This window comes from Acomys russatus, chromosome 12 (genome assembly GCF_903995435.1).
Source record: "Acomys russatus chromosome 12, mAcoRus1.1, whole genome shotgun sequence".
NCBI lineage: Eukaryota > Metazoa > Chordata > Mammalia > Rodentia > Muridae > Acomys > Acomys russatus.
This window is the reverse complement of record NC_067148.1, coordinates 15,172,605-15,244,693: the sequence shown is the minus strand read 5'-3', so window position 1 is coordinate 15,244,693 and position 72,089 is coordinate 15,172,605.

Sequence of the window (72,089 nt, the reverse complement as noted above, 5' to 3'; positions counted from 1 at the left end):
GTCAGAGTTAATAGCCTTAATGGTTTAAAATGGCACTAAATGGTTCTCTACATTTGGGGAAGGCCATCTGGTCATTTGCAGATAAGCATAATAATAAGCACCCGGGCAGATTTCCACATATGGGCTGAAACTCAGACATGTTCCAAATTATATACACTATAAAATGTACCAGCCCTCACTAAAACCCGAATCACAAACTAGCCCTTACTTGATTTGCAATAATGAGTTGTCACTCCATCAGTGTGATTGAAATGAGTCTGTCACAAACAAAGACCCTCATTGAACTACAGACTCTAGTCAGTCTAGTCAAGGTCAAAAGACAATCATAGTTTCAGGAAGAACTTCTGGACATCAGTAATGGCCCTTAGCTCTGCCCCAGCATACACACACACACACACACACACACACACACATACACACACACACAGACAATCATGTTCCAGAAGCATGTACATGCCCTGAGTGTGACTGGTAAGTCATGAAAGCAAATGGAAGGAATGATAAAATAATTTCTGTGCAATGATAGCATTTGTTTCCATTGCCTGCCTGCCTTTTTTGTCAAGGGTTTTAGATAGATTGGATATAAACCTTACAAAATCTTAACACTGAGAGGCTCATGATCTTTTCTTCTTCATTGGAGTATTGGGAAGGAAGCATAAAGGGGTACCTACAAAGTTCTGATGTTTACTATTAACATTATTTGAGGATATTTACATATCAATTAATTTTTAAACATTGGTCCCTTAAGCTACACACTTCACCTGACTCATGAGTTATCTGTGAATGCCCCCACTTGAGCCTGTAGTAGCATTAATGACAGTTCTCCAATTCCCCTTAATGTCTCCCAAAACCCTAAATCATTTAGAAAGAAGATGTTCTTGTAATGAACCAAGCAACCAGACAAAGAGACCAGTGATTGGCTTTCTTGAATGGCCTTGGTGACCATATCCCAGCTGCTCAGTATGTAAAACAGAAATTGGCCATATGATTAGCTACCCACTTACCTGGAAGAGTATCAGAAGAAAAGAATAATGAGGGAATAGCAGTGACACATCTTAAGATAGAAATGAATAAAGCTTCTAAATGCAAATCACTGTAGCTTATTTCTATCTTTCAAAAGCACTGGTCATGAACTTGAGCTAATAGTCAAGGCTTAAACTCTGATAAATGATTTTGTTGTTGGTGGTGGTGGTGGTAGCAGTGGTGGTGTTTTAGCCCTACTAACTAAAACTGAAGCAAAAAAGAGATTGAATTTCCTTTGTGAATAGCCTGCAAATAGGAAAGGTGGAGGGAGACCTGATTTTTCCTATGATTGGATGGGGTTTCTTTATCAGATGAGGCAGGCCAGGATTGAATGGCTTTGGGCTGCCCTCTTGTATTTTAAACTTGCACCTAATTTACCATCCGGCTTCGCACCTGGGTCTCCTTTGGCAACAGTGTGGTCCAGATTTTTTCTTTTTTGGCCCAATGAATATCTGCTTTTTGAATTATTTTTTCCCAGATGTACTTTTCATGTAGCCAAATTTAGCCTTGTTTTATCATTTCCTGCCCCTAATGTCGAACCTCTTTGGGGACATTGTGATTGGCTGAGTGTTGACAATAGAGCCCTATTTAAAAGCATCTGCAATTTGCATCAATAAGCAAGCCTTTTTATATTTATTAATAAAGACAACATGAAATAATATTTCTATCAGAGCTTGTGCTCTGCGTGTGGAAACACTGGCATTTCTCCAGGGGCACTTCATTTATTAATTCTTAGCCTATTTTCAAACCACATTTTTCTTTATCAAAATTTGATTTTGATGCCAAACAAAGACGCAAAGCACACACTTTGTGGAAAATTGCTTGCTCATCACCGCACACATACAACTTTGCCTTTGTTGGCTGACAGTTCAGTGCTACTTAAGTAGCTTCATTTGAACCGGTCTGGTGGTATAGAGTCTTTCCATGTGGCTCATGGCTCCATTTTCCTCTCATATTTCACACAACTTTTCCCTCTGTCTCCTGGAACTGCCTTCCATTTTCTTGTCTTACAGAGTTGCTGAACTCTCGTCTCCTGCTAGGAAAAGCCAATGCTTATTTAACACCTTTTGTTGCTCTTTTGAGTATATGAAATGTTAGGCTCTTTGTGTAACCTACTTAGAACAAGGTCTTCCTCCTCTCGGTAGTTTCTTAGGGTCACGGCTTGTCCCTATGCACTCATTCCGTGGCCTCCATTCATGTCATTCCATCCCCATTGCCACCACCTGGCTTAGGACCGCCCTTTCCTGCTTGATCCTCTTGCTTCCCTGTCACCCATTCCCATGGGTGAGCTACAAGGTGAAGAGTCTAACAGCCTTAAAAACGACACTTTCACTCTCCCTATAGAAAAATCACTGGGTCTTAGACTACTGATTAATTTTTCATGTTTTCTTGTCCTATCTGGATGCATTAAATTTTTAATAGGAAACAGAAGGTACTATGTGATGCCAGGTCCCTTTCTGCTCCCTCATGATAGGCGTTCCAGACACAAGAGGAGTGTGACCACATGTAAGACTCTTCCAAACATAAGGAGAAGAATGAAAAAAAAAAAAAAAAAAAAAAAAAACAAGGCACCCGTCATGCGCAGTGCACATACTTGACTTTCTCTTGGGTTGAGGTAGAAAGAGGAAAGAAAGCCTTACTGATCTTTGCTTTACTACTCCTTGACCAGCTAAAATGTTCTGTTTCCTGGTCAAAACTTGCCTGACATTGAGTTGAGCCTATAAGACTTCTGGTCTACCTCATTCATTTGCAAGTAGAAGTAAGTGCCCTTTGTCTCCAGGGTCTTTGCCCCCAGATCACCTTCCCTTTCTGTAGCCACACTGCCTCAGACTATTAGGTAAATGCTCTCTTACTCTTCTAATCCTTTTTGCCGGCAAGCTTTTGGTCATCCATTACATCTGCCCAGGCTGCTTTAATCAAAGCAGCACATTCTTGGTTAGCTCTATTTCCAGGAGATTTCTGTCTTGTTACTTTCTTTCTTTCTTTCTTTCTTTTTTCATCTTCCTTCCCTTTATCCATAAACTTTTATTAGACCTTTGTGAAGCCAATTGAGATAGCAGGGAGTAGACATTATAATTCATTGGAAAGAGAATCAGCTGCATTTTGATGAGCAGGACCCTTTTGCAGAGCATGCGGGGGGGGGGGGCAACCAAAGCTATTGTGCCCCCTCTCTGTGTGCAGGGCTAGAAGGCGCAGGCTAGCACTTGTCTGTTCTCACCTCATGGCTTAGCAGTCCAGTCACATAGGCAGCCTGGCACCGAGTGCTAGCCATATCTCACCCTCGCTATGGCAGGAGGCAATCAATAGATGGATTAATCACACTTTGGGGAGCTCACACCCCAGGAAGGGGAGAAAATGAGGTTTGGAAGAGGACGCTGCAGTCAATGTGTTCTGCCTGGAGTCTGCAGCCTGGTGCACACAATACAGAACCACAGAGAAATCCACTTCCTCCAGAAGGGTGACCTTGACCAGTAGTGCAATGAGACCTTCTAGAAATTGCCATCAGCTTGATTTCAGCTGATGGCCAAGACTTTAAACACACACACATACATACACATGCACATACACACACACACACACACACACACACACACACACACACACACAAGATATTACAAATCCATATAAAAGGAACAATGAGACTTAACTAATCAAACAAGATTGTTTGGAAAAAATTCTCTGTGTGTGCATGTGAATGTGTGTGTGTGTGTGTGTGTGTGTGTGTGTGTGTGTGTGTGTGTGTATCAGCATACACATGTGCTTTTCAATGAGCCTCTAAAATCACTGAAATTTAAAAGACATTGGGAGATTTTTTTGTGGTTGCTGTTTGCTTATTTCACTTATTTATAAACCAAAGCTTTATAATGACAATTTAAAATCAGTGCGGGTTTCAGGAAGCAGGATAACGAAATCCTGGTTATTGACAAAGAGGTCAGAGTGGCTCTGGAGACCTAGATTTACAATAAGAGGAGCTACTTGGTGTTCGAAGAACACTGCATTTTTTAAAAATCAAAATTGAGTCTTCTCTCTACTACCAAGGAGCCAGAAGAGAGCAGCTGAACTTCCTACCACAGCTTGGTCACCGCAGCAATGGATCAGACCTGTCCTGCAAAATTAATGCAAGAACAGACAGACGTCATGCAGACCAAGGCATTTCATTAGCAGACACGGGCTCTACAAATTTAATCACTGTTATTCAGGCACACTTCTAGAAGAAAGCAAGGGAGTTAAGTATCTTCAGATTTGGCTGCCTTCCCTTAACTCGTCGCTTACCCTGGTTACACCACATAAAAAGACATCGTAGAAAGTGATGTCGACTTGGACTTCAAAAATAAATATAAACAAGCCAACGACTAAATTTTTGGAGCAGTGCTATTTGCTCTACCCATACTTTCAAAATGCGCTCTGGGACTCTTGGCCTCCTGACTTCCCTTCCTCTCACTCTGAGTAGAGCCAGCATCATTTACAAAATGCTTTGATTAGCGTTTGATTAAGGAGTTCTGACCTTTTTGGAATTAGTCTCATAATTACAGGGCTGTGGATGGTCCCCAGCCTCTCTGCGGCTCCCCTGGTTCAGGATGACTCTGCAGTTGCCCTGAGTGACAGGCACTGAAGAGCAATGCCCTGCTAATGCTATAATCACCAGGTACCACTTAAGCACAGCTCCTGGACTCTTTGTTCCAGAAGGGAGTGCAAAGGGGAAACTGCCCTGTGAGGCTCTTGCTCCCTTTCCTGTGTCTGCTTTCAGCAGCTTTCTTAATTCAATCACCGCCTCTATCCACACAATAACCAGAAGAGGTTGGGGGAGGAGAGAAGACAGTTTGCGGGGCTAAATCAAAGTCTCCCTTCTCTTTTTCCCTGAAACAGCTCATGTGCTGGAAGCGAGCACCAGCTGGACGAGTTGGCTGAGGGGCCTGGGCTGCAGAAGCAACAGCAGGTGTTCCCTGTAACATGACACGCTTGAGCCAGGCAGCGCCCCCCCCACCTCAAAGTGAAGAAGGACAGAACCTTCCACTGCTTTGTAAGCATGCCTCCCTTTGGCCTCCAGAGTTTTCAAAAGCATAAAGGAAATGAGTCAGAATGTGAGAATTCGCCTGTTTGGTGGGAATCGTCATGTTTTGCTGCACTGTTTTGCCCCACTGGTGAGACACGGTGAAGGAGAGAACCGTAGAGGCGCCAGAGCTTTGAGTCTCTTCCTACAACTGCTGGAAACCCCGCGAGCTGATGGTGCTTACCTCCCTCTTTCTGGAGTGACCTGAGAACTTCTGCCCAAGTTAGCATAAGCCTGGTCCAACAATATCCCAAGTGTGCGAGATGTAAATAGAGCTCCTGCGGGAAACATGTTCTGGATCCAAATAAGTATGGAGAATTCTGGGTCCGATTTATCTAAACAGGTTGCTTCACTGCAGGACTCCTTGGTGTTTTAAATTACTTGATTTACTTAATGATTCTCTAAAAGGAAGGCAAAAAAAATGTGCAGGCCATTGCAAACTTTACTGAATTATAAAACTCTTGGTATGAGATAACACTTGGGAGCGGCAGCCAAGCCCCTGTAGGTCTTCTGTCTTAGGGTTACAGGTGTTCCTTGCCTTCTTGTTTATATTTTGGAATTTGTTATTTTCCTGCACGTGAATGAATGCGTTTTTAAAAGTGTACTGAAAACATTGCATATAGTTGTGCACCCAGTTTTCCAGTTCCAAGAACTCATTTGATTTGCCTTATGTAGAAGAACTCTCACGGCGGAATTGGTACTGGCCTTTTCCTGTGTGTTAGACCTTTAGTCTGCACGTCTTTTACCTCTTCTGCCTTTGTGGAGCTAAAGTCTAAGGGTGATCCCTGGGAAGACCTCGGGTCCCTCGGGGAGAAGAGTGTAGTATACACATGCTGAGTATAAATCTTGGCTCTGCCTCTCAGAAGCTAGAGGGCAGTGGACAAGCCAGTTCGTACCTGCGCCACACTTGTTTTATTGTTTTTTGTTGTTTTTTTGTTTTTTGGTTTTTTGTTTTGTTTTGTTTTGTTTTTTGTTTTTTATGAAATGGGGCTGAGAATATCAAGGCTCGCTGAGTGGATGAAATGAGGCCTCTTCTTCGCAGTGCTAGAAAGCCTTAGGTTAGCAGATGCCGTGGCTTATCCCCAGACAAGCAATGTGCTAGGTAGAATCCACGGCTGATATTTATCACAGTGAATTCAATACTCAGACTCCAGATTTCAAGCTACATTTCATGCAATTCTACCCCCCTCCCCACACAGAAATCAGCAGATGGTGGGCATCCAAAGTAGGAGGCGGCATGGAGAAAATTAAATGAACTGTCCCCTAGGGTCATTCAAGATGTTACTCTTTGCAATTTTATAATTTTTTTTTTAGGTTTCCAATGTGATTTTGTTATTGGGAACATGAAAAAAAAAAGAAAAAATGCAATAAAAAATGCTTTATGAAGAAAGATGTTCGCCCACAATATTACTTATGTTGGTGATAAAGGAGAAACAAAACAATTTTTCAATAATCAAGAAATGCCTAAGTAAATTATGTTAGAGCTGTGTGATAGACTATCATGTAGCAAATGGCTATATTTTCTATTTTAATAAATAGTTTTATGAGGGGTTTTATAAAAAGTAAATGGTTATGATGGAATATTAGTGAAAACTGAGATACAAAATAACAAAGAGTGTGATGACAATTATGTAAAACAAGGGCTAGCAAAAGATCAGATGAAAATAGCCTTAGTTTACTTGGTAGTAGATGTTCTTAACTATAAATTTTCCAAATGTCCACAAATAACTACAAATTGTTTATATTTTTAAAAGATAATTTTACTTAAAAACAAAAGTAAGAACCTGAAAGCATTGCAATCTTCCACACTTATCATTTGTCCTGGATGCCAGGACAAGTGGGTACATGGCTAGTTAAACTTTAGCGATACAATTTTTTTAAAAAAATGCAAGGCTACCTTTGCCAGGTCATGCTAAGGTGTACGCCTGAGAAATTATGTCATGGAACAGACACAACAGATGTGGTATAAAGGCGTACTGGGGGAGGGAAGAGAAGTGGAGACATAGAAAAAGGACAGAGGCAGACATGCAGACAGGGAGAGAGAGAGAGAAGGCAGAGAGAGAGAAGAGAGAGAGAGAGAGAGATCATCTGCTAGGTCCCTGAGAGCAGGCCAGTAGAATCACCTGTACACTAACACTTGGGCCACCAAACAACTCAGTCCCCAACGTTACCATCGGCTGGAGCTAAGGACTGAGGTAGAGCCAGAGGGCTTGAGGCCAGCCATGCAGAGAAGTCTGAGGAGGACTTCCACATACAGTGTGTGTAATGTGTGTGTGTGCGTGTGTGCACATGTACACACGTATGTGCAGAGTCCACAGGTTAGTGTTGCATGTCTTCTGTACCTATTCTATACCTTATTTATGGAGACAGGGCCCTTTCACAGAACCTGGAGCACAACATATTAAAAGATTGGCCAGCTAGTAAGCCTCAGAGCTCCTCCTGTCTCTAAGACCCATCTGTGTGGCTTTCAGTCACAGGCTGCTGCACCCAAGTTTTGGCATAGGTACTGGGGATCGAATCTCTGGTCCTCACATTTACAAGGCAAGTAACCCACAGGTTGAGAACCACTGGTACAAACCTTCTGCATCCACGCACCTTTTCTTAAAAACTCACTGCCTATTATGGGGTGCTAATTCACACACTACAGTTATCCCCTTGCCTCTGAGCTCCCGTGGCCCTCTTCTTCTCCACCCCTATTTCTTATGTTGTCTACTATCATCTATCTTGTCTTTCTAGTTTCTTCTCTAACTTTTGAGGAGTGAGCAATCTTTCTTTGAATCCTTGCCCCAAGCCCTGCCTTGGCAATTCCGAGAGTCTTGTGTGTTACCAGGACTATAACCTACTTTTGATGACACGCAAATGTTAAAAAAAAAAAAAAAAAGTGAATTATAAACAATTAGACAGCTCTAAGTACATGGACTAGGTCAAATGCCAATGCCATTTAAGAAAAACTTTTATGACATCACTCATTTCTGAGTAATATCAGACTCCTGAAACTTGACATCAACCCATTTCAATTCCTCTCGTGGCAACGGGGAAAAAAAAAATGCACATTTCCCCCTTACCCTAGCCTCACCCCATCACGGGCTAGAGAAAAGGAAGACATGGCTGCAGCCTCACAGTAAAAGACAGGGGTTCGGACTTTGCTTCTACCACTGACCTTAACTTCACTAGAGGCAAGATCTCTGAGACCGAAGCTGGCCCGTGTGAAACAGAGACCAGAGCTGCTGCCTTGGGCACCTCGTGAGGTCATACGGTTCGAAGGAAACAACATCAGAAGAACATTTAAGTCATAACTTCGCTCAGATCCCTCCAGTTGCGCTGGCCTGGATGCCATCTGGCCTTCTAGTGGGGAGCATCTACAGCAGCTCCTGGCAGAGGCTGACCGCCTGCACCTGCTCTCTGAACTGCGCGCTGGTTTCTCTTTCGCTCGACAGCTTGTCCCAGTCTCTTTACCGTTCTTCCCTTGGTCTCCAGTCATCTTCTCCTTGGGTTAGATCTCTCTGTAAGTCTGAAAATTTCCATCTTTGAACCTAAGCCATCATCTGGCACATCTCCAGCCATTAGGCAAGGAGACAGATGGACCCCGTAAAGGGGTAAGCAAGAAACATTTTTACCAAATCCGCTCTCTTTATCTAAGAGACAGTTCCCTCATTAGATAACTTTTTTTTTTCAAGTTTCCCACTTATAATTAGTGAATGTTTTATTGGTGGAACTTTTCTCAAGATCTTATTCACTTAAAAACTTTGTCTTCTGTTCTTTCCTTCGTTCACTCAAGTAGATATTGCTTTAAAAAAAAAAAAAAAAAAAGGAAATGCCTTAATATGTGCCTGACATTGTGTTCCAGCCATTGGGAATAAAAAAGAAATGCTTGGTTGATATGAGAGCAGTCTGAGCTGGATCCTGAAAAATAAATAGCTTTGGCATCTCCTCTGCTCTATTCAATATGATTCTATTACATTTAAATGCTAAGCCACAGCCTGTGGAATTCTGATTCACCGGGGGACTAATGTTGCTGATAGCCACACAGATAGCCTAGTCGGATGTTACATTCTGAGCAATAGCAGAGCAGAACCCTCTCCACCTTCAATTCCTCCAAATGCCCATAAATACAGCTTTCTGAGCAGGGAAACATCCACAAAAGGAGAGATATTCTGTAAATGCATACGCACAGGATGAGGGATTAAAGTAGCTAGTGTGTATTTTATGAAAACTGCTAATCTCAGTGTTAAATTTTGGCTAAATGTTTCTCACTTCTTTTGTTTTGTTTTTAAGGCTTGGTGTCCACAGATTTATTCCATTCTTATGTCCTGAGAATATTGTAGTTGGCTAACGGCCTTTTGCGAGCTTTTATTCTATTATTTTACTGCCTTTCCCCCACCTGCATTTTCTTCTACTTTCTTCCCTTCACCCTACCAGCCCTTAAATGTTCCTGATGTATGTCCTACAGGTGTAATTTTTCTTTTTCGCAAAATCTCAACGTTGTCTTCTATGCATATGCATTCTCATTTATAAAATGAAATTTAATTCTGTTCCAAGTCATTTCTTACTGAAGACTGTGTTTGACTATCAATACAGATTGATATAGGTATACATATATGTACACACATGGATTAGGGAGGGTCCAGAGCATGCATCAGCATTTGATTTCTGTGTTCTACTACTAAGGGCCCCCTAAGTGATCACCAGTGCCTCACAGTGCAGACAACGCATCTGTGAGCATTTCTGCACAGTTCCTTTGTGCATCCTTGTGAAGTCTGACCGAGGAGATGAGATTCTCCTCTTCTTCCCTAGAAGGTGCTTTTGTAGCAAGAGGGATCAGAGGCCCTGGAGTTCGCAGAGACTCCAGCTTAGGATGCACACAGGTTTCCATGGAGGCTTAGAGGTCATGATTTGGATGCGGTCTTGAGGCCCCTGGGGCTCATAGAGACAAGACCAGAGTGGCTTCCTGTCATCAAGATGGGGTGCCTAGTCAAGACATGAAGATCAATTTTCTCCCTTCTCATCAGGGAGCCTGAGATTATGAACTTTTCTAGGGAGTGGGGGAGGCAATGCCTTATGGATGCTGTGTTTAAGCTTGTGCTAATGTACACGCAGGCTCATGCTGCCCCGTGAGCCAGATAGACTTACCAGTAATCTAACAAGGACACCAGAACCATTTCACAAGCCATCATCTCGTCCATCTATCATTGTTCCTGTGTGGAGAGGCGACTAGAGGACCAGATCCGAAAGCTCTTCCACTTCCCTTCAAGGCTTCATGGCTCTGTGTTGGTGCACCTCATCCCCATGCCAAGAAACACCGGTGCTGTCTCAACACCAGTGCCCAAGAAGCTGCTGCCTCTGGCTAGCACTGTTGATAATGATGCTTCTGCAAGGGACTGCATTGCCATTCTGGACAACTTTTTCAAGGCTACCTCTGAGGCCGACTCCAAGACCTACTAGTACCTGGCCCCGCCATCTGCAAGGAGACAGTGTTCACCAAGTCACTTTTTCAAGAATTCACCAATGAGCTTGTAAAACCCACACCAAAGTCTATATACCAAGGACCTGGGCTCCAGCTCTGGCTACACACAGGGTTTTATTAAAGAAAAATAGATTAAGACTAAATTTGTGTCACTAGACTGTAAGATAGGCATAGTTTAAAGCACCAGACACCTTCAGACTGCTGTGTAGAGTACCTGGACTAGCTCCTAGATCCCAGCCACGCATCTTTGTACTGTACCCTCACCAGCACTTGCCAGTTTTCTCATGTTCAACCCTTATACTTCTGGCTGTCATGAAGCAATGCATCTTCACTACTTTAAAGTTCTCTAATTGTTAGAGTTATTTAATCATCTTTATGTTTATGAGAATAAGTATCTTCTGTCTGTTTTTAAGTTTGCTTGCTTGCTTCATGCCTGTATTCTGATAAAATTTACTTTCAAAGTTTCAATGGAATTGAGAATACTACTTCTTTTAATGGAATTTTCTAGTTTGTTGTTATTGGTTTTATATATATATGTATATATATATAAAACACTTTTGCATGGTAATTTTGCCTGTCAGCTTTATTGAACTCTGAAAATTTTCAGTGATTTGATTCAGTTAGATTGGATTCAAAACTGATTTAATTTTCAATAGAGAAAATCACACTATCAACACAACATCAGAATTTTGCCTCATTTTTTAAAACTTCCTTTTTGTCTTGTTTTGTTTATCCATTTTGGTTAACATGATGTTTATTCAAAATTTTAGGCAAGCGGCTTTTTATAAAAATCAAATTAAGGATGTGTTCTTTTAGTTCTTATTCACTGGAGAGTGATATTGTGAATTAGAGTCATACATTTTTACATATATACATTTTATACACACAAATATGTGAGCAATCCAGACTTACTTCTCTGCCCTGAATTGATGCCATGATCCGCTGTTATTCACCCTATTGAACTCTACACAGTTGGTTTTTCCAATGCTCCTCAGATAATGCTTTTTCTCTTTAGCCCATCAATGAGGTGACCTTTTTCTTATTTTTTTTTTTTTTTTTTTTTTTTTTTTTAGGATAAGATCTTTCCACATAGCCCTGGGTGTCCTGAAACTCACTGTGCAGACCAGGCTGGCCTCAAACACACAGAGATCACCTGCCTCTCCCTCCAGAGTGCTGGGATTAAAGGTGTGCATCACCATGCCTGGCAGAGTGAGGTAAACTTCTGATGGTAAACTTTCCTTTGATTCCTGGAACAAATGCTTCTTGATTATAGTGTATTTCAGAGATTTGATTAACTATTTCACTGTTTTGTATCTACTTTATATGTGGAATTGTCCTGGTTGTTTTATTTTGTTGTGCTGTTCTTATGCAATTTTCACATTTAGATAGTTACTCTAGATCTAAAAAGTTGTTTAGATGGTTTATTTGCTTCCTGAAACAACATGTATTTCCTGAAACTTCAGTAATTCTCACCTGTAAAAACATGAGGTACAGTCTTAAGGCAACATAAATCATGAGTTAGCAACAGAGTCTCCTTACTATGTTTTATGCCATCACACACACACACACACACACACACACACACACACACACACACACACACACTTCAGACAGATGTCCTTGCCAGCTTGCAGTTGTGTGAGTAAAACATGATTCACATTCCTATGTTCTTCTGGGAGGATTCCAGTGACTGGGTCCATGAAGACTACATATTAATCCTAAAAATTCAAGACACCTTGCTCTTTGCTCCACATAAAGAGTTAGAGTTATTGAAATTGTTTTTCTGCATTTGCTGCATAATCTATCTGAGACTCAAAAACAAAAGAAGACACACTGGATGGAGTCTGTTTTGCCTGAGAACAGCAAGTCTCAAACTGTAGCATATAGCTTCACTCATATTCCTCATTAAAAGTGAGATTCTTGGCCCTAACCCCAGAAAAATCTAATACGGTATTTTTTTTCTGAGCTAGGATCAGAACACTCTGATAGAGATGACTTATGAACCATGCGTTGAGTTACATGGTCCTAGATTCCCTGACATGTAACAATATTTGCCAACAAATATTCTAGAAGGAAAGAGAATAAATCCTGGACTAGTTTGAATGTTTGAAAGGTTATAAGATTAGGGTCTCTACAAACAAGAATGGAGATTTAAACAGTGTATTTTTTTACAGGTACAGTAATGGGCTCCATCCCTTCACAGCTGCAAGATCATAGCACTTCATTTGACCCTTAGGACACAACCCCTATGACGTCTCCTGTGACAGAGCCATTAATTATGTTATAGCAGACAGTGAAAATGACTTGAAGGATTATACATTTTGCTTCAATTGTTTGCTACTTTCTGTTCTATAATTCTTCCAAACCAACCTAAATTGTGATAGCACAAGTATACCAAAGAATTAGGCAAAGGCTAGGTTTGAAATCATATCTTTAAACCATTAATCAGCTTGAGTTTTTCCAGGTTACACCTTCACTTTTTCTCTAGCCCGTGTTCCTATTTTTAGAGAGAAGATGCAGCAAACAGTTCCCAGTGGTTGCTCACTCAGGCTTTAACGGCAAGAGCGGCTGAGTTAGATCCTGCACATCTGTAATTCCCAACACTCCAGAGGCTGCAGTGGGACCACCTGAGAGAGGCCAGCCTGATTTATGGACCAAGACCCTGCCTTAAAGAAAAAAAAGTGGGAGAAATGGCTTTCATATTTAACATTCAAGTCCCAATATCATCCTGCCTCCACTTGGAACAAGTAAGCTCTGTAGTCTTCTCTAGCCAAAAACAACAACAACAAAACAAACAGAAGACAACACACACACACACACACACACACACACACACACACACAATTTTCATCATTTTGTTTCTGTGGCTGTGATAAAAAATACTCTGACAAAAACCGCTTAAGGGAGAAAGGTTTTGTTTGGTTTACAGTCACAGGGTACAGCCCATCGTGGTTGGGGAAGTCAAAATGGCAGAAACTCAAAAGGAGCTAGAGCAGGGAGTAAAGCATTCATACTAGTGAGCATTTCACTTTCCCCATACTTTAACATTCTGGGATGCCATGACCAGCAGTTGATGCCAGGAACAGTAGGTAGGTATCCCAGCTTCAGTTAAGGCAATCGAGAAGCATCCCTCACAAGCGTGCCCAATGGGTTGCCTGCTAGTTGATTCCAGACCCAGCCAAACCTGACACCCATGTTCTACCTTCCAACCACACTTACCCTTTCGAAACATGAGGTCTTCACTCAGTAGAGATCTTCTTGGGGGCCAGTCTCCTTTCTTTGACTCCCTAGAGTGAATTCCACCTATCCTTTAAATTCATGTCCAGAACATCATATCCTGGCTTGAACTTTCTGCCTTGGACTGATACCCATCAGTATGGCTTCCTTATAACATGTAATTCTCATGACTTGTATCTCAACACTGAACCACAAATTACAATAGTTTAGGCTACTCCAGTTCAGGGTTCAAATTATCCACAAATTCCTAAAAATATGCTAAGCATAAAACACACCCAATAGATTTCTGAGTTCAAGTCACTCTTACCCATTCAGCCAGTCTCTCGCGTAATCCCAGCCGACGGGCCGAAATGTGTTCAACATGAGCAAACCCAGCTTTTAAGTCTCACATACTTTCCATGGTTCTGAAACCCATTTCACCTCCAACTTAGCACCATCCCAGCTTCCATATCCTCCTGACTCTATTTTCGGGTTTTCTCCAATCCTTGTCTAATGACCAGATGAAAGCAGACTACAAACGGGTAACATTTTCCACAAACTTCCCTTTTAATCTAATGTTGAAGTTTCCGCTAACATTTCAGAGTTTTCAAAATGTCTCAGTCCAAATCCCGCTGGCTTCCGGGGACTAATTTCCCCCTTATTGCCCGGAGACCATCTGTTTTGTATTTTGTGTTCGGGACTTTTATCTATAAGTGCAGCTCACCCACAAAATAATTACTGTGGCCACTCTCCCGGTGCATGTTCTCGCTTCTGAACCTTTCCTTCCATGACATTGCCCAAGAGTTTTTGACCTCCCAGAAACCCCTTTTTGCAATCATTACTTCATCTGAGAAGAATGGCGTCTGGATTAGGGAAGGGGGCTTAAGTTAACAATCCTGGGTCGGCATCTCCTCCGGCCAGCTCCAGCCAGTCACGTCAGAACCTCAGCATGCTGAAGCAGAGAGAGGGGACTCGAGTCAGCTGACTCTAGCCCCTTCATGTCACGGCCACTTCTCAAATTTTGTGTGAAGTTTACTTATAGATTGCCAATTTGGAAATACCAAGATCTGTGTGGGAATGGATTCAAATAAAGTTAAATTAATTAAGTTTTGTAAAGAACTCTATTCGGTTTATCTTTGATAGCAGATGAAAGAAGGTTTAAAAAAAAAAAAAAAAAAACCTAAATCCAGAGTGTTAATATCAATTACATTCTGGGATCACAAACAATAATGACAAGAAGAGATGAATAGAGTAATAGCTCCCTTGTGCAGTTTAAATTTCTTGATCACACACTTGCAGTCCAAACAGAGCAAAAGCAACATCGCCATACTTCCTTAAAACCGTGGAGACATCAGAGGCTTCTGATTTACATGGTGTGAATTGTACCCCAAGCAGCTATCAATATAGCCTCTTGTGGAAAGGAATGGCTTTAGTCCTAAGGCAAAACTCTCCCTCTCCTGTGTGAGGCATCTCAACAGGCATGTATGTGAAAAAGACATACAAGTGGCCAAAGCTCACATAAGCAGATGGCCAGCATCATTGTCACTAAAGAAAGGCAACTCGAAAGCACATGTGGGTATCCTTTTATATCTGCTAAGATGACTATTAAATTTTAAAAGGGTAACAACTATGTGTACTGGCTGGAACAGTGGCGAGGAGGTAAAACAGTGTACCTGTTAGAGGACACAGTCCTCAAATAGTTAAGCATGGAGTTACCAGATGGCCCGGCAATTTCCCTCCTACATATATACTCGGGGGAACTGGAAGCACGCACTCATGCAAAATCTTGTCTGCAAATGTTCGTAGCACTGTTATTCATAATAGCCAAAAAAAAAAAAAAAATAGGAGCAACTCAAATGCTGTCAACTGATGAATAGAAAATAAAATGTGGTAAAACCACACAATGATATATCATTCATCCACAGGAAAGCAATAAAGTCATGATACATGATACAGCACAGATAAACCATTAACTCGTTATTGTCATTAATGTGAGTGTCTAGAACAGGAAGAGCCCGTGCACACAGGAAGTAGGCTCCCAGCTGGAAGGGGCTGCAGGTACAAAAGCAAGGAATGACTGCCAGCGGGAAAGAGGTTTCAAAGGAAAATGATTTTTAAAAATGATCTGGTGTTAGTGGTGAGGGGTACACAACTAGCACACAGTATCATTTAAAATGTATGGCGTGTGGATTATAATACAAAGAACCATTAAAAAGATTCTTCTATTCCAGCTGATAAATCCAGTTCCTTCCCAAATGGAGAGGTAACCACAACTCTCTGTGTTATTTTTACAGAGTCACTGGGTCCTCTGGATTCCTTGAGTGGGTTTTCTTCTGTGGGCTGTACCTTCTATCAAATAGCCCCAGTATAGATATCCATCACCCTGTAGTGTATATTCAAATAATTTCTGACTGGACTCCATTCCCACCCTGGAACTCACTCTGTAGACCAGGCTGGCCTGGAACTCAGAGATCTACCTGTCTCTGTCTCCTAGGTGATGGGATTACAGGAATGTGCTTCCACCACCTGGCAAAGTTAACAGTTCTTAAAGATTGCTTTGGAAAACAATCCTTTGGTTGTTTTTCCCTGCTCAAGGCCAGATAACCAGCATTTTTGGGTTTTGTTTGTTTGTTCTGCTATTGCTGCTGTTGTTTGGCTTTCATCGTTGTAATTGTTGAAGCACTCAGCACTGAGCCAATCCGTAGCTCTTCCCAGGTCTAGGTCCAGGGGAGAGCGGAAATGGAAATGCTCATGCCGTGTGTCTAAACATTGAGAAAGTTGTAAGCCCAGCTAACGAATGTCTTAGCCTCCTACCCTGACAAACACTTGGAGAAAACACGTTGCGCATTCCCTGGGCCCGGATCTTGCTCATTTCTCCCTTGCTTGTGCGTAGCGCTGAAGGGCTCCTGGAGGGACAGTGCTTCACCCTGAAGCTAGAAAGAATCTCTTCAGCTTAGATTGTGAATGTTCTGAATCATCTTTGTGTTTGTCGACAGATGCTGAAAGTAAAAAAGAAGAAGAGGAAGAAGAAGAAGAAGAAGAAGAAGAAGAAGAAGAAGAAGAAGAAGAAGAAGAAGAAGAAGAAGAAGATAGGAAACAAAAAAAGAAAGAAAAAAAAGAAAAGAAATAGAAACTTTCATCTTTGTTTCAAGTGTTGGTGACAGTTTGGGAACAACCACATGAACCAGCCTTCTATAGGTGCTGCCAGCATCTCTCCAAGGCTTGGTTGAACTGGAGACAGCCCATGTTCAGTATCTGCCACAGAAACGGGCCTAGCCCCTAACTACACCATTTCTTTTTAAGGAACCAGTAAAACGAAGGAGAATAATACCAGAAAAGTTCCTGCGAGCCAAACAGAACAACTCAAATCTCTGAGCCACCACATTAAAATATAAGGGGCGGGGGAGGAAAGCGTGAAATTAACATTAATGATATATTTTATGGAACACAATATAAGAAAATATCCTTTTGCCATACGAACCAATATGAGATTTTTATATGAGATGCGCTACATTGTTTTTTCAATATATATAATGCTTTCATATACTGTTTAATACATATATGTAGATTTTACATATACAACATGTCTCGGTTTGGACTGTCCATGTTTCACTTGCTCAGTGGCTACGTGTATCTGGTGCCTTCACAGTATCGTCCAGTGGCAGGCAATGAGCAGGAGGCATTAGCAGAGGACTATAACCAAGTGTGATGTCTCAAAGTGTGGTCAGCAGACTGCCTGTATCCAAACCAGTAGGGAGCCTTCTGATACAGATTCCCAGGTCCCCCATCCAAAGGGTGGTCTGGCAGCCCAGAGAGGAAATCCCAGGGGCTGGTGGGTCAGTAGAAGACAGAAGGCCCAGTTGGTTCCAAAGTGGATCTTCTTAAAGCCACAGTGTAGGTAGTTTTGTTCTGCTTTGTAATAATGTCTTTGCGACCTGGATAATTTGATCAACTCAGAATAAACCACGAGTTGATTGTTGCTATGGTATTAAAAACACAGCTGCTGCCAGACAGTAATTAGCAGTAAACTGCTTCACCTGTGCAGTAGGAAGCAAATCGCGGTAACTCTTCCTCCTGGCACCACGTCTCCATCAGAAGGGAGCGGTGGCACTAATCTATGTCACTCTGCTCCCTCAGGGGACAAACTCTCCGTAAACAGGAGTTGAGAGCTTTGCCTTCCTCTCCTGGGTCCTGGACTGGCCACTGTGGTTTCCAAAGCCAGGCTATCGTTTCATTTGGATGCAACATGGACAGGGTGGCATTTTTGTTGCTGTGTCTAGATTTGTGGATCTATTTCTCCAACTGGATGTTTTTTGGCTTTGCACAACATACCAGAAGGAAGGGAGTTGGAGTGGCTGTGAGCGCGTGTGTACCACAAACCGCCCAGGCTGACTTCCCAAATTCAGTTTGCCCTGAATCTGCCACACACACACACACATCCCTGCCGGTAGCGTGAGGCTGGATTTTCAAACACTTTGATACAGTTCTTTCTCCAAGGACAGAAGGTTCTGGAAGCTCCTTTAGTCTGTGGTATTTTGAACTTTGCTAACTCTAAGAGCTCTGAGATCCTCACAGTTTTCTGGTATCAAGAGAAAATGTCTTTCTTGGGGCTTTAAAAGTCTTCACGTAGACAACTAATTCTCCTGGGGAGGTGTGGTGAGTGATTTTTAAACACTTGATGTTCTGAGGGGAAAGCATCTGTGGGGGTTGAGTTTCAACAGAGGGAGAAGAGGCGCGAGGCATTCAGCCAGAGATGTTGGCCTGATCCCTTCTTCTTTCTTCCTCTTTCCCCTCCTCCTTTTCCTTGCACTCCCCCTACTTCCTGTTGTTAAGTATCTTCACGTCAGTTTCCCCACAGTTCCCCACCCCCTACCCCAATAAGGTCACAGGAACTCTAGTCTCCAAAAAACAATTCTATGATACTAATTACATGTCTGGAAAATGACACCCTCGCCTGCAGGTGGTACCCTTTAACAGCTACCACTATTACTGTTATTATTGTCATTGTTATATTAGCACATGGGATGGAGCCTTAGCTTTCAAGGACTGAATTATCTTCCTTTGGTTTTTTAATGCCATGCGGCCTTTGTGTGTGTTTGTTTGCTTTTCCATCAGGCATTTTCTTGTCCCTTTATGCATCTTTTTTATCCCCCCTTGCATCCAGAGTTACATGGAACAAGAAAGAATTCTTAGATATGTTAAGGAAAATGTTAAGAAAACAAAATAATGCCTTCTATCTAAGCAAAGTTAAATGGCAGAAATATTAATGAAAGGTATGACATTTTAATAACTTTCATGCCAGTATTTGAGATCCTATTATGTACAAGGCATTCCTCTGGGAATACACAGGCTGGGAAAACATTTCTGTCCCAAACAATAAATGAATATGAGCAAAAAGTATGTCTACAGTGATGACTGCAACAGGCGGTGAAGCCGACAGACAAAGGACCAGCAGGGGACTGGAAGGTTAATTAAGACAGCCAGGTAGATTTCACTGAGAGAGTGACCTTCAGGCAAAGACCCAGAAAAGCAAGATAAACATACTTAGGGACCATCCTTGCCAAAGACAGGAAAGCGGATGTCACTGCTCAGGGATAAGAGTTACCTGTCTGGAACTCTGTGGACTTGAATCCCCCAGTGGATTCTTCCAGAAAGGAAGGAAATGGCCCTGGGACGTGAGCTTCTGCTGAACTGACAGCGTGTGGGGGGTGTTATTAACCCTACTGCTCTATCTTTGCTGAGTAAAGGAGACGATGAGTAGACCAGTCTTAATAGTTCATTGATACTAGGATGAGGTCCCCAAATAGACGCCTTCAAGCAGAGCAGGAAAAATGAGGATGCTAACAGAACTTGCCGTTTATCCTGCAGTGGGCGGTTAAAAGGTTACCTGAAGGGCCCTGGGCTTCAGCAGCTTGCGAATACATATCAGATCGCATTAACCTGAGAGCTCTGGGTTCTATGAGTCCTTGCCCTCACCAACTTACAGAGAATTACCAACTCACTTCCATGTCTCCTCATCCGTGTCCTCTCAGTCGAGGCAGGGGCTCGGAAGGTGTCACCTGTGCACTCGGGCATCACCTGCCACAAGCTTCTCTGCAGCAACCCTGGCTGGCTGCCTCTCTTCCCGAACCTTCTACTCTGCCTGGTCAGCTGTTGGTCAGTCTGCTGCTTCTACCCTCTGCTACTGGAGACCTGAGAGGATGGTAGCTGAGTATTGTCTCCTATTCAGCTTCAAATTCACACAGTTTAGTCTAGCACAAGGGGAGACGGACCTCAGAGCTTTCCCTTCTGGGTAGTCCTCAGAAGGTTATCTGCTCCCAGAGGTCTGAGTGGGTGGTACTGTTCCTCTTGAACACAAGTACCCTCTTCCACTGAGGACGCTTAGGGGTGACTGGAACACAAGGGATTCACGCAGCAGCCACAAGCTGTGCTGTTCCGAAATGGGCCGTCAGGTCCACTACAGCTTCTAAGGGCCCCTCACATGTCCCTCCATGGCCCGTTCTTAGCTCACACTGGGTTCGCTCAGCTTGCCACGCCCACCTTTTCCTCCCAGTCTGTCAGACTTAGCTCTGTTATGAAACTTCTCCAGCTGCTTTGCTTTAGAGCCCTTTACCACCCAAGTGAGAAGGGCTGACATTCCACACCCATTGAAGGCCAATTTTTTTTTATCCTTATTTTTGTGTCTTTGGTATTGCGTGTTTTTTTTTTTTTTAAATCCATCAATGTGGAATGTAGAATTTCATGTGGAAATGTGTTTTAGTTCTTTTTTTTTTTTTTTTTTTTTTCCCTTTCCCATTTTTCGGGGCTACATCACATTACCTTACGATTCATAGCCAGTGATTTCTGCAATGTGCTAAGATTTTTTCCCTCCGAGATGGAGATCATGTTGAACGGTTCTCTGCATGTCAGTCTTGCTCACCCCCTCGCTTGCTTTTGGGTCCGTGAGGGTCATTCTTTATTTGGCTCAATCCTTACAATGACTTCAAGGCGGTTATTCATCATTCCTATTTTATATGTGAGGAAAGTGATTCAAGCAAGTACAGTTGACGGCCCCAGCTCACAGAGTGAGTGGTTAGTAGGTAGAGATAAGAAGTAACCCCTTCTTGATTTTGTGTCTTCAAAAGCCCAGTACTTTCCCTTCTCCATCCTGAACTTTACACATAAAAATGGTGGTGCAAAGAGACACACATCAAAGCTGGCAGAGAGCGGTCATCACTGACTTTGAAAGTGCCTTCCAGTTAGGCTGCAGACCCTGAGATGTGTGCGATGCCCTCTCATCATCTGTCTCTTCTTGCTGGGGTTGCCTGTCCTTCAGGCATCATGGCCAGAGACTCGTTGCCCAAAACAATGCCAACAAGCTTGCCCGTGTCATCTCTTAGGATTACTTCTAGCTTCGATTCTTCTGTTCAGATCGTCAATTCGTTTTAAGTTGATTTTTCATGTTTTCTGAGGTAAAGTCCACGTCTCCTTTTTAGACATGTGTTTGGGACCTTGTCTAAGAAGAACTAAATGTGTGGATTCCTCTCTGGGCTCTCCATTCTGTCCCATTTCTCTGTATGTATGTTGGGTTTGTTCTGCTTTTAAAAACATTTTCATGCATGTGTATAATATAGTTTAATCGTCTTTGTCCACTCCTATTCATGTATATAATGTACTTTAATCACGGCCATCCTTTCCCTTGGCCTCCCACACTTTCCTGCGTGTAGGCCTCCTCTTTCCAAATATCCTTCTTCAACTTTCTCGTCTTTTCTTTTTGAGAATCTAGATTGCACAGGAGAGAAAAACATGCACTGATCTTTGACCACAGCTTTGCGATGAATATGTTTTCTGTAACGGGACTTTCTTTGGATCGCCAGTGTATGGAATAATGATACAGACAGTCATTATTTATTATAGCCCGGGCCTTGTCTGGCTATTTCCCAACTAGCTCATAGAAGTTAATTAACCCCGATTATTCTAGTCCACATTTGCCATGTGGCCCGTTACCTCTCACTGACTCGGTGTCAGCTGGTGAACTCTGTGCCTCTCAGTACTTCCCACAGCTCCCGTCTTTGCTGCCTTTCCTCTCCTGCTTTGCTATAAGCTATCAGCTCTTTTTAAAACCAATCAGGAGGTGAGGGAAGTGAGTTTACAAAACATTAAGACCGGTGCACAATACCAAAGTCCGGTCTGTACTCAACTCCCCGCCAGTACAGAAATCAGCAATGGAGCAATGGAAAGACAACCTTCACACAGTGCACAAAATGATTGTCCCAGCAGTTCGCTAATCAGATATCGTGATGTTTCTTTATTCTTTTTCCTCAAGATTGATTTGATAATGTGGCATCTTTTGTGGTTCCATATGGATTTTGACTGGTCTGTTGTTGGTGGTGGTGGTGTTTGGTTGTTTATGTGAAAAATGCCACTAGAACTGTAATTAGAACAGCATTGGATCTATAGATAATTTTGGATGCTGTGAACATTTTAACAATATTAATTGTACTATCCGCGTGCACGTGACATAGTTTTCATTTATTCGAGTTTTCCTCACTTTCTCTCATAGTCAGTGTCCAATGGTTTCAATAAGCGAATGTTTTACCTCCTTGTTTAAATCTATCCCTAGAAGTTTTTTATGCCAATGTATCAAATGGGGGTTGTTTTGTTTTCTTCTGGTATATTTCATTGTTATCATTTATAAGTACTACTGGATTTTATGTTAATTTAAATTGGATCTAAATAAAAAGTTTCTGAATGACAAGGAAAACAACCAACAGCATGGAGAGCAAGCCTGTGCGCTAGGAGACAATATTTGCAAACCACCAACATGACAAAGTGCTGAAAGCCAAAATGTCCAAAGAACACAGACAGGACAATAGCAAGGAAGCAGGTGACCTGTTTTACAATGTGTAAAAGACTTGAGTAGACCTTTCCCAGAAGACCTACAGGGGGGCCCCAGGTGTATGAAGGCACGCATGCTTGGCAAGTCACTAGGCAGATGCAGATGCAGGCCACAGTGAGCCACCACCTACGCCAGTTCAGAGGCTCTTATCAAAACGGGAGCCAGAGACAATGGCACCCTCGTGCACTGTCGGTGGGAGTGAAAGTTAGTACAGCCATTATGGAAAGCAGTGTAGAGGCTTCTCAAAAATAAATAAATAAAAAAATAAATAAATAAATAAATTAAAAACCTGAAACTACAACCGCTTATGACCCAAACATAATGGGTCATTGTCGCGCGCACCTTTCGCCGATAAAGGAGACGCGGCAACTCAGGATTCTTCTGACAGCATTTTATTGTACAGCTCTTTGTAGACTGATGGAGAAGGACCCTCTCCCCGTAAAATCCCTGGCTTATATAGGAAATATCAAGGCGTAGAGGGACGTGTCCTCCCGTCATTGGTGCTCTAGAGAATACCTAATTAGCATACTGCCCGCGTAAGCGGGTTATGTAAGGGTGACGTGTTTGTGCATGCGCACTGGCCATAAGGGCCTCCGTGAAGAACCAGGAAACGGGAAGTCAGCGCCATCTTGTAATGGCGGACCGGCTCCCGACATCTCCCCCTTAAATTTCAAATTAAAATGCCAAACGAATGCCATGAAATTACCGATCCAGCCCTCCACTTCCTCAGCAGAGAGCGATCAAGGAAGGCACATGGTCGGAGACCCTGTACACCTGAAGCCCCGTGCAATGGGAACTCGAGCCCTGGGAGGTGCACAGGTCTATCCTGTAGCATCCTGGTGCAATGGGAACCTGTGCCCGTCAGGAATGCTAGAACCAAGATAGTGTCTCAGTGTTTGAGCATGTTAAGCCAAATTTGGGGAGATGCCCCTTGTTTTACAGCAAGCATAGCCTGCGCAAGCACAACTCTGTCACGTTGTTGTTGTTTTTTAAATTTGCAGAGCAACCAAAGACAGAAAACTAGTCCCGCCGCCAACATAAGGCCAAATGACCCCATCCCCACCAGGGTGGGTTCCTGTGTGGCCAGCCAGGCTCTGCGGGAGCCCATATCAACCAGCACTGCCTCCAGCTGGAAGTGCGTGCCCAGCACCGCACAAATGTGGAACAGCTGGTGGCTATGTTCAATATAGTCGAAGCGCCCAGGTGCCAGGTGCTCTCGTCCTTCTTCACTATCTTGGTCAGCCGCACCGGCACCCAAATTGGATTTTCTTGGTCCTGTGGAAAAACACAAACAGCTCCCCTGGATCTTATTAATATTGGATCCGGGCCTTTCCATTTGTTATCAATTACATCTTTCCATTGGAATCAAGGAGCTAGCTGTCTTAGGTCTCGTTGTCCTCCTTTTATTTTCTACCAACATCACCTTCTCCTCTAGAGGAGGTGCTGATGGTCTACACCTAGGGGCGAATGACGGATCAACCCCATATCTCTCTGACTCATATTTAGCAGCCTCCTCATCCAGTTCTATTCGTTCTTCAGGATCTAACAACTCGTCCTCCTCTGAGGCAGATCCCAAGTCCCCGTCCTCTGAAGACGTCTCCTCAGAGGCGGAAGATTCTACTTTAAGATTTTTAAATTCATCTAAGACGGGATACAGCCCACTGGCTTTCTCTTTCTCTCCCTTCTTCAGTTTCCCTTTTAATTCGGATCCTTTTGATTGAGGTTTCTTCCTTTTCTTTAAACCTCTTTCCTTTTCTGCTTCTGATAGACTATCTTGATGGTCGGCCAAAGCTCTTTGTCCCTTGCTAACTGTCTCTCTGTATCTTTCATCTTTTATAAGACAAAGGCAACACAGCAAGAGCGGACCGTACCACACAAAAGAAATCATACCTTGCAGAAAAGTGCCTAGGCTTCTCACGCCGTCAGTTCTGAATCCTCTTCCGACGAGCAGTCGGGGGTCCTTCAAGTCGTTCCTTCGCCCAGGGGTCGGCAGTTCCCGGGTTTCGGCACCACTTGTCGCGTGCACCTTTCGCCGATAAAGGAGACGCGGCAACTCAGGATTCTTCTGACAGCGATTTTATTGTACAGCTCTCTGCAGACTGATGGAGAAGGACACTCTCCCCGTAAAATCCCCGGCTTATATAGGGAATAATGAGGCGTAGAGGGACGTGTCCTCCCGTCATTGGTGCTCTAGAGAATACCTAATTAGCATACTGCCCGCGTAAGCGGGTTATGTAAGGGTGACGTGTTTGTGCATGCGCACTGGCCATAAGGGCCTCCGTGAAGAACCAGGAAACGGTCATAATGGAAAATGGAAATGGAAGCAATACATCGAAGAGACCTCCGCACTTCGAAGCTCACTGCAGAACAATAAGCAAGATAAAGAAGCAACCTAAGCAGACACTGACAAACGAAGGATAAAGAAAATCACACACACACACACACACACACACACACACACACACACACACGCACACACACACACAGGGCGGGAGAAGAAGAAGGAAGTTCTGTCATTCTTAAGCACAGCACATGGGTGAAACTAGAAAGCACTGCGTTAAGTGAAATAGGCCAAGCACAGACAGACTAATATATGATTCTGATTATGTGTGGAATATGAAAGAGCAGTCTCGGGCAAGCAAAGAGTAGACTGGTCGTGTCAGGATCAGAGTGAGGGAAACAGAAAGATGGTGTCAAAGATCAAAGGCAAAAGTTAGGCAGCAGAATTAAGTTTTCGGAAGTGCATTATACAGTGGGGTTGCTGCCATTAATAGAAAGTAGATCTTAAACATTAGCCCCAGAGGGACAAAGACAGCAAAAGGAAGTGGGAAATGTTAACTAGGTTGAGTGTGGTGATGAACTTACATTGTATACGTCCACCTAGAGCTAATGTGCATCTTACATATTTACAGCTTTTATTTTTCAGTCATTCTTCAGTGAGACTGGGAAACATACTAATAATACAATAAAGGTAAAATCACCAAGATATGCAAGATATTTCCTTTATTGTGACTTTAATCCCCAGAGGTGCTGAAATTCCTGGTTCTTCAAACCAGCCTTTAGGGACCATGCCTAATTTCCTTATCGGTTCCACATGTTTTAGTAATGTGGTCCCAGGGGTTTGGGAATCAACATTCCTCTGTCCCCCAGTATCCCTGGCTTCCAAAAGTTCAGAGTCAACTGGAGAGGAATGCTAGCATCCTGGTTTGCACAAGTTTCTCTGGGTCCTGGGAGACCACTTGCTCACCGACTTTTCTCAATGGCTTCAGCTCATTAAATCCCCTTGAATGGTTTTGCAGGAGTCCAATGCCCTGAGAGTCCTGGGAGGTACTTTATATTTATGAAAGCCATCTCTGTACAGGTGCCCGTCGATTGCTCGCTTGCCAATCCCAGTCAGCCCACGGGAAGGACTGAGAGGGCCTCGTTGAGTGACTTTCTTCCTTTTGCATCAGCCCACATTGATACTTCAGTCTCCGCATACAACTTGCTGTTCTCAAGTGGTGAAGTATACGGTAGGTTCCAAGGGCTGTGGGCTCTCCTGGACCTGCCCAGCCCAGAGCCGCTTTCTCTTTCCCATCTGACCTTCCCTCTACACCCTCTTAAATGAAACAATGGAAAGGGGGACAAGGTAACATATGTCATAGAGAAAAAGCCTTCGGGAGTTTGGGATTCGGAAACCTGGTTGCCACAGTCCTGCTATTCCGTTGCTTCGTCAGAAGTTCCTCCCTTTCAGGAGGGCCTGAAAGGGGACTCTGGTTTCATACTTTGCCACAGTCACCAGAGAAAGGCAAGAAAACACCGGCCTAGAGACAAAGACAGGAGACAACAGTTGCTAATATTCTTTCAGCACCTACTAAGTACAACAGTAGGGAGATCCCTGTACAAGAGGGCTTGGAACTAATAGTCACAGAGTCACTTGATTTTTAAAATGGGGATGATGCCAACTTTCCTATCGTGACATAGGTATTAGCCAGGACACCTTCTCAAGTGTCTGTCACATGCATCCCACACACGAGCCTGTTCCTGCTGCTGAACCTGTGGACAGGTGTAGTCAAGGTGGGTGTCAGGATAACGTAACAGAAAGAGAGATATCTGCTTTTGAAGCCAGAGCCACCTGTGCAGGTTCCTTAGCTTCCATGGCCTCACCTGTAAAATTAGCCAATTGCTTCCGAGGCCAAGGTCTTGAACTGATTCTAGGAAATAGGATCTCTTAGCAAGGTGCTCTCTAGTCAAAGTAGGCACTCAAAATTATATATATATATATATATATACATATATACATATATATATATATTTCATTTCTCTGTAGAGAAAAGCACGCACACACGCACTCACACACTCACACACACACACTCACACTCACACATACACACACCAAACAGTCACTGAGCAAGACAAGGCTAAGGAAATGCTAAGTTGCCAGATGTGAGGGAATGAGAGAATGCTCTGACAGTCCTATGAAGCAGACATCAAAGTAGGCTGGAAGCTACAGGGAAAGGCTGACCAAAGCGAGAAGAGGCGGGCCTTCCTTTGGAAGATGGTTAGATGGAGCAACTGCTACAAGGAAACTAATTCCTTTTCCCTCTGGTTTTGAAACGGACATCACAAACGCTTTGCAGGATAGGCATGCTTTGCCAGGTTTGGACTTCCGGGTCCTTTAAAGGATGTGGGAGATGCCTGCGGAACAGCGTTAACAAAAGAATTACTGCAACCAGCACCACAGCTATGAGGAAACAGTGCAGTGAGCGCCTGGCTGGTTTTGCGGGGAGCTCGGTGGTTCACAGGTTCCTCTCCTCGGATCCGTGGCTTCAAGAGGTGCCGTGGCATGATGAAATACAAAATTCTCAGCTGTGCTGATATCAGCGGAAATGATTAGAAGGGGGTGGGGCGAGGCAGAAATCATCTTTTAGTTCAAATTGTTGTAAATCAGACCAGAAAACTAGGCTATACATTATGCTTTTGTTACTCTGAGAGTTAAATTACAAGGAAATGAACTGTGCATAATAATTTCCTCACGTCACCGACTTCCTTGCTTCTCAGCTAATGCATTTGCTAGTTTAATGCCAAGAGCCATCTCTGGGCCAACAGCGCTCCCTACTGGCTGGTTTCTGCAAGGCGGCTGGAGGGGGTGGGCTGGTTGTGTGGACCCGACCTCCTGAACAAAGATTATACACATTGGCCTTGCAGGCCAGCGGCTGTGGCTTAAGGCTTGTGGGTCCCCCGTCGAGTTTTCCGCATCAATAAAGGTCTGTAAATTTCATTTCAGTATCAGTTCTCACAAACCTCCATGTTAGTGCCTACACAGCTGAAGCTGGGAGATCGCAGAAAACAACCAGAAGTTCTCTCATTTAAAGAGTAAATAAATGCAGGGCTCATCATCACATATTTGGTAAAAAGCTAATGTGGGTGTTTCTCCCAATACACAACCACTCCACTCACCCCTTGAGTCTTCCCATCCTTCTTGGCTTCATTTCCTAAGGGAGAACGCCCCTCCTTGCACCCTTATTTCCAAAGGCCTGCTAACCGAATTCCCGAAGAGCAGAGGGAAAGACCCAGACTGTTCCGTGGACCTGCAAAGCCTTTGACTGTAATGTTGGTTGGTTGGTTTTTGTTTGTTTGTTTGTTTTCCCTCAGACTAAAACACTTTTTCAACTGGAGCTCATCTAGAGAACTCATAAAGTGGCTTCCAACTGGCCCATCTTGAAGAACAGAAAACAGTCTCATTGAAGGAGTTTCTCCCCAGGCTTCCCCAGGTGACTTAGAAGGCAAGGCAGAAGGAGCTCACCTTTTGTCACTTGTCCTTTAATTATAACTATGGACACCAAGAGCTGTTCATGTCTTGGACATACCCTGGCATGTTCGTGTTACCTCCTCTGCTATTAAGTAGACAAGGTTAGGGGAGGGGGGGCATTATCATGTGACTTCAAATTACACCAGGCTAACTCTTCTTTCCCATTTCTGTCTCCAACTCAGTTGGGACCCAGTACAAATGGCTGGAACATAGATGATCTCGTCACATTCCAAGGCCCAACGTCCGATTTGAGACATACACATCGGAGGAGAGCATGAGAAAGTTTGCTTGCCGGGTGCGCACGGATTCCAGGCTCTTGGGTCTTAATTGGTCTGGAGTCAGTCAGAATATGACTCCCGAGTGTGGCAAGGCATCTGTGGGGTGGAATCCAGACACCAGCAAGCAGATGAAGGTGCAGCATTTAAGTATTACGTCTGGGCTTAGCCACTGACAGGCTCTCAGCAGAATTTATGGAGAGCCTCATGCATTGTAACAGCAATAGGCTCCATTTTAATGAATCCCCTTGGTAGAACAGTCATCAGTCAGACAGGAACAACTGTTATGCAGGTCTGCACACCCTCTCGCTGACCTTTGCACCTTCCAGCTGAAACTGAATCCTCCCCATCTTTTCCCCCCAACTGCACACACACAAAAAAAAAATTTTCATTTTTAAAATGAAGTAATGTGTGTGTGGATTAGTGTGCCATGGGGGTGGGGAAAGAAAGTGAACCCAAAGTCTAGAGAGGAAGGTAAGTGGGTTTAGTTGGAGGCACGACTCCCTTCATAAAAACCATGAAATAGAGTTTCATGTAACAAATTAATGTGTGTGTGTGTGTGTGTGTGTGTGTGTGATTTTTTTTTTCAAAGCAAGTGCTTTGTTTCTGAGAGCCCACAAGGCACCACATGCTGCGGTTGCTATGGTAATTACTAGCCTCTGTTGAATAGGGACGCAAGGGGTTACACAGAAAAGAACCGACTGGTGAAAGTGCACATTTAGAATGAATCAACCCACTTATTTGTAAAAGGTTGCAAGAGGTACTCGAACTAACAAATAAAGGAGCTGGGGGTAGGGACACACTATTCACAAGACCCAACCAAACTGCGGTTTTCATCGTAGTTAGAGAGCTAAGCATGTTTAAAAAAAAAAAAAGCCCTTGAGACATTTCCCTGCGGGCTTCTCTAATCAGACAGCTGAACCGTATCTAGAATCGGTGCCATATGACACAATGGTATGAACAGTAATAATAATGAGTATAGCAACAGTAACACTAACAAGAATTATCATTTATTGAGTAAATATGACAATTCTATTGCCTTCTTATCTTGTCTTTCTTCATCCACACTATGACCCCAAGATCTACCCATTAGTTTATGTTTTCATTTCATTTGGGGTAGCATCACACTGTGTTGCCCATGATGACTTTGAAATCAGAGCCTCTTGCCTCATCCTGCCTAGTAGCTAGGCTCAAATGCATGGAACCAACGTTGCCTGACTTACTTATTATTTTTCCCTGTGTGTGCATGTGTGTGTGTATGTGTGTGTGTGTGTGTGTGTGTGTGCATGTGTGTGTGTGTGTGTGTGTGTGTTTGCATGTGTGTGTGTGTATGTGTGTGTGTGTGTGTGTGTGTGTGTGTGTGTGTGTGTGTGTATGTGTGTGTATGTGTGTGTGTGTGTGTGTGTACACATGTCCATGCATGTACCCATGCAGTATAGAGGCCTCAGGTACTGTTCCTCAGGTGTGGTCCATCTCTTGTTTTGACACAGGGTCTCTCATTGGCCTCACACTGACTGAGTGGACTAGATTGGCTGGCCAGTAAGCCCCATGGATCTGCCTGCCTTTGCCACCTCGGTGCTAGGATTACAAGGATGGGTTCTGGGGGCTCAGACTCAGAACTTCATATTGGCAAGCCAAGCACTCTAGCAAACGAGTGTCCCTCAGCCCTCATTTTTACATTTTTAAAGCAACTTTTTTTTTATGAGGCACCTTGAGGATTTTTTTTTTTTTAAAAAGTGATCGCTTCCTCTTAAAGCTGAGGGCAAATGAAGTGATGAAATATAAATATGCTCATGTTACTTCCAGGGATTAAAGAAGGCCAAAGGGAGAAAAAAACCTAACTTTCTCATGGGCTTTTGAGATTGAGGGAGAATCAAGGACGACTCTACAAAGGTGACATTTAGGCAGGGCCCAAGAATAGTGAGAGTTCATGCACAGGACCAGGAAGAAGAGATGTTCTAAGCCAAAAGAACTATGGGAAAGTTCTATCGGAGCTCGCTGTGGTGAGAAGACCACAGAGGGAGCTGAGTGAGTGAGTGAGTCAGGAAACGGAGACTGATGTCAGCTCCTGCCAATGCATGACCAAGGCACCTTGTCTTGTCTTGACTTGAGAAAAACTAAGCAAAACGTAAATGTGAAAATCAACCAAAATTTTAATTCCTAGTAACATAAAGGCAGTCGCTGGCCAGACTTGTGCTCACTCAGGCTTAAACTCCTTACATAGCTCTTACAAGGCTCTTCAGCTACCTGTCAGGAAAAGCCTCTAGCGTGGACGCAGGGAATCTTGGGCCTCTGCTTTCCTAGAATGTATGTGTACTGAAGGCATCTCATCACATGCTCAAAATCCTTTGTAAAGAGCACAACTCCTCCTGGAAGGAAACATGGCCATAATAAGTGTGCATAAGAATCTGCCACACCAACACCAACACACACACACACACACACACACACACACACACACTCCAACCAACCAGCCCCATGTTTTCAAACAACCAAACAAACAGTCAGGGAGATCTTTTTGGATCCCGACCCCCTTGCAGACTGTGCAATTATGCCTTTCTCTTTGGCAAGAGGCTGAAATTAATTTCCGTGCTTAGTGGCCAACATGCCTTTGTTCCACCTCATAAGCATTTGCTCCCTTATAATGGAAGGGAGGGATGCCCCACACATACCTCTCTGAAGACTGGTACTGAAAGATAACTCAATGAAACTACCATGTCTGACCACACCCTGACAGTACTGGGATGTAGCTCACTTCTTTTAAAAACTGTCTTAGAGCTTTGGTTATACACATATGCTATGGCCAAAAGAAACAGGATATGAGACACCACATCTCCTTCTCGTGACTCTCTCTCTCTCATCACATTGGCTAGAACAGTGTCTCATGTGGTACCATACTTAATCCAATTACTGAAGGTAGGAGGGACCTCTATGGCACATTCAGAACAAGCACATCCATCTTGGGAGATAGAAACAGAAAGGATGGAAATGCTGCTGGTTGGAGCACGATCCATGAGCAAAGCTGCAGGAGGAGATTTCTGAGACCTTGTGACATATCATAGGTTGTTCGCAGAATGTTCTCTCCTGCCCTTCCCAGGCATAATAATAGGAGTGGGTCCCACTTCAGATTGCCCATCACCTGCCGGTTATTATTCAGAATGATGTTTCCAAGCACAAGGTGCCATCGTGACTGTATATAGCTTGAACTAATGTGACCTTGCCCTCATGACTATATAAGCCTAAAGTCATATGGCCCTGCCCTCGTGACTGTATACAACTTGAACTCAAGTGCACTGTACTCATATGACCTTGCTTAATCCTCAGAAGAAAAAAAAAAAAAAAAAAAAAAGATGTCTGATGCTCTGAATAATAAAGTTGATTATTTTCATGGAACTTTAGTCCACCACATTTTTAGGCCCCACGCACTCAGGTTGATGCCACGAAAGCGGTACCAGTACTTTCTTGGTAATCACTGTCAGCCTTATTTGAATGCAACCAGCCCTCTGCATTTTATCTACCATAACAAGGATATAAAAGGAGATCCCAACCTGTCAAACGCATTGCGTCCTCCACCAAAGTGAAGCAATACAACTCAGTGGAGAATGCTACACTGCAGAGATTCTACCTGGGTTGCTGTGTCAAATGCCTCACTCTGTGCTGCCCTTGGCCAGTTTTCAATGGGTGCAGGCTCCAGAGCATGCTTCTAACAAAGGAGACTAGTGTCATTTACCACCTCCTGGTCTCACAGTTGGTATGTAAGATGATTAAAAGGAGCTTCATAAAGACCCAGGAATTTCTTTGATTAAATGATAAAGGACCAACTCTCATTTCGACGACACAGATGTCAAATTGCTGGGCACAAATTAGCTTCAGTTTGCCTCTCAAAATGGCTTGGGATTTGTAAGGACTAAGTTCGCACATCTCTCCCCCAAAAACTCTGATATGAGTCCTTCTGACTCTCACTCTCCTTTGTCAGCTTTTCTGACAGCCCTGGGTTCTTATTTGTCCCCTCCAGCCCTACCTCTTTCTCCAAAGGCTGGAGGACCCAGGGGTTGAGCAACAGGTCAGTGTTAGCGGTGAGAGTGTGATAAGGGAAGAAGTCCTGTTGACCAACCCCTGCTCCCCCATCTGTCTTCCTCCTACCTCCCTTCCTGCATCTTCTCAACTATCCATCCTTTCCTGCCATTCACTCAGCCTTTCTCCCATTTCTCCTATGTTTTCTCCACCTCTTGAAATCCATTTTGTATCATATGGGCAGAGGGAACCTGCTAACACAAAGCTGTACTGTGTTCCTGATTGTGAGCTAAATACCCTTCAGTGAATTGCTACTGTCTCGGGACAAGGTTCGGCCCACTTTGTGGGGCTGTGAAGCCCTCTGAATCTAGTCTCTTCTTGGCTCATGGATCCCCCAGCACCAGCCCCATGTATTCTTCATGAGTGCTTACTATCTATGCCAGCTTCTCCTTCATCTGGGCCAAGGTGATGTCCTCCATCCCCATCCCCATGCTTTCCACTAACAGGGCAATGGATTATCACTGTCCCCAAGCCCAAGCTGGTTTTCTGTAACAACTTTCAAATTCTGGGCTGGTCTTCCTGAAACACCCTTTGTGGAATTGCTTGTGTCTCTGAGCACTGACACCTGGGAGCAAATGCAGCTCATTACAAAACAGACCATATGCCCAAGTACAGCCATCTTGATTTTTAAAGAGCTGTTTGATACACCATTAGCGCCAAAGAAAACTCCAATATTGTGATTCAGTAGGAAGAGGGGGAGGGGAGGAGAGAATTCCGATAGAAGTACTTAAAGGCCAATCCAAATCTGAGCAATAAACCAGTTAGGGCATGTCAGAGGACTGGTAACTATCCAGTGAAAAAGGTCTAGACTCGTTGAAATGCAAGACACAAGTGTACCACAAGAGTACTTTCTCTTTGAGCGTGCCTGAATGAACCTTCCACAAATCAAGCCCTGTTTTAAACACACATGAAGTGAATCCTATTCACTTAAATCCCATTTTTAAGCTGGGGAGTTCCTCTTGATACAGTCCAAGGGTCTTAATCAGGTTCATTTTCCTCTTCCAGTTAGAGAATTAAAGGGCGGCAACTATTTGTAGCCCAATAGGCAGCAGCAGACAAATCTAAAGCTCTGCAGACAGAATCTGCAGCTAAAGAAAGGCATTTATTGGAGGTGAAGAAACACAGATGTCAGCAGGTACATAGAGAAAAAGACCTTCTGCAATGTACAGGAGGAGGGGACCTAGGAAGGTGAAAATCCCATCTCTTTTCAATACATTGGGGCTTTTAAAGCATCTGAAGAGTGTCCCGCCCCTACCCTTAACTTAAGGTTGGTTAGTTTAAAGAAAGCTAGGATGGTTGGTTGAGCCACAACTGTCGTGTGCCACATCCTGATCTGGCCTTGAACATGTGGAACCAGTCCATCAGCAGGGGGCCTGCTGATGGGAAATGGAAGACAGCAAAGCCTTTGCTTTAAGCTGCCTTGCTTCTGTCCCAAGTCAGGAGGGTGAAGAAAAAGCTGGCCATCTTGGAGATGTGCCACTTTTATTATTTAGTCCTGGTCCTCTCCCTGTCTCTGGACAATGGAGTCCTAGGCTCTCACTTTGTGTATGGAAATCCTACTTTTAGGTTTTGAGTCCTATGGAGGATTTTTTTTCATGCTGGAGGAAGACAGAGGATGTCCATCTGCATGGCTTAGATATGACTCCGTTATGGTCCCCACTAAAGCTGATGCTTTGTATGCTGGATCATGTCTCTTCAGTGGCCTTATTACATGATTTAGCCAGAGTGCAGCATCTTGGCTTGTCCACAGTAATTTATGGTAAAAAGTGCACAACAAGCTCATAAGATTTACATGAGAATGAACACTTATGTGCGGGTGCATGAAGCAAGCTGCTGGAAAGTATTATCCAGGAAGGAAGGGCCTTGGGGCCAGGGAATTTTCTGGGAGGATCCCACATCTTGAGCACAGATTGCTGCTGTCGTCATCACTGTGGTGTGAACTGACTGCAGCCCAGGGCAAGTCATAGCAGCATCCTAATCCTTTGTGCCCTGGAACACAAATGCCAAAGCAGAACAATCTGCTTCTAGACGATGCATAGTAGGGAGACTGTGTAAGTCTCAGAGAACAACACAGTTTCCCAAAGCAAAATGATTGCCTTCGTTTTCTGTGCATGGATGTATTGGTGTAGGAAACTTTAGCAAGTTTGTAAGAACTTTGCAGCTAGGCAAAAAGTGCCTAAAATTGGTTTCTAGACACAAAGAACTCTTTAGAAAGAGGTTAACCTTTCAAGCAACTCCTAAAAAAGACAAAGATTTTTGTATATTCAATGAGGCCCTCGGAATAACAATTGTGTGTGTTTTCACTGCCCAAAAGTGTAAAGAAGCAAGCAAACCAATTTACATTTCCCTTAGCTATAGCTTGTTTGTTGTTATTTTCTTTAAGAGTATCAGGGTCGGTGCCTGCAAATGGAATTTAAATATGGAGAGTAAAGAGGCAGGCAGACTAAAAGTAAATGAGATTTTGAATAACTTCTGTAATATTTATAATCTTGAGCACTCTGAATTCCCATCATTTCTTACTCATCCAAACACATTCAAATGGATTTCTGGGCCATGAGCCTTCTACACACACACACACACACACACACACACACACACCTGCAATATGCAAATGATCTGATCTATGGCTTTTGGATAAGAAGAAGAGTTTGAAAACCCTTTCATGGTGAGTCTTGGGTGGCTTTCTACCCAAGTGTTTCTAGCCTGCATCCACAAGTCACCCTGGAATCTCTAGTCAGAAGTCTGGACGAGAGGAGAGGAAACTAGTGAGTTACCACCGTTGAAGCAAAGTCGGAGAGGAACAGCTCAGAAAACAAGAGGGAATGTGCATGGACAGGAGCAGGAATTCCCTGGCAACACCCCATCCTCCAAAACTGGAGCTGGAAAACATCAAGGTTCTCAGAGCACACACACAATTAGCTCCTGGAATGGGATCAGCACACCTGCCTCCTCAGCGCGCACAAGCTCCTAGGCTGCCTCCCCTGGAATCGCATAGTTGAGTCCTAACTATCCTGATGCAGGAGCTTCATCGATGCCTCTTGCTTTTGCCTGGGCACAGTCACTGGCACCTTTATGGTCTCACGTGGCTCTCTCCATAGTCCTGGGAATGCTACAAAGGGCAGAGTGTCACCTCCGACACATTAGTTGCAATCAAAACACAGAAAAGGAACTAGATGGCATTGTCCCAAACCAGACGGCTCTTGGGAGGTAGGGCTAGGAGCAAAAGCCCAACTTTTTGATTGGATGAAATGCTTTCCCCTGATGCACTGTCATGGCTATAGTGGTGACCTTAGGCGTTATTAAAGGCTTAAGCACGCTGTTTGCAGGATTCTCTCTACACCAGACAGATGCAGTGCTGTTCGGAGTACTCAGGAATTTCCTACCCGTCTTTGCTTTGATGAGTTAAAGGTACACAGACTAAATGATGAAGCGGGCTGTGTTTGATGATCCTGGAATCCTCCCACTTCTCCCGCTCATCTTTTTTTTTTTCCCCCTTGAAGCATTAACCTCTTCTGTCCCTGGAAGGAACATGGTTATCTCGTCCTTCAAACTAGTCATTAAAAGTTTCCCAAGAAACCCTGTTTTAACAATTAGCCAGGACCATGAGCTAAGCACTGATGCTGGCCACAAATTTCCTCTGCCAAAGAAAATTCCCTGGAAAGGGAAAAAAGAAGTCAACGTGAACTGTGGCGATGCGAGGGTAGAGCCTGAAGTTCATGCAGAGAGCCTGGGGAGAGGCACAACGTGACCCCTCCTGCCTCCTGTCCCACCTTCAGATGCCCTCTTGGGGGAGAGTACAAAGGTTGCTCCAGATAGAAGTCTTTTCCCAAGGGTTATGTCTTTACGGAAGCGGGGAGTGATAACATCGCGCTTCTCTTCCAGGCCTGGCCCGGGATCACACAGACTCTTTCTCACACCATTCCTCAGCCTGGTGTGGTGTGGTTGTCTCTAGCAGTGCCTTTCTCAAAAACATCTTGAAGAAGGGAGAGTCTGCCAACTGTGATAGGACATAAGGGAGAAGACAACCTCAGCACTAAATGCATGAAGGGCCAAGCCTGATGACACACCTGCAGTCTGAGAGCACCAAGTGTGCCACCCAGGGGGTGGGGCATAGAGCTGCACACAATATGTGTCCTGGGACATCAGGCAAGGCCCATCCAGGTGGCCACACAGGGAAAGGCCCTAAGATAGGGAACAGGGCAAGATGAAGGAAGTGAGTAAGGCCATGAAGCGTTGGAGGGTGACAACCATGGAAAGCGTCTTCAACAAATACGCAAGTGAGTAAGAGGAAACCACTGAAAGAAGGGGTCTTGTGGGAGGGAGACCTGGTGGTCACAGTCTGTGTTCACTGAGAGATCTGCTATGACAGAAATAAGGAGAAAGGAGGGTGGAACTGACCAGGGAAGGCAATCTTAAGCAACAACAAAACAAAGCAAAACAAAACCCCAGCAGTCTTCACTGGAAATATTAACACATGGGCAAGTGGAAGACAAAAACTTGGTTTGGTTTTATCTAAGTCAGTGGTTCTTGACTTTGGGGGTTGAATGACCCTTTCACAGGGGTCACGTATCAGATATCCTATACATCAAATATTTACATTACGACTCTTAACAGTAGCAAAATTTGAGTTATGAAGTAGCAATGAAAATAATTTTATGTTTGGGAGGGTCACGACAACATGAGGAACCGTGTTAAAGGTCACAGCATTAGGAAGGTTGAGAGCAACTGGTAAGCAGGGTGAACCATCTCATATGAACTGGTTGTCCAATCAACACGCAGTACAATAACAAATGTTACCTGGTAACAAGACGTTCAAAAACCTGTTTTGCTAAGTTGCTAAATCCTTTCAGCATATATGACTGACATCTATAGTTATTGCATCTATTGTACCTGCTATGCAACTGTATTTAATATACTTGTAGCATATTGCATTTGGCAATTCAGATGCAGTAAAGGTTTCTACAAATTATAAATTTTAATTATAAATAATTTTAAATATAATAAAATTAGAAAAAATGTAAATATATTTTACAAATAATATATAATTATAGATACATGAATACACACACACACACACACACACACACACACACACACACACTTTTTGAATGTGGTTGGAATGTGAAACGTGCCCCATAGGCTCACAGGCTCACATGACACCATTACAGAAATCTCTGGGATCTTTAGGAGTTGAGGCCTAGTTGGAAGAGGTGAATCCCTGGGCCTGACCTTAAGGTTAAAACTGTACTTCCTGTCTGTTTTTTGCTTTCTGACAGCAGATGAGATGTGACTGTTTACCTCATGTTTCTTCCTACCTGCTCTGCAGTAATGGACTGTGTGTGGTCACACTACCAGCCAAAGTGAGGTCCTTCTTCCTTAAGTGGTGTCTTGTCAGGTTATTTGGTCACAGTGGTGAGAAAGGGAACTGGCTGTGTCAGATCACCAAGGAGGTCAACTTTTTTCCTCCTCAACTGGAGAACACTTGAATTAGTTACTTTTATTTTGCTGTGACAAAACACTATGGCCAAGGCAGCTTACAAAGAATGCTCTGAGTTGAGCTTGCAGTTCCAGAGGATCGTAGTCCATGTAAAGGCATGGTAGCAGGACAGCTGCCTCCTCAGCAAGTAGGAGATAGAGAGCAGGCTAGGAATGACACAAAAGCCCTCCCCACAATGACGCATCCCCTCCAAGAAGCCTGTACCTCCTAATCCTTCCCAAATAGTTCCACCAAGTGGGGACAAAGCCTTCAAACATATGTAGCTGTGGGCCATTCTCTTTCTGACCACCACAGCTCATAGGGATCTCTGTTAACAACCAGGGGTCTCCCAGAGATTTGCTTTCACTGTGTTGAGCTTAAGTCCCCTTTGCTGGTTTACCTCTGTTTCCTGGAGCTGTTGGTAGCACATCCAAGGCCTTCATGGTCTCTTGGTGCTTAGAGCTCAGTTTCCAGGATGGTTGGGCAATCTAAGTCTTGTGGGGATCAAAAGAGATGAGCCCTTCAGAGACGCTAAGTAAACATGTTTAACCATATTGAATACAGTTGCATGGAGAAGCCCTTCTTCAGCACACGTCCATCCGCATCCCCTGCAGGTCCCCTCAGCCATAAAGCTATGAGGTGACTTCTAATGACTAGGAAAGGCAGTTTGGGAAAGAATGGGCAACATAGAGTCAATAAAGGGTGATGATAAAGCACAGAGTTTCCCTGAAATATCACCAAGGAGCCACCTTTTAAACTTCTCAACCACTAGGCCCTACCCCATTAATATCTCAACGCCGAGACCACAAATCCTAGGCCTGACAGTAAAGGAGAGCACCCTTACAGGAGTGATGCTATTGCTATCCCATTTTATTGCTTTAGAACTCCCCTAGATCTTGACACATGAGTCCACGTGTATTCTTGGTTCCTTTTCTGTATTTCCACACACTGCAGGTCTGCTGGCCACTTATTGGTTCATATAGTGAAATGCATTCTATTTGCTTGCTTGCTTGCTTGCTTGCTTGAGACAAGACTATAGTTTGTAATCCCAGGTTAGGCTACAACTATATATACTCCCTATATAGCCAAGGCTGTCAGACTCACACCAATCCTTCTTCTGAAGCCTCCTGGGTTCTAGGATTATAGTTACGAACCATCATAGCCATAGTTTAGATATTAATGTCTCCAGAGCTACATGGACTAAAAGGCTCAGTGCCTACATGGTCTGATGGAGAGGTGGTGAAACTGTCAGGATGAAGAGATAGAGGGAGGGCTTTAACTTAATGGTGAGGTGCCCTTGAAGTGCATCATGGGGCCTCTGCCCCTTCCTCATTCTCTTTTGCTTCCTGGCAGTGATGAAAGTGGTTTGGCTCCACCCACTCCCCTTCACTGCAGGTCCTAAAGTAACAATACCACTCCATCTCAGACTGGAGGCTGGAGGGACAAGAACCCAAATAAATGTTTTCTCTTTACGGATTGCCTAAAGGTGTTTGTTACAGTAACAAAAAACTAGAGAGCACACTTCCTGAAGACACACTTTGATTTTTCCTGTTAAGGAAAACATCTAGATCCAAGAGCAAGGAAATAGCATTTATCCAATTAATTAGCAAGGCACCTGGCTTAACTTTCAAATCAATAGATCCCAATTATCACAACAAACAAGTTTAGCTGTTTGGTCCCATTCAGTGGAAAGGGTTTGACCAAAATAGCCCACACTAACTTCCAATGGCTACTCTGGATATCTGAGGGTGAGCTCCCAGCTTTTTATTTAAATCCAGCAGTTCTTGTTAACTCCCTGAAGGAAATGAGCTAAACTGCTCCCCTGACTTGTAGTCTTGTTGTATTCCCGACTGGCTATGTGATTAGTAGGCTCAACGCAAGGATGAAAATGTGGGTGCCTTTCACAAAATGATTACAAATTTCAAAATGTCACCATTAAACCTAAGGTAGAGGCGTTCTGAACACTGGTCCTGTGTACAGGTCACGTGCTCACAGAATGAGCCCTGCTCAGAGTCATCAAGCGGCTTGCACCCCAACATGTGCGGAGTTCATCTTCTGAACCACACATATTCTGCACATGTCTAGGCTGCACTTAGAACTCTGGCGGGCTAGGAACCCTGGCAGTCCTGGCCCAGTCACTAATTTGCTGATTTGGCATGTAGAGAGATTGTTCCAAGTTCTCAGGCCTCCTAAATCCCCAAATCACTCTACAGCCCAACATTGGACTAGCATTTCTGCTCAGTGCTCACATTGCCAGGAATAGCTGCATGCTCTCAGCCATCTATTTGCTGTGCCTTGCCCATCACAGACTCACTGATGCTTTGTGGGAAACAGGGCCAGCCTGGTGACATGAGCAGGTGGCTCTGGTTCTTCCTGGCCTCCTCCTTGCCTCAGCTGTTCAGGTACAAAGGCACACCACATGCCTCACCTGCTAACCTTTTGGCTCTTTGGTTCTGCAGTGATCTTGGCTACACAAGCTAAGCTCATAAAAGACACACAGCCATGATTCTGGAAGGACTCTGAATTGGCCTTGACCTGCACATTAGGCAGCTGCTTGGCTCAGTCAGACAATGGGGTCCTCGGTCAGGCTAGGCATCAGTGTTGGGGAGCATAAAGATCATCTGAGGCCCCATGGAGTTTTTCACTTTAATTAATTGGATTAAACACTAGCAAAGGCAATGGGGGGATGATTTAGCCTTCGTTTTTCACATTGTAAATGGAATGCTCAAGTTATTTTATCTATAACGCTATGTACTGTGAGCATTGTGTACCAGAATTGGTGGTTCTTTTTTCCCTCTGGAAATGAGAAGTAGGAGCGGAGTAAATTTCTTTTTAATGACAGCTCTTTTTTCAAGAGTCAAATAGCGCCATCAGACAGCTATTTTCAAAGCCTAATTTTGGCTGCTCCACTCTTCCCATTATAAACAAGATTCTCCTTTCTATAAGCTTGATTTTCAGCCTGTGAGAAGCGGTGATTCTGCTACAAAACTCTTCATCAACCTGAAGTTCCATTTTTCTCCCTTCCAGGACCCTCTCAGGCGAGTTGCTGATCCCTTATTAGTCTAAGGAGTCTCCTCAAGGAAGCTGTAGAAGCCTGACTTCTGGGGACTCCAACAGAAATGGATTTAATTGTCACAAAGTTCTCACACAATGCCTGCAAAGTTTGGGGAATAAAGGAGGAGACCTCTAAGACACCATTAGCTGCTCCATACTTCTGAAAAAAATGTACATATATATATATATATATATATATATATATATATATATATATATATATTTATATATATGTCATTTGAAAGTCTGTTAGTACTGATTGTTTTCTTTTTAAAGGTCAGAAAACATTTAGTGGGACTCTCCTTTTCACAGAACTTCTCATCTAGCTTAAAACTTATTCTAGATCAATGACTTAAAAAGCAATTGATGGAAAGGGCACAAGCAGACTTCCAAGGGCTCTTGTGGCGGGGGGGGTCCTGTGCTCTGAGTTAGTCTAGTTATTTGTGGCATGTCTTCCCGCTGCAACCTGGAAGGAGTGGGGACTCCTAGTCCTGACTCCTTTTCTCTCTTTTGTTTCTGAGTTAACTGAAAAAGAACGCGCATTTAAGCTGGCCATCCTCTCAAGGCTTCTCACAGGCTTAAAGAAAGTATATCCACCAACCTTCCTGACGGGATGTTTTTCCGTCGACTTGCACTTTTCTTCTTCAAACTTATTGGGAAGGGGAGCTGCATCTGGAAATGGCCCCCAATGCAATGCTCAGGGAATAGGAAAGGACTAAACCTGCAGCCCGAGGCTGTCCATCCATCCGTCCTGCTCCAGGACAGAGGGATCACTGAGTGCAAATGCAGTGTGTGAACTATTTCAAGACTAGGTGTCACAACATTTGCTCTGATGCTTCTCAATGGCTAATTACAGCTGTCCGTACCATTCGTTTACCAAAGGCGCTGTGCTACATCTTGGTGCATAAACACTCATGACTAATTGGAAACAGCATTTCTAGAGTACCTTGCTGTGGATACACTGCTCCCTTATTATTGATTCCTGGCATCCTGCCCATCTAGCAGAGACCAGTTTCTTTTGAACACGGCTTAAATGGGATGGGCTCGCTCGCTCTGCTCCCTCCCGCTGCCACTACCCTCCACAACGCAGCTGACCACTCAACCATTTTCTTTACCCTCTGCCGCCATCTGTTCTGGCTTTTTTTGTTTGTATCCTGTGACTCAAAAATTCTGTCTGTGGGAAACTATAAATTTACCCAGTCCTCTGAAAACATGCCTTCAAAGCTCACTTTGCATCCAGTTTGTAGAATTACTTATTTTAGTGAAGTTAGAAAGAGGGGGAAGGGGAGAGTGGCACTGTAATTTCAAGCAGTTTCCTTGTTTGTTTATATTAAGGGGAAATTGTAATCAAATTAAGCCTAATGCTAAGTAGATGCAAGCATATACATCCGTGCACTCAAAACACTGAGAGAGGTACAGCACAGTTGATGGGCGAGTCTAGATACTGTGGTTGGAGGCCTTTCTTTCTGTGTCCTCTCATTTATATCTGAAACACTTATCACTTAAATAAACAGGGAAAAAAGTATCCCTAAATACCATTAAGCAGTGTTTTTCTTACAGGATCTCTTTTCTAGATTAAAAAAAGAGATTATCGTGGAAATCAGATGTCTGAACATTACTTTTTCTCCTGTGTGGTGGGATAAGTGAGGTAGCTGGAAGTGAGCGTCATGAGAACAAATTCTCATCTCTATTCCTAGAAGTCACCTGCCAATTGGCTTTAGACTTTCCAGGGCTATCTTTCCCTCCCTCATCAGACCACTGAGGCACAGTTGCCTCCCATCTCCCTCCCAATGCCTCCTTCTGTCTGCTGGCAAAGTTGTGCTACCCAACACACGAGGCAAAAATGACTCTGGGGCATAGAAATGTTTCCCCATGGTTCTAGCTGAACCCTCAAAATATAACTCTGTTGTGATTAAGGACTCACACTGTTTGTTTGTTTGTAAAGAAAATGATAACAGAATAAAAAGTAACCGCCTGAAAACTGAGGACATGAACACTCTATGGAAATTCTGAATAAGTCAAAAGTCCCTCCTGTTTGTAAGGTTACATGGGCGGCGGGGAAAACCCAGCATGGAATATACCATACTAAAGTTGTAATGAAGTCTGCCTGCTTTCTCATTTATGGAGAGAAAAACAAGCATGTGATAGATTTGAGTGCCAAAGGGACTAATTTCACAAACGGCAGAGTCTTTGCACTCTTTCAAACAAGACTCAGAAATCAGAATCCTTTGTTGACTGGGAACTGTAGGATGGAGAACTGTGGGGGCAAAAACATTGTCCAAGTTTAACTCCATCATAAAGGAAACCATTACTATATCAACAGAAACCTCTTCCGGAGGGAATTAATTCTTGAAGCATTTATATTTTATAGGCAGTTAGGAAGATCTCTATGGCACCACATACCTAGAAATATAAGTGCTATTCATTACTAGAAAAGAAACTCAAATGAAGCCTTTGGCCCCGAAAGAATGGTCCCAAATCTCAACCTCTAGGAAGCGCTGCCATTTCAAGCCATTCCCTCATTATCTACATCCTCTCATTTCTGGGCATGTGACAAACATGTCTAGGAAGCAACCTAAAAGCAGGAATGCTAACAGAAGGTGGGGAAACAGAGAGATGAATGAAAAGTGGGTTGCCATGGCCTTCAAGGATGCTTTCTCCTACTCCGTATCAGAACCCAGTGAAGCAGCATGCTCCCAACAATTAGTGAGCATTGAATAGCTTTCACAAGTTTTGATGGGCACTACAGTAAATAGCAGAAAAAGCAAAGTACTGCTCCTTCCTTCAAAACATTAAGGATGTGCAAGAGAGACAAGAACATGTGTCAAAGACGATGACGCCACAAGAAACAATCCTAAGCAAGCCCTGCAGTCAACCCCCTTGATGTGCAGTCTGAAGAGTTACCACGATAAATGCTGAACATTTCTGAAATGTCACTGGGAGCAGGAGACAGAGAAGTTTAACCATGCAGCTAATGCATGCCAGGGGAGCGTGCCCCTTGTCCCCACTGTCACTTCATGCCATTACCCCCACTCTGCCAGATGAGGAAGCAGGGGCTCTGGGTTGTAATAGAGGCTTTGGCAAGGGAAACTAGTGAGATGTGGGGATGTAGCTCAGTCATCAGAGTGCTGGTCTAGCACGCATAAAGCCCTGGGTTTGATCTCTAGGACAACATAAATCAGGTGTAGCCGACTAAGAAAGTGGAGGCAGGAGAATATTATATATAAAGCCAGCCTGGGATGCATGAGACCATGTCTACAAAAAGGAGGAGGAGGAGGAGAAGGAGGAGGAGAGAGAGAGAGAGAGAGAGAGAGAGAGAGAGAGAGAGAGAGAGAGAGAGAAAGAGAGAGAGAGGTGGGAGAAAAGGACAGAAAATAGAAACCAAGAAATTATTTTTGTTCATACTTTTGTCTTTCCTCCCTGCTCTCTTTCTGTTAAACCCAAGGAGAGAGGTCTTTTTCTTCCCTGGACAGCACATATCTTCTGTGCTACACAACATGGAGATATATATATAAAGCCCTGTGACTCTAAAATAGATAAGTGAATCCACAGAAGACTAGAGAGCCTATGTGGACTGGGATAGAGGAAGAGTTCAAAGGTGTTTCCATGGGAAAAGCAGCCTAAAGATAGAAATGCTGACGGAAGGTGGAAGCAGAGACAGAGACAGAGAGGTAGGGAGTGAGTTGTCACGGTCTTCAAGAATGCGAGTCCATTGCAAAGATTTACTGTGTCTCAATGACTTTTAATGTTGGGCCAATGTTTCTGGATTTTGGCCTGTCACTGAGCTGGGGTCATAAATAGTGGAGATGGCCAAATTTCTTATCACTTGGCAGTTGGTGATAGAATGAGACCTTCAACCCTTTACAGGAAGAGAAAACTTTAGTGTAGGCTGCACAAAGGAAGACACTTGGCTTGTAGCTATGAAAGCGAGTGGCCGGAAGTACGCCGGAACCTTCTCTTTGGCATGACACAGTAGCCTGTGAAAGTAAAGCAAATGGAAGGAACAGGGTGTAATCTTTTCCAGCATGAAAGATGGGGATGCAACTCAGGAAAGGCAAATGCAGCCGTGGACAAACATATTTCAATCATGTGCAGTGACAGAGCTGTCCCTATCGTGTCAGGCTGTGAGAGGCAAAGTCACTCTCCCACCAGAATGGGCCTCACATGTTGGAGAACTCATTTAGGCATATTAGGTTGGCAATCCACTTCGTTTTGAGTCCGTGAGACCATACAGATACAATTACAAATATCAGTTTTCATTATTGTATTTGCAGATGTAAGTGGCATATTTATATCCTGTCTGCACAAGAGCCTGATTAACAGCTCCTGAAAATTGGATTGGGATGCTGAGAAATGGACGGTCGCACCATGCGCAGCCGTGGTTGGGGTGGGTGTCATAACCCAGCCACTCTCATCAGCACCACTCCATATCCTTGCTGCTTTCCTTCAGCTCTTTTTCTTGACAGCGAAGAATGCTGACAGCCCCACTGAATTCCCTAAACTCCAATTTTCTATCACACCAAAAGATGACAAATGAGGTTTTCACTCCTGTTGATGAGCACATCACGAAAATGACATAATGGTGTAATTTTTCGCCCCAAGACAAGGGGGAAAAATGTATTGGAACTCACTGTGTTCATGTTTTTGTTCCCTTTCCACCTTCATCTGACCATAGTTGTCACTCAGAGACTCTAAATAGAAGCAGAAATGGATGCTGCTGTTGAGTGGCTGGCTTGGTGTACACCTATGGCAAGGTCATGCCCGTCACAGTGACTGGGACATGCTTTTCTTATGAGAGGGGTTATCCCAGGAATGTTTTACAGACTGCTAACTGACATCTCTGAAATTGAATACGACATCCCAAATGACATTTCTTGGGAAGAGATCTTGACAGACACGTATCTAGAGAAATGACTCCTTCCATGTATGCAGGACTCAATGTACACGCAGTCTCTTCAGACTTCGCAATATTGGTTTTTACCCATTTTTGGACAGTGGGCCCAAATTGACCTGGTAAGCTATCTAGGTGAAGTGCTTAAATTGAAGACGAGCATCAAGGTAAACAGTTTGTTTGGGGTTTTTCATTTCTTATTAAATCTTGTGGAAGACAGTACAGCGCTGACCACTGAAAGCACTATTTAAACTGGGCCACATTTCAGGAGCATGAAGACACCGCTGATCAGGAAAGTCCTAGCTTTCACCACCAAGGTGAGGAAGAAAAACCACAGATAATTAAAATGTCTTGTATTTCCTAACTCCAGTCAACAGGTCTGTTGTGGGCATGAGGACATGGCTCAGTGGAAGAGTACCTGCCTAAAATGGACAAGGCTCTGAGTGTGGTGCCCACTGCTATTAAGAAAGAAAGAAAGAAAGAAAGGAAGGAAGGAAGGAAGGAAAGAAAGAAAGAAAGAAAGAAAGAAAGAAAGAAAGAAGAAAGGAAGAGAAAGAAGAATGAAAACATTTGCTGTCAGGGCTCTTTGGCACAATTTTATTCTAAGCTTCTACAGTCCCCTGAACAGCAAAGGTACTCAGAACCAAAGTTACCACTCAGATAAGCAAGTTACCCCACTGTCTCAGTCTACCACCTCTTTAGTTTAGTAAAAGATGAGTCAGTCCAATGGGCTTGGGCTCTGTGTGTTTCAGTTTTATACTATGAGGGGGTTTTAGGAATGTACCATCCACCTCACACACTCTCACCTGGCACCCACACTCAGACAAGGTTCTACACTGTTGCACAACTGAAATGGTTTCCAGTCTCTAGGCTTTGCATGGCTGATTCATTCTGTAATATTAAATGTATGAAAGCCGTGGCCTCATAGCATATGTGTGAAAAATCTTGAAAGGCTTAGAAGAATAGTTTTAGGTCATCCTTTATCCTCGCCCAATCCCCCTGCTTAGAGACCTGCTGGCATTTTTTTTTTAAATATTAATAAACCGAACTACAGTTGAATTCCTGGCTTGCTTAGCACTGACCAAAGTATATTCCATAGCTCAAACTGCAGGGCCACTTTTATAGAAATAAGACTTAGGATTTCTTCGGTGTAAGAATCCATGTGTGATTGGCCTCTCTGGAACCTACATCCTTGGGAAGTGTGCCTTCCCACGCTGACACTGGGCAAGGTCTTACAGCTTAATTTGTCCAGTGGAACAATAACAAACTTGACATGTACAGAGATTTGGCAAGGCTTTTGGGCTCTGTTGCTCCCCCTAGCCTCTGTCATCACTGTGATTGCATAACCAGGCTAGCTGGCCGGAGGAATGTGTGAGAGACATAGCGGTAAGCTGATTGGCCCAGCCAACATCCAGCACATCTGCAGTTCAGTTCAAACGGCTGCATCCTCAGCTGGTAGCCATCTCAGACCCGAGTACCACCCCTTAGTCCAGCCTCCCAGCACACTCTCCTTCGACCCAGCCTCATTAACCAGCTTCAGCAACATGAGCAATGAGTGTGAATTGGTGTGTGCCACCAAGTTGTTTGGTTGTCACACCTCATTTCTTTTGCAGTAAATGGTTCCTAATTCCTCACCACATACAGGACTTTTGGTACAAATTTCATTCAGGGATGCATGTTGTGGTTTGTAACTGTAATCATAGGCCTTGGGAGGCAGGGGCAGGAGGATAATGAATTCAAAGACAGACTAGGCTACACAGTGAATTCAAGGCCAGCCTGGAGTGAGACTCAATCTCACTCCATTTAACAGCATACTGGTATCAAGAAATTTGAATGTGGAGGGGATCACTCAGGAGTTGGAGACTAGGTGAAGGTCAGCCTGAGCTACACAGTGAGACCTTGTCTTAAAAAAGAAATCTCATGGACTGACACACAGCTTTGCAATAGAGTGTTTGCCTAGCATGTACAAGACACTGGGTTTACACCTTAGCACTGCATAGATGATAGATAGATAGATAGATAGATAGATAGATAGATAGATAGATAGAGTGGATGGATGGATGGGTGTATGTATGTATGTGTGGGTGGATGGATGGATGGGTAGTTAGAAAGATAAATAGATAGATGTTTGTGGGAAAGATTCACACAGAACAATATAAATTTATAGCAAGAAAATGCTTTAGAGACTTTGCTTAATAGTAGTTTTCAAACTTTACAACAGAAGGCCATTTATCAGGAAGTTGTATCTAGATTCACGGTGTGTAAAATGAATCAAAGCTGGTTAAGGTGTGCACATGAAAAAGTCACTTGACATACACTCTACCCATCAGCCATCCAGACATACCTACTCAGTGCAGGTGAACACCGTGGTTATAGTTTGGAAAGTATTCCTAATTTTATCAAGAAACCAAGACCTTAAAGGATTTAAGCAAGTTGTTCAGTCATGGAGTGAGTGAATCCTATAGCCAGGACCTGAAGCCAGCATTCCTTCCAGATGTTCCAGGAGAGAGAGAGAGAGAGAGAGAGAGAGAGAGAGAGAGAGAGAGAGAGAGAGAGAGAGAGAGAAGGTGGGAGACAGCACTCAATGTGACCATTTTCCAAATCCCCCTGCAGTAACTCACTCCCTCCCAGAAGACTACACAGCCAGAGCCCAGAGCCGTCTCCTTTTCACCTTCTAGCCCCTCCTGGTCAGCTCCATGACACCTGTTCTGAACACTATTAGGAGACAGGCTGTGAGCCAATATGAAAAAGCACCTTCCTATTGGGATATATAACCATACACAGCTGGCTAGAACATGTGGGGCTGCACGAATTCCAACATCACGACTCCGTTCTTTCTCACAGTTCTCTCTCTCTCTCTCTCTCTCTCTCTCTCTCTCTCTCTCTCTCTCTCTCTCTCTCTCTCTCTCTCTCCAGTCGGCCTTTCTTTCTCCCGCATCTGAAGTGCTCTGTTACTTCTCAAAACATAATCCCTGCCATTCACTTTTCCCTTTTACACCCTCCCCTTGAGAAGGTCTCCTGCTGCTGCTGTCCAGCATCCTCACAGCGATCCCTTTCGTCGTGCTGCCCTCAAAGGCCAGTTGCTTCCACTCTTGACTACAGTTCTATTTCACTGGCGCCGCCCCCGCCCCATGTAGACAGCACATTAGCATACAAAACCCCGTGTTGTGGCACCGAATCTCTTTTGATCATCCATTTTTTTTTTCTTTAGGGATCTTTGAAGAATTCCAATCAGGTGTTAACCTACAAACCGCTTTCTGAGGTTTCACCTCCCGGGAGAACCTCATCACAGCTCTAGGAGGAAAACTCCCACCCAGGCATGGCTGCCCTTGACACTGTTTCCACCCATTTTCAAAGACTCAAAACAATGAATTCTAACATCTTGACAATAAGTTTTATGTATGCTGAAATTTTCTAGAATCATTTTTGGGGTGTCTTGTTTAACCAAGTACAAAATCACAAAAGAAACAATTTGCCACTGTGTGTTAAGTCTTTGAGGCCAAAAAATGTAGCAATTCTATAGAAAAGAGTCCCAAGTTGGAGTGGGGGGGGGGAGATTTAAAGTGCTCTCCTCACCTGCTTCTCTCCCTATTTCAACTACACCAAGAATGAGTGATTGGCACAAGCCTATACTCACAGCGACTGGGGGAGACTGAGCTGGGCTGACCACAAGTTCAAGTTTGTCTAGGCTGCGCAGTGGGTTCTAAGCTAGAACAGACATCTTAGTGAGAGCCTTAAGGAAGCTGATGATGCAGCTCAGAGGTAGAGAACTTGCCTAGCGTGGGAGAGGCTTTATACTCAACAGCCCCCTCCCTAACGCTGCAAAGAGAGAAGAGTGAGAAAGAGAAAGCTAGAGTTTGGGAGAAGACAGAAAGATCACATCTTACAGATATTCTGCAGGGGGCGGGGGGAGAAGACATTAAATTAACGTGGGATTAGAGAATGAATGAAAATTATAGCTGTGAGGGAATCTGATGGGTAAGCCAACACGTTCGTGCTTTATCATTTTCTCTTCGTCATTAAGAAAAAGGAAGATACCATTCGTTCTGCTTGTAGGTGTTTGCTTTCTTACTTCTCTTCATCCGAAAACAGTCATTTATGATCATTTGATCAGTGTTCTAGTTTCAGCGTGAATCATTTTTTGATACTCAATGAATTTCCATTATGAACATCTACTAATATAGAAATATATCCTATTAAAATGATAGGGACAATTTTAGGAGTCCAAAGCCAGTTTTGCACCATTTCTGAAATCCTAATTTTGAAATCAGTTTGTGCACCCCTAAATATGAGCGTACATCTGAGAGTAGGTGTGAGGTGTAGGAAAAAATTAGGTCTGAAAGAAATCCACTACAAAAAATCCACCTCTTCATCTGAATACAGAAAGGAAGGCTGTAACCCACCACTTCCCTGCACTGCAACAGCCAAGCTGTCTGCCATTGTTACCTGCAGTGTGTCATCGCGGTGTGTCACTATTTGCTTATCCTTGCTTTTACGCCCAAAGAGCGATATGAAGAGGCAGGAACACCTCCACTTCTGCCTAAATATAGAAAAACAAACGATGTTTAATCATCTGCATAACCCCCACATAAGCACTTTCTAGAATCTCTAAATGCTAGCTGTTCTCAGCAATGTACTAGCTAGAAGTGTCCCTGTATGTGTGTTGGGGGCGGGGTGCGAAGCAGGCAGTTGTAAGTCGCATCTTTAAAACTGTCAAAAAATGGTTAAGAAATATGAAAAATTGTAAATCTAAGTATATAAAAATATAAATCTTGTACCGAGGCTAAAGCATCACGTGATCGGTTGTAGTGGTGTCAGAGTTATAGATTAGACAGGAAACTAGACTTGAGGACCCAAATGCTACTGTGACTGTCCACTTTACTAATGGAAGACACAGTCACAAAAATACAAAAGTTGTTCTCATTTAGTGCCGGGGTGTTTACTCCCCTTGGTGCTACAGAATCAAAGCTGGACTCTGCAGAGACCGTAATTGTCAAGGCTCCTTCAGGCAACTCCCAATTGCTGTGAGAAAATAGGCTTCCAGCAAACTCGACGTGGCTCTGCCCCATTTCCTGTTAGAAGACAGCAGCCTCGGGGGCATCAGAGAGGACATGTTGACTCTCTCTCTACTCCCTCCCAAATCAGGCTGATGTCTCAGGAAGAGAGCCATTTCTCATACCTTCTTGTTGGCTAAAACACGAATACAGCGTATACTTAATAATTCTCAGCATTCCTGTATCAGTGCAGATATATTTTCACTCCACCTATAATTCAAAATGCTGGTTAGAGCAATGTGGTGACTGGAGCCTTCTCTAAATATTTTTGAATAAATGAATAAGTAAACGTGTTCCTAGGAAATTTAATCAGGTCATGAATCAGAGAGTGCAAACGACTTATGGTTTTAAAGTGTACAAAGGTTACTAGAAGTTGAAGGAATGAAGTGGAAATAGGCACAAAGATTTCCTTTGAGCTCAGGGAGGGTGAGGGGAGTGAGCAAGGTGCTTACAGTTTGGTGTGGGACCAAGGTTTGGCTTTGAGCTGAACAAGGACAAACAGAAGCATTTGAGAGGGCATCTTTGGCCCGTTAGTGCACTCAAGCCATTCGGCTTTCTATGATTTATAAGGAGTTAATCTCACTTTTAATATGAGCACTTTATTATAAAAGAGCTTTGCCCCTAGGGGTTTGTTAATTGAGATGTCACCATATTCCCGGTGGTTGTGAATCTTCCTCCCTGGAGAACAGAGATGACCTTTGGAGCCAGCCAAGAGTCATTTAGCACCAAGCAGGGTGGGCAAAGCAGGAGATCCATCCGAGTAAGAGAGTCCAGGGGCAAAACGAGGGAGACCACCAAGCAGGAGTGATCCCTTCATAGGCTCCAAAACCCGTGCTGAAAGTGATTCCTGAGGACTCCCACATGCCTGGGGCAGCAGCTTCAAAATAAATACATCATCTGCCAAGGTGAACCTTTCAAAGGAGACTCTTCATCTGCCCGCCAGTGTGTGGATGCAGTCATACTACGGCAAATCCACGATCTCAAGACACTGAGCAGATGCCTGGCTCCTTCCTTGTATATTTTGGGGGTGTCCACTCTGGTGAGTTCACCTAATACTAACATTCTTGCATCACATCCAACCTCTAGCCCCAGCCAAGGTTGCAAACCCAGTATTCCAGCCCAGTCCAGTGAGCTCCCCAGATCCTTCCCCGCCTGTACCCTCCCCAACATCCACAGCTAGCCTAGGTCACACACGCTGTGCGCCACCCAGTCAGGTGTGTTCCAAGGACCTTAGGACACATGCACCCTTTGCAACTTCCAGGCTTGGTCCTGTTTGCATATCCTGTGGCCTGGTGCAGTCTGGTGAGTTCCCAGATCCTATCCATCCATGCCTGTACCATGTCTAATCTACAGGCCTAGTCAGGATCACACGTTTGTGTACCGGCTGAGTCTGGTGAATCCTCACAACCTTGCTTGCCTGCATCATTCGCAACCTTAATCACACGGCCTGCCTGCTACCTTAGCCTGGCGGAAACCAAGCCCACCCACGCCATCCCCACACTCACAGCCATAGCTCACACAACAACCCAAACAGATTCAGCCACTTGTCCTACTCTCATACTTCCTTGCTTACCACTGAATTGGAATCGGCCCCGTTCCTCCAAATGCAAATCAACATCCAGCATCTAAAACATTGAGGAGCTAGATCCTCACACCTGATCTGAAATCAACCAAGCTTCGGCAATATATACGTATATACGTGTGTGTGCATGTAGGTGTGTGTGTGTGGGTGCGTGTGCATGTGTGTGTGTGTGTGTGTGTGTGTGTGTGTGTGTGTGTGTGTGTGTGCGCGCGCATGTGATACATTATATTGTTAGAGAGCATAGGGACGTTTTAGTTACATTTGAAAGATCTGTTTCATGCCACCTGTTTTATGCCACTTGCTAAGCAGATCCTAAACTTTTAGACAGAAAACAGGTAAAAGGTAATTTATGATTTATGCATATAAAATAATTTTGATACGACATTTTTCTTATGGGCAAAACTGAACACAGTGACTCAAATACGTGATCGTACCACAAATAGTTTTCTTTTCATTCATTAGGAATTTTCATCCCTTCCAGATAGTATCCAAAGCATCTAGGCTGTTATCTTACTTGTGACAAGTATACAATTTTTTTTTGACAAATCAAATCCTCTAATATTATATGGTTGACAGATTTGAAAAAAAAAAAAAAAAAAGAAGTATATAACACTCCGGCATCTGAGGCAAGAGGATTACAAATTTGAAACTGGCCTGGGCTACGTAGTAGTAAGACCCTGTCTTAAACAAAAGACAATAATATACAGGGCATATTTATGCTGGAAGATTACCCATCATTTATCTGAAAGGCAAGTTCAAGTAGCTGCCCTACATTGTATATGGAAAGGTCACAAAAGAACTCAAAAAGTGGAGCAGCCAGGGAACTCTTCTCTAGTGGGATCTCTGAGCTTCCTCCAGTGGGGATCTGTGGGGTCTCCAACATCCTCAGAATGTCACACACAGATGTGTCTAGGTGGCCCCAGGGAAGGAAGACAGAGGCTGTGCAGGTGTTGTTCCTGAGAGTTGGGGGGCTGGAGGGGCCGGGGAGGGGGTGGGTGATAGGGACAGAGAAATTTCTGAGGCCCTGGGTGTGGGATACTGTCTGTATAAAAGAATTGAAATGGAGAAAAAAAAGGGGATTTTTTTTCCCATGTATGGCTGTAGATTATGAATTGGATCCCCTTTAATGTTCCTTGAGAGAGCAAGTCAAGATTAAAATTGCTTTTTAAATTACTTTCAGTTAACTGGATTGTGTGTCTTTCAGCGATACTGCACAAAGATTACGTCATAAATCCTTGGGGATTTATTTGAGTTGCAAACAGTGTAATTTTTTCCTGTTTTTCCTTCTCTCCAGTTTCCTATGGTGGAATCTGCTGCTGAGTTGCCACCCGTGAGGCCATTGCCAGGAAGCTGCCAGGCAGCTGCTGAGACCAGATGTGTGACCTCTCCACCTCCCCCAAGTCCAACTGAGCTTCTCCGGCTCAGTTCTGTTAGGGACCAGACAACATCCAGGGAGCACGGAGTGTTACCTAAACACTCTCCTCGTGCATATGTGTGTGCCAAATGTGTGTGCTCAGGAGGTTGTGGGTGGCAAGTTATTTGTGGCAAGGATTAGAATTGGTTGGCAATATTTTATTAGTGCGAAACCATCAAGATAAGAGTCAAGAGAAGAGGGAGGTATGTCTGAGAGTCCTGGGCTCTTTAAATAACAGAATCCAGTGAGCCTGTTCCCTCCCAGGCCAGGGAACATAATCAATGGCTTTCTTAGGGATCAATTCACCTGCTAGTGACAGTCTGGCTTTTTCACAAAGATAGCCTATGATTCGCTCCTGTATCCAAGTCTATTCTGGCTCTTGTTTCTCTCTGTGAATTGCGCCAGAGCAGCTACTAAATTAGCCAAGTGATTGACCCTGTGGCTTTTATTCTTAGTTTATTTCAGAGGTTTCTGTTCTGTCCTGTTTCACCTCTCCCCGTGGCAGTTGCACCGATTTCTTGGAAGTGGTGTTTGTCTTGTACCACAATGAATGCTTGCTTGTAAAAGCACCGCTCTGAGAGAGAGCTCTCATGCACTTCTGAGAACACACCGGTGGTATTGTTTCTATGTCCTTTGCTCTCTTTTAGATTTCTTTTCCCATTGATCCTCCTCCCTTTTTTTTTTTTTTTCCTTCTAAGAAATGTGTGTTTGACATTTACTGAAATTCCATATACTAAACCAGAAATGCCAGATGCTCTTCTTGCCATCAATAAACTCTCACTCTTGCCTTAAAAGTTAACAGGAAACAATTATTGTGACAGAGTAATTTGCAACCACGATAGGACTTTGTGAATTGGCAAAGAATTTTCATCGACACCAGTAGGTGCTTAAGAAGGAGGCTATTTTCGTTTCTAAATTCACACCTTCTTTATAAACTCAATTTTCAGAGGGAGAAAGTGATTCTCCCACCGAGTGTGTCTAGTTCTTGAGTTGCATCTCTTCTCTCTCTGCAGAGGCAGCGGAGCTCGCGGGGTAGAGGGAGCAAGCATCTCCCCACTCTGCAGTCCTGATGGCTATCCCTCCCCAACAGGTTTATGCAGGATCTTTACAAAGGCTTACATTCTCTTAAAGGAGAGGATGCCTAGCCAGTGAGAGTTCTGCAGTATCACGTGTGTCCCAGGAAGGGACTTTTAGCACTTAGCACTACCCTTGGCTCCCACTCACTGATGGTTCATACGTGCCACAGGATGGAGTTTTCTGACCTGAAGACAATGGACAATGGAATTGGGAAGAAAACAAGTGAATGTGACTAGTTAACAAGCCTTAGAGCGGGGAAGGAGTCCACAGATTGCCTTTGGTCCCTACATTCACCATGGCCTACATAACCATCTGTGAATAAAGGGGAAGTTAAAGGTTCGTCAAATTCATAGATGGTTCAAAGATAAGAGGAATATGGAAAAAATGATTATCAGAATTCTAAATGTTTTTGACAGGCAAGAGCAATAATGAGCTGACTAAAATGATCAGCTTTAACAGGGATAAATAAAATGATCTTGCAATTGGGCTCAAAAAAATCTAATTGTATATAGACAAGGGAAGAGAAATCTAGCTTAGCAGCCTTTGACATTTAGTCCATAGAAGATTCAGTGTTCTTCTGTCTTCTTTTAAAAAATGAAGCTAAGGATGAGACAGGGATGAAACCCACTGGGAAAGGAGGAGAGGGGAAGTTGGCAGCAGCAAAGGTAGCCGGGACATAGTTTAAACTACTATCAAGAAAAACCACTCAGCGCAAAATCCACAGATGGCACCTCGCCGCGTGGCTGTCCCTTAAACTGGGTTCTTCAGCAGGAAAAGCAAGGGACAAGAATGAAGCTACTGAAGATGAATATCAGGTGAAGAAAGACACAAGTCAGCACAGCGTGTGGCCTCACACCTGCCCTGTGCCTGGGCAGCCAGGAAGGAATGTAGACCAAGTTGGCTAGCAAACAGGCTGCTCTGGGGAGGGTGAAGAATAGGGGAAGGCTAACAATTCACCTGACCGCTTTCCTGTTGGGCAAGATCCAAACAGAAGTGCCAACACTATCTGGGTGCGCTCTCTGGCCTCTCCCACTGACCAATCATGAGACCAGCACTGGTGTGACTTTACCCAATTTCAGAAGGAGCTATTTTCTTCGATTATGGCTGAGGAGAAGCACCCCGGCACAGCTGAGGTACTCATCAAGAACAGTAGCAGTCAAGCTAATCAAGAGACACTGAAAGCACAGAGAGCGTTTGTTCAACCCTTTTTACCTGGTTTCCAACATGTAGAATACGGGCAGGTGGCCCAACTAGAGCCACAGGGGGCTAGAAAAGGAAAAATCAACAAGATACCTTTTTTTTTTTTTTTTTTAAAGCTGCTGTCATTTTAAGCCATACGTAGCCGTAATGGCTTTCCTGTCACAGGCAGAGAATATGAAAGACCCAGAGTTATTTAGTCATTAACACTGTAGCATTTATTGCCTGTGTTCTTTCCAAAAGCCAATAAAAATGTTTTAGGCCTTCAAAAGATTTACTATTTACAAAATATAAAGCTGATAAACTGAAATTAATAAATGCTTAATTAAACATCTACAAAGTGTAACAAGATGTCAACTGCGTTATTTGTTGCGCTCAGCGTTCACAAAATTTCATTATGTTTGAAAATCATTTGTACGTTAGATGTTTACATTTTGCAAGAATTCCTGACTACGCACGATGCTTGTAACAAGGAAATCATTGCCTGTCATAAAGTAAACGAGTTACTCATAAATTTTTCTTCAAAAGTGAATGACTTTTAAAATCCTTCCAAAAGCCTCATGACAGAAAGCAACTCCTGTGAGCTAACAATGGCTTTACTGTGTTGTGCATAATTGTAGTGGGATATCCAAAAGGGTGGTGACCACTAAGACCTGCTGCTGTCCTGCGGGGGCCAGCCCTCTCCAGTACGAGCAAAGCAGATCCCGGGGGCTGCCTTTACATCCCAGAGCTGCCTCTCGGGAAGGGAAGGCTCACACTGTGAGACTTTGAATCTTTACTTCCCGAGTATTAGCTAGTCAAAGCAAAGTAAGCAACTTCGTCTCTCTGTGCCACAGTTCTGCACAGCCAACACGGGACTGATAATGTCTGTTGCACTGGTTATGGATAACGTAGAATATTAACGACAGATTCTAGCCCAGGGCCTAACCCACACCAGAGCCTCAAAGCTTACCATTAGTAACAGTGAGTCATTGCAGAGTCTGGCGAAAGAAAAGCATGCTGGGAAACCAACTCTATTCTATGTCGAGTGGGAAGAACTGAGGGATTTTTAGGTTGGAAGGGAGACACTGACCCTTACGTCCTGGAGATCCTTTCCTTGGAGATGTATATGTATTCAACTTTAAATGTAACACAGCATAAAATGTGAATAGAACGGAATGGGTTAGTAAATAAATTCATCGGCCAAAGATGGCTAGATGCTAATGTGTAATAGGCTATAAGGTTTGAATTTGTGCTCTTGGCTCTGGAGGACAGAGCCAGAGCCAGCGGTTCAGAGCTGTAACGGAAGCAGATGTCTCCTGTTTTAAGGGATAACTCCATTGAACTAGAACTGGCAAAAACTGGACCAACCTTCCTCACCGAGAGGGCGCACTGTGAACAAACTGAGATGAAGGCTGTGGGTGGAGCACACTCGCAGCAGTACCGGAGACTCTTCCAACAGCTTCCACCTTTCTGTCGCCACTTGGGTCACCGACAACTGGAGTGTCAGCACATTCTTAGGCGACAGCATGTTCCCAATGGGAAAACACTGCTGCTGCACTGTGGGCGTTTCCTTTAGCTAGATGTGTGGCGCAATTGTCATGCTGGGTGTGCAGGAAGCTCTTTCTGCTTGTCCTGTTGCTTTCTGTTCTGTCGCGACTATGTAGGAGAACTGGGAGGAGGAGAAAGAGGGTGGGAAAGGAGGAAACGTTCAATAAAACATATTAGCTAAAAGTTAAAGAGGAAAAGAGAAGATTAAAAAGAAAATAATACTTTGTCCAAACTGCATTACATCCACAACTCTTTAAGTAGAGTTCATTATAAATGCTGCTTGAATCAAGCAGTAAGGTATTAAAATATTTTGAACAGTGGTTACTTCACACCAGACACTAAAAAGCCAACGTAGTTGGACATAGGGGTATACATCTTTAATGCCAGCACTTAGGAGGTAGAGGAAGGCAGGCCTCTGTGAGATCAAGACCAGCTGACCTACACAGCACGTTACAGACTAGTCAGGCCTGCATAGACAGGCCCAGGTATTTTGGGTTTGTTTTTTGTTGTTTTCTTTAAGGCAGCACATTTTTAAATGATACTTCTCTGCTGTTAGGAGATGCAGCGACTCTGAGAAGTGTGCTGGCTGCTCAACTTTTGGAAGGCTAAAGTTACCACTTGGAGTCTTGCTTTGCTTCCTGTCGATTGCTGCTCGGTGCCTCCTTTTGGCTGCTTCATGACTGATGTTGACAACTTCCTAGCTACTCCTATGAAGGTCTATCATCACAAACAGGTTACTGATGCCCAGTGACTAAGGCCCGACACATAATTGATGATTTAAAAGGCTGATCTGGGTGACAGCATGTGGTGTGGCATGCTTCAGCTTCTGTAGCCTCAGGGTTCTTTTCTCGCCTGTGGCCACACTCTCCTTTCCCGGATCCATGTGTCTCAGTTTCGACTAGTGAAAACGGAGATGTGGCCTTTGAGGGAAGGACTGTTGGAGACCTGTCATTTGTGTCTGTTTACATGTTGCTAATGAAAAATGCACTAGGACAGCCACTATACCTCTTTTTCATAGGACCAGAGGCCGGTTTTGAAGCTGGGCGTTGGCGGTATATTAGCTGCATCTCAGAACACTTATTTCCTCCAAGTCACTAAAAGCCAGACCTTTCTGCTTCTAGGAAACTGTGTTGTCTAATTCAGTGACTAGTTCCAAAGCCCTAGCTCTTAAGACAGTGTGCTCTCTTCTCACCTGACCTTGGATAAAGAGAGAATTCTACCTCTTTGTGTCTTCAGTCCTAATCTGGAACCCTAGAGTTTAAAATCCCTGCTGAGGTGAAGAACACAGGTCTGAGTGTGCTACAACAAAGCCCTCCCTATCTTTCAAGCCTACTCAAACTTTTCCACCGAACATCTGCCCCTGAACACCTGAACGCCCTGAGCTGATTCCACCGAGAAATGCCCCTTGAGCTGTTTTTCCAGCAAGAAGGGGCGGGGGCGGGGGTGGGGGGAGTTGTGCTGTGTCATCCCTCTTTCACCTGCTGTCCTCAGGGATGAGGCTGGCTGAGTTCAGGGTATGGTCCTAGTCTAGGAAGCAGCCTCTTTCCCCATTGTGCAAAGCTAATTGGCCCTTGTGGAAATTGGACCTATGCCCTTAGACTAATTAACACTACTGCCTATTAGCTCCAGCTGAACTAACTTCCGAAAACACACACTCATTTTATTTAGTAGATAGCAATTTGCATTTTTAAAAGATAGCCTGCCCATAGCTTCTGGCCACTAAATGTGCCTCAAACTCCACACACGCTCAAAGCAGCACGGACTTGGCACACATTCTGCCTCCTGGGGTATTAGGAGGGGCAGTTGGAGCAAGAAACTACCTGTTATGCCCTCTCTGTCACTAGCTTAAATGACCTTCCCGGAATTAGCGATTAGCCTCACAGGACCTGGTTTCTCTTCTGTAACCCTGGGGGAGGTAGCCTAAAGGATCTCTAACCCCCATTCTCAGTGTGAAAAGCTGTGATCTTTGAAACCGCATGCCCTGAGAACCTGGAACTTCGCTGACAAATGGCAGCCCTTGCTGCCGCAGGTAGGGCAGACTCGGTTAATACGTGTGGCTCCCCTTCGTAAGCCGCGTATATAACTCTTAGTGGAAGTTAATGGGAATCAGAGACACCACCAGCAAAACAATCGATGCCTGCTCCTTTAACCCGTGACCTCCGGGCCTGTCATTCAGCCGCCTGCGTCCAGATGTCCTTCCATAACTCAAGAGACCTGAATAAACCCCGAGCAAAACTAGCTGAGGAGAGGCCGATGCCAGGACTCAATGATCTTTTTCGAGGTGGGGAGAGTGTGGGGGAACATTCCCATTGCAAGTCAAGCCCATGGTAGAGCAAAATCAGCCAAGGCACAGGAGGGGCGAGGGAGAGGAGGAAATAAATGCCTCATATCCCATCCTCAGCTGGTTAAAGCTTGGTGGCGCACTCTCCAATGAGCTGCACTGAAAGGGCTCTGCCAAGGAGACTTCATAAGGTGCATCATCCCCGTATGCCACCTCTACAACACACGGGCACATTTGCCCTCTAGGTTGTTAGATCAAGTGGAACCGGTAATGAATTATGCATGAAGCCGTTATTTAACCAATGCGAATCAGTTTAGTTACATTTCTTGGTCTATTTGTAGACAGGGGACTGGCAACCGCCTAGCTGAGGGTGGTGCATCCCCCGAAGCTTTCTGGGCTGTTCTCTAGTAGTTAGTTCAGACGGCTGTGCGCACACCACGAGCACAGCCAAATCTGCTGCGGTTTTCCTTTCCTGCAGGGACCTGAAGCAGCGAACAGAAGAAGCAAGTGCCGAGGAGCCTTTCCTGCCTGGACACTATCTGGGCTTTTTCACTGCTCTCTGCATTCTTACCCTTGACCCCCTGGTGCTATCCAGTTCCCCCGTGTCAGGTCCCTCTGAAGGCTGTGATTTCCTCTCCTGACATGCAACAGGAAGGGGAGAAAGCTGCAGGCCAACCTTTGCTCTGAGAGCACCGGAGACTTATTAACAAAGGGGGCATATGACAGGGTGTGCTCAGGAAATATTGATAAAGTGAGAGAGAATGAGGAGAGAGAGAGAGAGGCCTTGTGAGACCCACCTTCCCCTCACCACCCACACAACACAACACCCCTTCCTCTCTCTCTGCCGTATGTCTGTTGAGATGTCAAGGGGTGGGGGGTCTTCTGGAACGGCTGGACCCAGTAGATAGCTGTACGCTTTGGCTTTTGTTCTGAGTTGAGAACCGAGATAAAGTCGATGAACTGATAAAACAGTGAAATAGTGAAACTTCCCTCATGGAGCTAAATGACGAGTTGATTAATACAAAGGGCTTAGAAGCCAGGTTGGCACAAGGTGAATGTGCATGCAAGGCCTTGTTAATATGTTTGTGTTAATTATAAGAAGATCTAGGGGAAAAGCAAACGCGATACCCCAACAGGTCACTTCTCTTCTGAAGATTTCTAGAACTAACTGTCAAGAAGACACTCCGAAGAACAGCAAGCTTGTGTTCTCCTGACCCCTTGCTCTTTGATTTTGCTCCATTCTTGCTAAAGTCATCTCTTGGCTACTGATCACTTCTGTAGCTCAGGACAAGGGTAAGGCTGTTCAAGTTTTGCTGCTTGCACTGATTTTTATTTTGAAATGTACTGAGGTCACAGCTACAGGGGAAGAAAAGCTGGACCTAGTCCCCAGTCAGACGTTTACCAGCTTGTTAAGCGTGAACAAGTCCCTCAGTATTTCTCAATGGCGGCTTCCTCGTGTGTAAAACAGCGGAATCATATTTATCCTGACCGCCTCCTGGCTTTGCCAAGAAAATCCACTGAGATGCTATAATATGAGAAGACACTGAGAAGAGAAAATTGCTATAGAAACAGAAGCATGGCCTGGATCTTTGAATTCATTGTATACACTGGTTAGTCCAACATACATGCCACGGCAAGTCCTTCCTGATAGTAAAGATTTGTCAGGCGACATAGGGACCATTCCATTGGATCCGGTCATAACCGTCCCAGTATTTTTCTGTCTCAGAAACCCCAGGCTAGGCGTGAGAAGGAGGCTTAGCTGCGCAATACTCTTCAACAGTACCATTCGCTGACTCTGACGTCAGCCTTCTCCTCCCCGCTCAGTTTTATCACTCTATCACGCTGCAAAGCTCTTTATGCTTCAGTGGGGGTTTTTATTCTGTGCCTTTAATGTAAAATGACAGGCAAATCTTCAGAAGGTTCAGTGTTAAGATCATGTCTTTTACATTCCTGCAGTCTCTGTTGTTTAGTTCAGCTTGTCAGGCTGTCAGATAAAGGCCCATGGAGCGTTCTACGGGAATTATTAATGAAGATTCGACTGTTTTTTTCTTCTAGGAACGGATCACTTCACTTTTCATCTTGCTGGCATTTTACATTAACAAACTAAAAATAGCCACGAGTACTTGAGGGGAGGAAATATCAATATTTGGCAGGGTGTTCTTTGCTTTCCAGTTGTTATATTTGGTTCTTTGCCTAGTTAGGACAAAGACAAATGAATCCGTTCTAATAGCATAATCCCCAAATCAGTACTCACGGAGTCTTTGTCTAGTGTAAGAACCAAATCTCGCGTTCTGACACCTTCCTTTAAGCATGGGTTTGTCTCTGCTTGTCCTGGAAAACAGCCACCTTCACATGAAATCTGACAGGGGTGACTGCAGGAAAGTATTGCACCCTGAACTGCACCAGCCCAGTTGCTGCTTTTCTGCAGAGACAGCTGACTCTCTGCAGGCTGCCAGCTCATGATCCACGCTGTTCCTGTTTACGAGCAGGGACTGTCTGTGGCATGTTGCAGTTCCTTGCTCTGCAGAACCCATTGTGGTCCACCGTTATTAGAGCTTTCTTTCACAGACAGCGCCATGTGTGTCAGAATATCAGATGGATGAAGTTTGACATCTTTATTCATCTTCTATTTATGGGATGAACGTACAGTTAAAAGGTGGCTTGAGACCATCAAACCCACGGCTGGCTGTGACCTGAGAGGAATTTAACTTAGGTCTCCTGAGGTGAAGAGAGAAAAAAAGGAAAGAAATGAAGTGCCTGTTTCAATTTAATACTTTAGGTTTCTCTCTCTCTCTCTCTCTCTCTCTCTCTCTCTCTCTCTCTCTCTCTCTTTCTCTCTCTCTCTCTCTCCCCATCTCCCTTTCTCTCTCAATCAAAAGGCTGAGACCTTCTTTGGCCCCCTGAAGTTTTAGGGTTTCAGATGCTTAGAGACACAATCTGTGCAATTTGGTGGCATCTGTTTTTTCCAGACAGTGTATTACCACTATAAAGTAGCCTAAACTGTGGGGTCCTCCCCGCTGGGGGCCACTTCAAAAGCATTGTTTGAAGTCCCCCTGATGTTGGCTGTGGGTGAGAGCGGTGACTGTTACGTTTAGTTTATTAATTACTTTGAAGCACAAAAAGAAATGCTAATTTTCATCTAAATCCCTCAGCCCGGCTTCCTCCTTCAAGTTAACAGCCTTCAAATCTGGTTTGTTTTCGCTTCTGTCATCCCTGAGTAACTTTAGTTCCAAATATTGCTACATTGTAGCTATTTAACACCTCTCGACTTGGGGTTGTTCGCTTGTCTTTCCAAAGAGAATGTTGCTGTTTTGTCCTAAAGGAAACAAAACTTAGGGATTCTAGCAAATCAGCTCTCCCAAATTTCTCCTATGAAACCTGGGTGGATGTAGCCAAAAATGCCCCTACTTACTAAATTCATCAAGAAGGGAAGAACATCTTCCCAGAAGGCCAGCTGGCAGTTTCTGGAATCTCCTGAAATCTGAAGAAGAAAACTGTCCCCCTGCTACTGGGAGGAGCAAATGATCTACTACCTTTTAATCACAGTTGCTTGTCTCGCCCCAACCACAGGCTGCTTATTGCTACATATTTGCTCAAAAAACTCAAACCAGTCAACAGGCTTCTCTGTGGTGTAAAGCCAAACAAAATCACCCTGAAGTTCAGACGCAGTCACCAGACAAAAATTTGCTAAGAACAAGCAGAAATGAGCAGTTAATGGAACCCATATGTGGCCACTAAGGCAAATTTACGAGAACTTCCAAGGGATTTCTGAAGAGGGTCCTGTAGCAGAGAGAAAGATCAAACAACCGTTTCCCTGTCACACCGGACGGCAAATACACAGTTTCTCCGTATTTGCCCTGAGAGACACTGGGAAAATTCTGACCACAATGTTTGCTTTGTCAGGAGCTGACCACAACATGGAGTCCCCTAGGGAAAGTGTTTAAAGATGTAACCTCATTCCTCGCAGCATAGACCCCTCAGCCTTTGGAATCTATTGCTTAGAATCAGATGTATCCCAGAGAAGAGGGATGACCAGCAAAAGGTGAGAGCTGAGCAACTTTCTTCACCCAGGAAAAATGGCGTGCATTCCAAAGTAAGTCTTGTCCTTTCTTCAAATACGCATTCACTCCTTCTCTGGGGAGGGAGGGAGTTTCCTCACCCATATTTCAGAACCACACTGAATAGTTTAGCAACGCACATGCTCTCTGAACGATGGCTGCAGTCACGTGGGAGCTCGCCTCTCTTTGTTACTGTTTTCTTTCCCCTGTGTGTGTGTTATGAACTCTGACCTATAGTGATGGACTCTCCCCCCTTTCCTCCCCCCCCCCACCTCTTTAGAAATTACAAGAGTGTCCTTACGGGTTCTGAAGATGAGTACAAGGGCCTTGGACATCTGTTGGCTCTGTTTCTTAATAATTAAACTTTATTATACAACCCAACTAGCTTACACAAGAAGGAAAAAGGGTTAAAGGGACAAAAGAGTGAACTTTCCAGTATCCGTTCCACGGGACGGGTCCTTAGGTGTCTCTCTGGCCCGCATGCCGGTCCAGCCTGTTCGCTGCTCCACACGCCCGGGCTGAACCTGTTGTTCTCTCCTCCCCACCTGCCTGAGTCATATGGGAAGGGCGGTCTCCTCCTGTAGAGGGTCCATTAGAAAAACAATAGCCCAGGTGAGGTTCCCAGGTCTGCTTCCTGAATTCTAGGCTCAGGATGGCTCTACCCAGTCTGTCACAAAGCTTGGGGTGCCCCAAGCCCGCCAAGATTGCTTCTACCTGTGACAAAGCTTAATCTTTCCCACAGACCTCTGTCTGTGGAACCACTGGAAGACTGCTCCAACAGCTTCTCTCGTCCTTCTAGCAGGGAAATGGAAACGCTAGATCAGTAATAGAGGAGCCAATGGGGCCAGTTTAGAAGAGAAGCCTGGCTGAAACATGGATACTTTTGGACAAACTCTCCTGATTAACCAAGAGCACACAAAACGACGCAGGCCGACAACAGAAACCAGAAGGGCCCGGTGATGTTCCCAGTTCCGAGAGCCTTTTGGTTGCTACCCCGGGGTAGGCTCACTAGTCTCACAGCTGCCTGAGGCCAGTTGGAGGGAAGTTGAAATGTTCAACGTGTGAAGAGTCAGCAGGATCCGTGGAGATAATGGAACATTCAGTTTGACATCCCGAACTGGTGTATCCAGGAAGAGCAGGGTTCTTGCTGGGATGGGAGACAGTAATTGTTTTTTTAGCATGACAGATAAGACACTTGGGCTTCTGCGGATTCTCTACAACAGAGAAACAACTGCTCTCAATGTCAATGCTAAATATTTAAATTTGGGCTTGCAAAGGCTTCCTTTTCCCCACACCTACCCCTCCTGCCGGAGCACTTTCAAGTAAGACTGCCCCATCGCTCTTAATTTTACACTCAAGTAGTGCAAACATAATCAATTTTAGGAGGATTTGAATAATCAAGTCAGCCCATTAAACTAGTAAGCATGGTGGGTGGGTGTGCGCAGGTGCTTCTGTGCCTGGAGGCCCAAAGGTCAACCTGGGGTCTCATTCCTCAGCAATCTTCTGTCTTGTTCTGTGAGACTGCCTCTCACTGGCCTGGAGCTTGCCAAGTAGTCCAGGCTGGCTGGCCAGTCAGTCCTAGGGGTCTTCCTGTCTCTGCCACCACAGCGTGGGGATTAAAGGCACTGCATTCTGTTAGGGTGCCAGGACTATTTGTTGCTGTTGTTGTTTGTTGATTTTGTTTCTTCTGGGTTCTGAGGACACAACTCAGGTCCTTGTGCTTATGTCAAGTATTTTCTAGACTGCGCCATCTCCTCAACCCTCAGCCCATCACTAAGGACCTTCTGTGGAATTATAGGGACCATTGTGTGGCTGGACTTGGTTCCATGGCTGGCGGAAGCTTATAAATAAAACTCTTAGGCTGAAATTTGAGAACTGAGAAGGAGAAAAGAGGCAGAAGCTAGCAGACGATGCTATGTGGTAGAAATTATAAACAGTCTCTTCTTCCCTCTGAGCTTGTACACAGAGCAGCCCCTCCTTGGGTGTTCCAATTGACAGCTGCAGTCAAGTGGAGCCACAGATGTACTATTACTTAAACCCAAAACCATCTTCCCACAGCAATGCCAATCCCACCTGGTGATCGCCCTCCTTCCGGTTACCTCACTTAGCTGCCTTGACAAATATTTAACCTACACGGAGGAACGGACATTTAAGGAGACACATCACTAGCTCTCCCCCTCCCCCGTTGAGATTGTTGAAAAACATCAGACAATACAATTCTCAGAATAACGTTGCCTTCGGAAGGAGGGTTTCCCCTCAAATTCCCCTCCCACTACTGCAGAGTCCAGCTGTCTTTCTCACCCCCCCCCCCACCTCTCTACCTCCACCCCCTCCCCAGCAAACTCTGGAAAAAACAGTAGTAACTAACATTTGTGCCTTTGGCAATAAAACCGCAGGCCTCGCAAACCCCAAATGGCAAAAAGACATTTCCATTCCAATCCCAGTTTTAAATTAAACTGTAATGAAAAATCAGCAGTGGCAGCTGGGACCAGAGACACTGATTGTCTCTAGGAACAAAAAGGAGGGGTGCAAAGCAGGGGCGGGAGGTGGGGGGGGGGAGGAAAAAAAGAAAAGAGGCCGCAAGTAAGCCTCGCTCTGGCAATAAAGCAGCTGGTAAACCTTCAAGTATAAAGAAATTAGAAAAACAAATCTACTACTGAGACAAGCCAAGATGGCTGTTTCCCTCCGCAATCACAGCGAGGCGGATCACAAATCACCCTCCACTTTATCAATGGACAAGGAGGGGGCGGGGAGGCCGCAAAGATGCGCAGGCCTGTACTGACACCTGGAGGAAGATGAAGGTAATTCTCGAGGGGCGCGGCCCCTCCCCCACACCCTAGGCGGAGGACAAGGGATAAGGCTTTCTCACGATTCCCTGGCAGCAAGGAGACCCCTCCAGACTTCAAGGAAAAATAAGAGAGGCATCTCTGCCTTCTTATGCTTTATAAACGGGGGAAAAATTGCTTTGAGGAAAAGCAACCTTCCTTTCAACTGGAGTTTTGAACCGAGTAGTTTGACTAAATTGAACCCAACCTGCAGTTTTTTAACTTTGATTTTTTTTTTTTTTAATTCATGGCGTAGGTACCTTAATTAGAGCGAGAAAGAGCTCTAGTCAAAAATATTTTTATTTAATAGCTTTCCCAAATTTGCTGACTTTGAAGATCCTCCAGCGTATACTTTTGATTTTCTGAGTATCAGTGATCGGAAGACCAGAGGGGTGAGGGGCTCTGCCCTAACCTGTAAGGACCAAAGATGCCACTGAGGGAAGGGCTCAGAACGGGAGAGCGGGTGGGTTTGTGATAAATAAGACTGTGAAACCCATGTTCTTTCACCTTATTTTGTTCTTAGAGTTTGTGAGATCTTTTGAAATTAGAGACACTTTTCTAATAGCCACAAAATATATGAAGGTGGTCACATGATTGTAGGTAGTCACAGAATTACCCCGGGTATTTGGTTTGGACCGAGGGTGACCATCACCCATCTATGAAATCCGTTTGGGAATCCACCTGGTGGGTGGCGGGATAGCAGATAGAACTTAGAAAGTGATTGCCTGTTTAGATGTCAGGGGGAATCCCTTTATAGAAAAAAGTGACTGTGACCGGAAATCTGTAAGACTATGAAGATTAAAAAGTATATCCTGGCCTGGCATGGTGAAGCATCCCCTTTATTCAGGTTGAAGGGGGAATGGGAGAGCAGAGACATATGAATCTCCGAGTTCAAGAACAGCCAGGGCTACATCGTGAGCCCAGTCTCGGTAAATAAATAAATAAACAAACAGATAAATAAAGTTCTTCTGGCTGTGGTTCTGGAAACAACAGACATAGAAGGGACTGGAGAGGTTAGAGGCAACATTAAGCAGCAATGCCAAATGAATTTAGTATTTAAGCGGATTGCCCTGCAGAAAGCTCAAATTATTTATTTTACCTAATTGATGTTGGTTTTCATGCACCTGGTATGTAGCACCAGGTGTGGGCATGTCAAATTCCCGGTAACAACTTGGTGGAAATTCCATTTGCTCATTCACTGTGCCCTGGGAGCCTGAACTAATGAGTCACCCAATGGATCCAGCTACCATGTATTGACTTTCCCAAAGAGACTACTTACCTTATTACTTTTTTTGTAAGATTTTTTTTTCAGATGATTGATGATGATGATTAGGTGTATGTGTCTGGAGGGCAGAGGTGTCAGGCTCTCTGGAAAGCTACAAGCAACAGTGAGCTGCCTGCTGCCTGGTATGGGTGCTGGGAACTGAACCCATGTCCCCTGTAAGAGCAGTATTTGCTCTTAGCAGCTGAGCCAAGAGCCTTTCAAATGGTGGTCTTTGCTAAGTTCTTTGTTTCAACCAAACAAAGCAAATGCCTCTGAAGATGAGTGCCAGCAGCTTCCACTCCAGTCTTTAGGTCTAGTATCTCTTTCTCCCAGGCTTTCCTGCTGCCTCTGGCCTCCTTTTTCCCACCTTACTTTTGATCTCTGGTAGCTGTACCAAGGGTGATAAGAGACAATCAGGAAAAAAAAAAAAATTCAACTCCTTTTAGAAGGTTGAAACCTCAACCTATGTCAATCTTCTTAAGAAACAGAACAATATAGGGAGTATTTTATTTCATGGTGATGGCATGAAATAATAAATACATATAGAATTTTCCCTCAATAAATTTTTCCCCATCTGTTTTAGCTGTGAGCCCCCCTCTCTCTCTGACACACACACACACACACACACACACACACACACACACACACACTACTGAATGGTGTTTGGGTATGCATAATATGGCTCCCTTTAGTAAATGACTGTGAAAAATAAAAAAGTTTATTCATAATTTTTTCAGTAATGTTTCCTGAGATAGAACTATAAACAGTCTAATGTATATTTCTAGGCTTTGGTCTTGCCCAGGCTCTGTTTTTTCCATTTGTTTTGCTTTTGTTGTTGTTGGGGTGGTTTTTTGTTTTGTTTTATTTTGCTTTGCTTTTTGTTTTTTTGAGGAGAGGGTGTTGGCAGTTGAACAAATAAACAAAACCTCACATTCATCAGAGGTTTCTCCTCCTCACTATACTACATAAACATTCAATAAATCCTCACGAGCTAAACTCCCACTCTGTTAGAAAATATTTGCATACGGCATGAAGAACAGTCGGTGGTAGAGGTGGAGAAGGTGTGTAAAAGGTGCAAGGGGTGGGCAGGAAGATGGCTCAGTCAGCAGGTGCTTGCTTGCAAGGATGAGGATTTGAATCCAATCCCCAGATTCCATGTAGAAAAGCCCAGAGTAGCAGACAGGGTCTGGATGGAAGAGAAAGGCACAGCCACCATCCATTCTCCTAGCCTTGCACCGTCCTTGAGAATTTGCCAGGAGCCCTATCATCTTGGAATTTTAGGGGGCTGGGTTGTTGTTTCTTATCAAATGAAGAATGTTTCATAAAAAACATTAATTTCAGATGTTAAAATAACACTCAATTTCATTTAAGGAACTCCTTTTCATCTTCCATAGATTTCCTGCTTAAATAACAAACTCCTATGTCTTTGCTGTATGGAGCAGTTATGTTCCCCAGAGCAGGGCCTTGTCTAAATACCTCACCATGGGGCACCAGGATTTAGCCAGAGAAGGGAGTGCTCATGTATTGAGAGAAAGTTGAGCTTCATGTGGCATTTAAAGGACAGAGTAAGTTTTAATTTAACTTTTAAGTTTATCTTATTATAGTTACCATCCACGGAACACTTTTCTAGGGACTTCACAGATATAGTCATGAGTCATTTAAGAAGAGGGCTATGTTCTAAGAAATTAGTTGCTAGGCAATTTTGTCCTTGTGTGAACAGCATTGAGTGTATTTACACAAACCTAGGAGGTGTAAGCCAGCCATTCAACTTGACATATTGATTTGAAGGAGAGCTGGAGTGAGTTAACCCTCACCCCTAGTCCTTTTGTGGACTAAAGGGAACGCTGAGGCTCTGCTGACAGGAACATAAACTAGTCTAGTCGCTATGGAAATCAGAATGGGGGTCCTCAAAAAAAAAAAAAAAAAAAAACCTAAAGCTAAATCAAGTATATGACTCAGGTATACCACTCGTGGGTGTTTACCCCAAACCTCCGAGTCACCATGTCACAGAGATACTTACACACCCGTGCTTACTGAAGCCCTATGTGAATTAGGGCAGTCAAGGAACCAACCTCTGCATCCAATAGCTGAGAAGTGGGGAAGAAAGCGTGGTCCATAGACACAGCGGAACTTTTTCTCTCTCAGTCATAAACAAGAATGAAGTTATCTCATTTGCAGCCAAAGAGAACAAAAATAAGCAAATTAAGTCCCAGAAAGACAAATACCATGCTTGCTCTCATTTGTGGTTTGTAGATTTTAATGTAGATACATTAAATCATGTACACATATCTGCACTGGAAGCAAAAATGAAACTGTGTCGGGGAACCAAGGCGACTGACAGGAGAAGGGTGGGGGAGCACGGGGAATCTGCATACCGTGCAATATATATGTCCTTATGTAACACAGCACTATATGCAACTAATATGCACAATTATTATTTTTTTTTTATTTTGAGGTGCAGTAACCATGAGACATGAATGTGAAGCTGCTCCCAGCATAAGACAACATACTATTTTTCAGGAGCCCTAAAAGCGAGGGTCTAAAATAATAACAAACAGCTCAGTACAGAAAATTCAGAAGCAGAGTTGTTGGGACGCCATCATGTGCGGTACATCACCCTGCCTGGGCTGCCTTTTGTATGACCTGCAGCTTGGTGGGTGGTAGCTTTGCCTCCACCAGCATCTCCACCACGGTCACGTGATCTGGCATCAATAGGAGATGGGACTCTCTTCAGCTTCACTGTCATCATTGTATGGGGCTGTCTTCACATATGCTGTCCATCATTGGCCAATGTGTCATTTTCAACATGGGTCTACGTGTTCCCCAGAATTCTACCACTTATCACTTCATCTTCATGGTAACACGGTTTCCAGACTTCTCCTTCTCTAACTGGCCATTACTGTTTACTCTCATGTGGCTCCCAGGTCTCCACACATAAGCACCGACTCTTGTTACAGGGTAAAGGTTGGAGAAAGCCAAGCAGGGCCCTAACTGCCCATCAGGTCTGCTCAAAGGTATGAAGGAAGGAGACCTTGGTTGTATCCCATTGAAAGCTCAGGGAAGGGCTAGAGAAGATACTTCTTGGAGCAAGGAGTGTCTATTGTTATTGTTTTGTTGTTGTTGTTGTTGTTGTTATTATTATTATTTTCATTGATGTTTTGCCTACCTGTATCTGTGTGTGAGGGTGTTGGATCCCCTGGAACTGTAGTTACAGATTGTTGTGAGCCGCCATGTGGGTGCTGGAAATTGTTCTGTGACTGCTTAAGCCATCTCCTCAGCCCCAGGAGTGTTCTTCTAAAGATCTTCGTCAATCTAGTGATCTCTGGCTCTCGTGTTGCCAGGGCCCTTCCCACCGCCAGGCGCTCTGAGTCAATTCTGAGAACTTAGTGGGTCCCCTGCTCTATGATTTTCAAGGCAGGTGACCCCACATGACTTTCAAAATGTGAAAAGTTTCTACACATGTATATGGACTGAGAAACAAAATGTTTCAATGTTCTTATCTATTTTTACTTGAAACATTTTTAGGAGTAAAAAAAAAAAAAAAGCCCTCTTAAATAAAACCATCGTCAGAGGCCACACACACTATTGGCTTCTAACAATAGTTCCTAAACCTA